This window comes from Artemia franciscana, unplaced genomic scaffold, assembly GCF_032884065.1.
Source record: "Artemia franciscana unplaced genomic scaffold, ASM3288406v1 PGA_scaffold_1180, whole genome shotgun sequence".
Lineage (NCBI taxonomy): Eukaryota > Metazoa > Arthropoda > Branchiopoda > Anostraca > Artemiidae > Artemia > Artemia franciscana.
The window spans coordinates 1,151,601-1,215,847 of NW_027062618.1; the positions used below are offsets into that span (position 1 = coordinate 1,151,601).

General features: G+C 35.3%; 2 protein-coding genes across 2 annotated transcripts in view; both read left to right on the top strand.

Annotated features, from left to right (window-relative positions):
- Window positions 1-245, top strand: part of LOC136041254 (short-chain dehydrogenase/reductase family 16C member 6-like) — a 20,519-nt gene extending 20,274 nt beyond the window's left edge. Inside the window, exon 6 of the mRNA XM_065725866.1 lies at window positions 71-245. Within this exon, the coding sequence (XP_065581938.1) occupies window positions 71-167 (97 nt within the window). The 3' untranslated portion in view covers window positions 168-245. The remainder of the gene's footprint in view (window positions 1-70) is intronic.
- A 28,541-nt stretch (window positions 246-28,786) lies between these two features.
- Window positions 28,787-60,618, top strand: LOC136041225 (uncharacterized). The gene is made up of 2 exons (XM_065725804.1): window positions 28,787-29,011; window positions 59,172-60,618. The coding sequence occupies exons 1-2, from the start codon at window positions 28,816-28,818 to the stop codon at window positions 60,479-60,481; spliced, it is 1,506 nt and encodes a 501-aa protein (XP_065581876.1). The 5' UTR covers window positions 28,787-28,815; the 3' UTR covers window positions 60,482-60,618.
- The last annotated feature ends 3,629 nt before the right edge of the window (window positions 60,619-64,247 follow it).

The following is a 64,247-nucleotide window of genomic DNA, read 5'->3' on the forward strand; positions in this document are numbered from 1 at the left end:
AAACAAAACTCACTTTCTAGTGACGCATGTAACACAGGCTCTAGTTGTAATATAACATCTTTCTTTTCAGGATCATTCCCTTCAAGGCTTTCATGAAATTGTTTGAAGGGCTTGGAGGAGCTGTTCTTTTGGAAGATTTTGAAGGGTATACAAAAAAACGAAGTTAGCCATTTTATATTCCTATGTGATCTCTTGGAATAGATTATTTAGTTACCTTATTAAACATATATGGTTTTACTTCGTAACTACTTTCTGTGTGAACTGTTTGAAAGGGTCTTTCAGATAGTGCTTTCTAACGGACTATCACTTCCGTAAAAAAAGCAAAGCTGACCAACAGGGATGGCTAAAAGGGGGTGAGGGGGAGGTGACTTACCCCCTGGTTTTTGCGAAGTCGTATTAGTCGTTTATTTTGACGTTATTGAGGTCCCAGGTGCTCAATTCTCATTTCCTTCTCGTGAAAAAACTTTTGCATTTTCAAACTTATCGGTAAAGAAATGGCTCATTTTGACTCAGCTTCAGTCGTAGATACCAAAAACCGATTTTGCATGTAAATAGAACAGAGTCGCTTTATTTCATCGTTTCATTTCATTTTTAAATAGAGTCGTTCATATTAAACCCAGTTTAAAGGGACTTCACTGGTAGCACATGAAAAAATGCTTATGTTCGCGTATGATTTGTTTCTGTCTGGTCGTTCAGATCTAGCCACTACTTTGTGTGAAATCATTAAGTCGGATTTTATGGCCTTACCCAGTTCCGAGGTGCTCAATTCAGTCAGAGAGACAGTCTAGGTAGTATTTTCCTTCCCCTGAAAGGACTTTGGGATTTTCAGACTTTTAGGCAGATTTTTAGGTTAATGCTAGCACTGCGTAGCTTCATTTGTAGATATAAAAAACCGAATTTGTGTGTAAATAGAATAGAGTCGTTTTATTTTATCGTTTAATTCTTATTTTCAATAATTTTGGATTTAAACAAAGTCATTCAAATTAAGCCAGGTTTAAAGGGACTGGACTGATAGCCTAGAAACTCGTCTTCAAAATCTGTTTGTGCTCGCATATGATGTATTTCTGTTGGATGGTTCAGTAGTTTGGGAAAGTTCAACTGAAGCCTGATAAGGTAATATGAACAAGCTAAAAGTAAGAGACAAGGTTTCGTGCATGGAGTGTCGGTTAAACTTTGACTATGAGTGGAAAAGAAGGCAAGACATTTTTAAATGCAGTGGAAAAGTAATAAGAATTTAAAGAGAAAATCCTTTGAAGGCAAGTGTATACAGGACAGTGAACAAAAAATCGATTACATTACGAGGTTGAACAGATGTAACGCTTGAAAGGACAAGCAAAATTTGGCTAAATTGCTATTGGCAACCCTGCTTATGACACTTGTCTGCCAAGTACGGTTACTTATCAGCCAATCTGCCAAAGCGAAATCCTCATTACCCTCTTAAAATTCTCATGACTTCATAAATCAAGAGGAAATAAAACATCTCCTAAAAGATGTGATTTCAATCTTTTCATTTTTTAAAATCTTTATTCCGTTTTTTATTTATTTTTTATCTTTTCTTCACATGAATTGTATTGTCTAAACGTAAACTATCCATGCATAATACCCTCCACTGAAGTAATTTGTAGGTCTTTCTATGGTCACGGTATACTTTACGTCAGTTTTTGAGCCCAAAATTCTGTACCCAGAATTTTTTCCCCAGGAAAAGATTGTTATTGAAGACGCTGGGATAGGTAATTCAAATTTGCCTAAGAAAGTAATAAGGAATATTAAAAATTATAAAGAACAGTAATTAGAAAAGAAATTATTCCAAATTCGTACCTCCGGCTCTTTACGATAATTTTGATGCTACGCAATCGATCGAGACAAAATGATGAGAAGGAGTAAAATTTAGGGCAAGAGGTTTCCGATCAAAGACCCAACAAGGTATTTTTCACATGTGTTACCAAGATGGAATACATTATATCGTTATTTTCTGGTTCCAATGACAATGTCAAAACTGTAAAAAAAAAAATTACGTTGAATGCAAGAGCTATCATGGTGAAAATACAATCTATGTCATCTCCTTTTTTTGAGCTATGTAAAGAGTTAAAAATAGACTGCACTGAAGAACTTCTTAATATTTCAACAATTAGTGGAGTTCTTTTTGAAAGTCATAGTGAAGATTTTGAATTTACAGTTCACAAAGGTCAAGGAATAAGGAAGCCAATCTTTAGCGAAAACCTTAGGGTGTACTTTATTTCTTGTGGTCCTAATCAACCAAAAACTGAATGTATCCCCAGTTGATCCTTTAACATAAAAAATGAACCAGGTGTTCTTATCCAAGATGGTATGAGGATTACCAATCCTTTGAATACAATATCGAGAAAGATGCTGACTTTTGCTTTGTGTGGTTCCTTTTTTCTATTGGTCCCAGACGCGACCAATACGAAAAAGGTTGGATGGAAGACAGTCTGCGCCAATATCACAAAATGAATACCAAAGAAATGGCGAAAAAAAGGAAACTGGCAAGTCAGTTTCCCTCAAAGTCACACAAAGTAGCTTCGTCCAATTTTTGTGACTTCGCCAATAATAGCAGTCGTGTGGATTTCCTACTTGTTAAAAGCATTCAAACCAAGGTTTTGTAAAAAGCAAAAGGTAAAGAGACAAACAGATAAATTGTTAATTTTTTGACGTGGCAAGGACCCTAGAGAGACAGGCATTAAGAACTGAATTCATAACTGATTCAGAGAACTGAAGAGTAAAACGGCAGCTTTGTTCAAATCGTCCGACTTCAGCGAATTACAGCTCTTGATATCCAGTATAGACCATACAAATGAGCCTAAGAATTTATTGACTTTCTTTCAGCAGAAGTCAGGGAGATGATCTGTGACGAATTCTTGGATTCAGAATTTTATTCTGTGATGACGAATACGATATCTGATGCTTCAGCATCTGATAAACTTGTGGTCGTTATCCATAATATCAGTTCGATGAGACACCTAGGATGAGACTATTAGATGTTAACGATGATAATGACAAAACCGGCCCACAGACCAAACATTGCTATAGAAAATAGTTGCAATTCATCTCTTTTGATAGTCAAGCTTTTCAACATTCTTAACGACATATACGTGTTTTTATTTTCATCTACAAAGCATCTACTGAAAACAGCCTTAACCTCCTAAATCTATCACAAACTCGGTGAACTGCAATGGCTGAAACCATACAAGCAGTAGTTACTTTCTTTGAAGCAATGGTTTCAGCCATTTACGAAACAAAACAGATAAAGAACACCGATTCGAAGATGAAGGCACAAGCTAGTGCCCTTCTGAAAAGGATTCTAAACTTCAAATTTATCACTTGCCTCGTGTTTATGAACAAAAGAAAATGATCATGTATAAGATCAGAATAGCAACAGAAAAACTTGAGTAAGAAGAGATCGACATCATTAACGCAATCGATCTGCTTGAAGCTATGAAGAAATTTTATGAATATCGGAGGTTGAAATGAGCGATTTCATCAACAGTGCAAAAGTATTTGCCAGAATGAGAAAAGTCGATCCAGAGATAGATTTCGTCAGGCGTCATTGTCGGCGACTTGGACCATCTCGTTTTGACAATCGAACACATACATATTTCATATATATATATATATATATATATATATATATATATATATATATATATATATATATATATATATATATATATATATATATATATATATATAATATATATATATATATATATATATATATATATATATATATATATATGTATATATATATATATATATATATATATATATATATATATATATATATATATATATATATATATATGTATATATACTAGCTGTTGGAAAATTATATTCCCTGTGTCCCAGTCGTCATTTGCGTCCCGGTGTCCCAGTCTGTAATTTCTCTTTGAGTGTCCCGGTCGTCATTTATATTCCCTGTGTCCCGGTCTGTATATGCATTCGTTTTTGAATTGGTATATGATGAAAGAAATTTTAGTTTTTTTCCTTTTTTCTTTTTAGTTTTTTTTGGTTTTTACCTTTTTTTAGTTTTTTTAGTATTTTTTTTTCTTTTTAGTTTTTTTGTAGTTTTTACCATTTTTAGTTCTTTTAGTATTTTCTTTTTAGTTTTTTTTTGTACTTTTTACCTTTTTTAGTTTTTTTTCTTCTTTTGTATTAATGCTAAAGCCAAGGTTCGAACCTGGAACCTCTCGGACCTAGAACCTGGATGAAATAAATTTTTAGTTTTTTTCCTTTTTTTCTTTTTAGTTTTTTTTTTTGGTTTTTTCCTTTTTTTAAGCTTTTTTAGTTTTTTTCTTTTTCTTTTTAGTTTTTTTGCAGTTTTTACCTTTTTTAGTTTTTAGTTGTTTTTTTTTCAGTTTTTTGTAGTTTTTACCTTTTTTTAGTTTTTTTTCTTTTTTTGTTTTTAGTTTTATACCTTTTTTTCCCGAACCTGGAACCTCTCGGACCTAGAACCTGATATATAACGCTTTACCAACTCAGCTACTTCGGCTTGAATACATTTACCTTTTTTAGTTTTTTTATTATTTTTTTTTTAGTTTTCTTTTTCTCCTTTATTTTTCAGTTTTTTTTCCTTTTTTTAGTTTTTTTTCTTTTTCAGTTTTTTAGTTTTTTATTAGTTTTTAGTTTTTTCCTTTTTAGTTTTTTTTTAGTTTTTACCTTTTTTTAGTTTTTTTTTAGTTTTTAGTTTTTTACCTTTTTTTTAGTTTTTGTAGTTTTTTAAATATTTTATTTTTATTTTTTTGTAGTTTTTACCTTTTTTAGTTTTTTTTTCTTTTGTATTAATGCTAAAGCCAAGGTTCGAACCTGGAACCTCTCGGACCTAGAACCTGGAACATAACGCTTTGCCAACTCAGCTACTTCGGCTTGAATACATTCGTTTTTGAATTGGTATATCTATCTATATATATAAAAATAAGTTGTCTGTGTGTGTGTGTGTGTCGAGTGACGTCATGTTTGTGTTATCTCTTTTCGTTATAGATATATATATGTTTTTAACTACGTAAAACTTGCGAATATACAACATTCTTCGATGTCCCAGTGTCTGTTCATATAAATAGATTGTCAGGTTTACCGACTCTTGAACATGCAACATAAAATTGTCCATGGGAAAAACAATCCGTATTCAGATCTATACCTCATTTTTCTAATGATTGCCCTTGAGTTTTGTTGATGATGATTGCTAATCGAACATTCCCTGTGTCCCGGTCGTCATTTATATTCCCAGTATCCCGTTCGTCATTTGTGTCCCAGTGTCCCAGTCTGTAATTTCTCTTTGAGCGTCCCGTTCGTCATTTATATTCCCTGTGTCCCGGTCGTCATTTGTGTCCCGGTGTCCCGGTTTGTAATTTATCTTTGAGTGTCCCGGTCGTCATTTATATCTCCCAGTCGTTATTTGTGTCCCAGTCTGTAATTTCTCTTTGAGTGTCCCGGTCGTCATTTATATTCCCTGTGTCCCGGCTTTTAGTTTTCTTTTTCTCCTTTATTTTTCAGTTTTTTTCCTCTTTTTAGTTTTTTTTTTCTTTTTCAGTTTTTAGTTTTTTTTAGTTTTTTTTATTAGTTTTTAGTTGTTTTTTCTTCTTTTTTTGTAGTTTTTACCTTTTTTAGTTTTTTCTTCTTTTGCATTAATGCCAAAGTCAAGGTTCAAACCTGGAGCCTCTCGGACCTAGAACCTGAAGCATAACGCTTTACCAACTCAGCTACTTCGGCTTGAATACATTCGTTTTGAGCAGCTTCCTCGGGTGTTGTCATTGTAGGTTCTTCAGTCATTTTACAATTACAAATTTTTCTTTCAACGATCTTCTTACAATTAAAAATTTGTTTTTGAACGATATTCTTAAATCCCTGTGTCCTGGTCGTCATTTATATTCCCCGTGTCCCGGTCGTCATTTGTGTCCCGGTATCCCAGTCTGTAATTTCTCTTTGCGTGTCCCGGTCGTCATTTATATTCCTTCTGTCCCGGTCGTCATTTGTGTCCCGGTCTGTAATTTCTCTTTGAGTGTTTTTTCTTTTTAGTTTTTTTTTAGTTTTTTACATTTTTTCTTTTTTCCGTTTTCTTTTTCTTCTTTATTTTTCAGCGTCACTATGAAATACATATCGCCGAACCTTTGTTTTTTTAACTAAAATCTGGTAGGTTCTTCAGTCATTTTACAATTAGAAATTTCTCTTTCAACGATCTTCTTACAATTAAAAATTTGTCTTTGAACGATTTTCTTAAATACCTGTGTCCCGGTCGTACATATCGCCGAACCTTTGTTTTTTTAACTAAAATCTGGTAGGCATTGATGACCTTATCCAAGTCAAAATCCCAAACCCAATCATCATCGCTATCATTTTCAGTTTTGATATGTTTTGACTCTCGCTGTCCAGGTGGATGTTCATCTAACTGCGCGGTTTTGCGTTCTTAGCCGCAAGCCTGTTTTCTTGCGGTTCTTGTGATTCCTCGGCACGCTTTCTTTTCTTACTTTCTCTATCAGCCGCAATTTTTTTGGCATAGACTCTTTGAGCAGCTTCCTCGGCTGTTGCCATTGTAGGTTCTTCAGTCATTTTACAATTAAACATTTTTCTGTCCACGATCTTCTTACAATTAAAAATTTGTCTTTGAACGATTTTCTTAAATACTTTTAATGACGTCATCGTCATAACCAACATGACGACAGCTAACTTCATGACGACATGATGACATGCCGTCACTCGACAGACCCACAGACAAACAACTTATTTTTATATTTGTAGATTATATATATATATATATATATAGATTATATATAAATTATAGATTATTTTATATATATATATATATATATATATATATATATATATATATATATATATATATATATATATATATATATATATATATATATATGTATGTATGTATATATATATGTATATATATATTTTAGAATCCTGCTTGAAAGGTTGACTATAATGATGGGAGAGCTTGCCTTGTCAATTTTCAGCCATTTCGCTCCTTACTTCAGTTTTTTTTTTTTTTTTAAAGGCTTTAAGTTGCAGATCTTGAGCTAGCAACAAAGTTTTTTTTCAGACCAAGAAAGAACTCTAGATTTTACTGCTTTATAAGTAGTTTGAAGTTCTGTTCCAGTTTTGCCAAGACGCTACTTGCTTCAGAGGAGTCCTAGGTGAAGGAAATTGCCGGCAAAATCCACTAAAGCATACAAATCACCTTTGGAAATTGGCTACGAAAGCACCTGTTGCTGCTTCCGAAAGAACATTTAGTAAACTCTGGTTGGTTAAAATTTGTTTAGAACCGCCATTGTTGATTCTTGATTAGATTCCCTCATGTTGTTGCCGAATGAGCAAGACCTCACTAATGCCATTGACTGAAACAAGATTGTCCAGTGGTGGTCTCCTTTGAAGAATAGGTCAAATAATACAAACGAAGAAGAGGTCAAATAATACAAATCAAGAAGAGGTCAAATAATACAAATGAAGAAGAGGTAAAATAATATAAATGAAGAAGAGGTCAATGCAAATATAGCTGTTCTTAGTTCCGTATTTAAATATAAGGTATTCCATGCTAGTTTCTTGTTTGTTTCCGTAGATAAGTATAAGCAGAGGCGCCATTTGGGGGGGGGGGAGGGGGGGTCAGGGGTGGGCAAATGCCCACCCAAGATTTTCCAGGGGGGCCCAAGCTTCCACCGCAAAGGGCCCTTTTCCGGCCATAATTATCCATTATGTCCAACATAATCCATTCTGTTCAAATGATTTGAACTAATTGTGCACGCCTATTAGCCAAAGAGCGTAATTACCTGACGACCCTTGGAGTAATTACGCTATTTGCTATTTATCATTGTAAACTTTGAAAGTAGGTTAGATTCATAATAAAAGTCTCAGTTTCTGTCAAATGCCCCATGCCCACCACAAGATTTGGCCCAAATGGCGCCTCTGAGTATAAATAAAAAGTATTAATATATAATAGATTTTCCCGAGTTGTACACTGTGATCCAAGAGTCGTTCAAATGAGGGGATCTTACCTGCTGACCAATGGTTTACGTTGCGCAGGTACCGATATCCTGATTTAATACCTTCGGCCGGGAGTGCAATGCGTGGTTGGGGAGAGACCATCCGACGCTTCCTGTGTTTTTTCCTCTAGATTTTTCCAGGCACTCATTTACAACTGACTTGACTCTGGCTAGGCTTACAAAGTCACACAATTGACCCTGTTCCAAACCAAAATAACCAACGACACCAGGACTCTAACCCCTGACCTCGGGATTTTAAACCTTGAGGGCTAACTATTCTGCTAGCACGGCTCAGGCTAGGACGGCTCTCCCGTAAGGATGAGTGTTGGGGGGGGGGGAGATTTTTCGTAAAGCATCTCTTTCTGTAGAGGTGGGCATGGTTCACTACACCGGTACTTGGCATACCACACTCTTTCCAAATATGAAATCAAAATTATGAGTTGACACACGACTTGGCGAGCTCCGGAATAACAGTAGTATTTAAAAAAAAGTTGAGTTCATTCACATTAATAGAATTTCTACCTGTTGGTGTTCAGAATAGCTTCTGGTTTAACTCCCATCCTCTCCCTCTCCCTTTAACCCTCTCCCATCCTCTGTACGTGTACGTCTAGTTAATTCAAACGAATGTGAAATGGAAATGGCACGCAGCGTATTTTTAAAAATTCAGGGAGGGGTATTTTTTTTCAATGAAAACATGAAAAGACAAGGTTAAATTACAAATACGGAATAATTTCTATCCGTAATAAATACGGATGCCTTTTCTATCTTCTAAGTAGCGGAAATGTTCTTGAACAGTATTTTCTCGAACAGAAGGTATAACAACCTCAATGATTCCAATAAGTGAGTTTTACTGCTCCCTGTAATTTATAGCGTCATTCTCATGACAGAGAGGTTGCATTACAGTGTGGTTCGACAGAGATAGCCTTTTAATTAGGAATTTACTAGTTTTTTTTTTCTACATTTTTTTAAACATGTTTTTAGGAGTTTTTTTTGTAGTTCGTAGTTGGTGCAGAAATTGTTAGCAATAGTAGTAGCAACAGTAGCTGCTACTTTTGTTACAACATTTGTCAGCGATAGTGGTAGCAGCAGTTTAAAAGTTCTTTAAGAGTAATGGTATTATTACTGCTACCATTTACTTAAAGAGTTTAAAGTGCTTAAATTAAATTAAATTTTAATTTATTAAAATTAATTAAATTTAATAATTAATTTTAATAGTTATTTGGATATTAAAAAAAAACTTTTTTTATTTTTAATTTTTTAAATTAATATTAATTTTAATAATTAATTGATTAATTAAAATAAATTAGCTTAAATTAAATTCAAGAGTTGAAATTAAAAAGTAGTGATAAATTAAAGAGTAGTGATAGCATTACTCTTAAAGAGTAATGGTCAGCGATAGTGGTAGCAGCAGTTTAAGAGTTTTCAGAACTTTAAGAGTTCTGTAGAGTTTCAGTACCTTAGGAGTTCTTGAGAATGGTTTCTCGGAATTTTTATTTAATTTCCCGTGAGCTTTGTGGGTATTATATTTCTTTCTTTTAAGTGAGTATTATACCTTTTCTTTCTTTTAAGTGAGTATTTGACCATGAGAGTCAAACAGGGCCTTAAAATTTCCCGTAAAAAGACGTAGTTCCTGCTTGTTGTGAAATAAAATATCAGTCTTTTATGATTATAATCTGCTTTGACAGGGAGCCATGCAATGGCTCCACAGATGGATTACAACGGAACTAAGAGTTCCCATTTTTTTATTGTAGCTCCTTGTAGTTAGCTGTAAATATGTTGTAAATTAGTAAATTTGTACTAGTAATAAGTTTGGCTTTAAGTACGTGTAGTATAAAAGTAAAGTTATAACAAATTTTAATGCAATTTAAAAGCATATTTAAATATATTTAATATTAAATAAACATTAAATGGTAATTATAAACAATGATTGTAAAATGTATAAGAAAATACTCCATTAACCAGAAATAATAAGCCAAAAACAGGTTTTGGAGGCTGTCATGGCAACTTTAGAATTGTTTCCCTGAATTACTTTCTGGGAAAGTAATTCTGGGAAAGCATTACTTTCTCAAAATTACCAGAATTAGTTTAATTTTTCATGGCTTACATGGATATAACATTGTTTGAATCTGGTTTAAGTACTAAATTTTGTGTATATTTTGCCCTCGAAGGTTGGATTGGGTCGTGGTATTTCTTTCAAACAGTTCGTAGTAACGAACTGTAGTAAGGAGCGACCCGACTCAATAGTAACCGAAACTCTAAAAAACGGAATTCTTATAACAATAGCTACATCAAAAGAATCGCATTTTAATGCTGATTTTAAATATATAAGTTTCATTAAGTTTAGACTTACCTGTCAAAAGTTACGATCCTGAGAAAATTTGCCTTATTTTAGAAAATAGGCGGAAACACCCCTTAAAAGTAATAGAATCTTAACGAAAATCACACCGTCAGATTCAGTGTATCAGAGAACCCTACTGTAGAAGTTTCAAGCTCCTATCTACAAAATGTGGAGTTGTGAATTTTCAAACAGTTCGTGGTAACGAACTGTAGTAAGGAGCGACCCGGCTCAATAGTAACCAAAACTCAAAAAAATGGAATTTTGATACCAATAGCTACATCAAAAGAATCGCATTTTAATGCTGATTTTAAATGTATAAGTTTCATCAAGTTTAGTCTTACCCATCAAAAGTTAAGAGCCTGTGAAAATTTGCCTTATTTTGCATAGTTTCCACGTGTAGTTGGTGGCCAAGATATTACAACCTAAGATTCTTGTGATATTTGTCACCGGAGTATCAAACAGTTCGTGGTAACGAACTGTAGTAAGGAGCGACCCGGCTCAATAGTAACCGAAACTCTAAAAAATGGAATTTTGATACCAATAGTTAAATCAAAAGAATCGCAATTTAATGCTGATTTTAAATATACAAGTTTCATCAAGATCAGTCAAAAGTTACAAGTCCCATCAAAAGTTACGAGCCTGAGAAAATTTGCCTTATTTTAGAAAATAGGGGGAAACACCCCCTAAAAGTCATAGAAATATAACAAATGTTTCAAGCTCCTATCTAAGAAAATGCGGAATTTTGTACTCATTGCCAGAAGGCAGATCACGGATCCGTGTTTATTTGTTTGTTTGTTTTTTTTCCCCAGGGGTGATCGTATTTACCCAGTGGTCCTAGAATGTTGCAAGAGGGCTCATTCTAACGGAAATGAGAAGTTCTAGTGCCCTTTCTAAGTGACCAAAAAATTGAAGGGCACCTAGGCCCCCTCCCACGCTAATTATTTCCCAGAGTCAACGGATCAAAATTCTGAGATAGCCATTTTATTCAGCGTAGTCGATAAACCTTACAACTATGTCTTTGAGGACGACTCCATGAAGGGAGCGCAGGATTTTCTAGCATTATTAAAAAAAACAATGAACAAATAAATATGAAAAAGTTTTTTCAGCTAGAAGTAAGGAGCAGCATTAAAACTTAAAACGAACAGAAATTATTACCCATATGAGGGGCTCACCTCCTCCTAATACCTCGTTCTTTACGCTAAGGTATATTCTACCGTTATATAGCCGTATATAGCCGTTTTTTCTACGGCTATTGTGATTCAGGAGTCATTCTTAATGAATTGGGACAAAATTTAAGCTTTAGTGTAAAGAGCGAGGTACTGACGAGGAGGTGAACCCCTCATATGTGTAATAAAAACTTGAGAATACAAAAGTTCGTTACGCAAGATAATTTATAAGTTACGTATATCTTTTACTAATAAAAACTTTCGTAAAAAATTAAGAGTTCTAGTTGGCATTTTAAGTAAAGGAAACTGCTACGTCTAGTGCCTTTTCTAAATAAAAAACATAGTTTTAAAAATGGAGTCACCTTCTACAAAAAAACTGCATTTTCATGTACAAGCTTGATAAATGAAGTCATGGTCGTAGGTTGTAACCATATATGACGTAATGAGTGAATGTAATATTTAAAAACCATTAGGAGAACAAACCATTATATTGGACTTAGTTAGCTGCCTGATTCTTTGAAATTTGTCTCTTACTATTCTGAAGAAGTAAAGTCGTAGCCTTTTTCCGTGTGTAATCTGGTATATACCAAGGCAGAGTCTTAAAGGTAAATTTGTGGTCAAATTTTTGTGAAAAAGGGAAAAAATTAAAAAGTTTCTTGTTTGAAGAAGTCTACATATTAAAGAACGAACTGTAGCCAACAGTAATCAAAGTATTTAAATAAATAATTATATACCTGATGATAGAGTACACGCTTATTATTTGACAAGATAATTTACGAAAAATATCTTTTGAAAATTTATTTTCCCAGTTGATTATATTAAAGAACTAGCTGTTGGGGTGGCGCTTCGCGCCACTCCAAAACCTAGTTGGTGGGGCGCTTCGCGCCCCCCCCAAGCCCCCCCGCGTGCGTAAGTTGTTACGCGCCATTGTAGTTGTGTCCCTGTGTCCCACCTGTGAATAGAGATTCGCGCCACCCCAACACCTAGTTGGTGGGGCGCTTCGCGCCCCCCCCAAGCCCCCCCGCGTGCGTAAGTTGTTACGCGCCATTGTAGTTGTGTCCCTGTGTCCCACCTGTGAATAGAGATATATATATATATATATATATATATATATATATATATATATATATATATATATATATATATATATATATATATATATATATGTTTTTAACTACGTAAAACATGCGAATATACAATATTCTTCGCTGTCCCATTGTCTGTGCATATAAATAGATTGTCAGGTTTACTGACTCTTGAACATGCAACATATAATAGTCCATGGGAAAACAATCCGTATTCAGATCTATACATAATTATTCTAATGATGTGTCCCTGTGTCCCGGTCGTCATTTATATTCCCTTGTCCCGGTCGTCATTTGTGTCCCGGTGTCCCAGTTTGTAATTTCTCTTTGAGTGTCCCGGTCGTCATTTATATTCCCTGTGTCCCGGTCGTCATTTGTGTCCCGATGCCCGGTCTGTAGTTTCTATTCGAACAATCCCTGTGTCCCGGTCGTCATTTATATATCCCGCCTGTGCCCCCGGCGTCCCCGTTGTAGTTGTGTCCCGGTCGTCATTTATATTCCCTGTGTCCCGGTCGTGATTTGTGTCCGGGTGTCCCAGTCTGTAATTGTTCTTTGAGGTTCCCGGTCATCATTTATATTCCCTGTGTCCCGGTCGTCATTTGTGTCCCGGTATGTAATTTCATCAGTTGACAAACATGACGTCAGTCGAGAAACAACTTCATGGCGCATACAGCTCAATCCTTATAATGACGTCAGTCGACAAACATGACGTCAGTCGACACACAAACATGACGTCACTCGACAGACACACACACACACAGACAACTTATTTATATATATATATGCAATTAAAAAGAAAATATTTTTTAAATAGAATCAATTTTAAAATAAACTGCACTTTTACGAGTAAGCTTGATGAATGATGTCATAATCGTAGGCTTTTACCATATATGACATAATAAGTGAATGTAAGATTAATACACGTTTATCTTTCCACAAAATGATATAAGAAACTAGCTGTTATATATATATATATATATATATATATATATATATATATATATATATATATATATATATATATATATATATATATATATATATATATATATATATATATATATATATATATATATATATATATATATATATATATATATATGTTTTTAACTACGTAAAACTTGCGAATATACAACATTCTTCGATGTCCCATTGTCTGTGCATATAAATAGATTGTCAGGTTTACCGACTCTTGAGCATGCAACATAAAATTGTCCATGGGAAAAACAATCTGTATTCAGATCTATACCTGATTATTCTAATGATTGCCCTTGAGCTTTGTTGATGGCGATTGCTAATCGAACATTCCCTGTGTCCCCGTCGTCATTTATATATCCCCCTGTGCCCCCGGCATCCCCCTTGTAGTTGTGTCCCTGTGTCCCGGTCGTCATTTTTATTCCCAGTATCCCGGTCAAAATTTTTTGCTTTTTTCCTTTTTTTCTTTTTATTTTTTTTTTTGTTTTTACCTTTTTTTTAGCTTTTTTAGTTTTTTTTTTTCTTTTTTCTTTTTAGTTTTTTTTGTAGTTTTTACCTTTTTTAGTTTTTTTTTTATTTTTATTTTTATTTTTTCTAGTTTTCTTTTTCTCCTTTATTTTTCAGTTTTTTTCCTTTTTTTAGTTTTAGTTTTTTTTGGTTTTTACCTTTTTTTTAGCTTTTTTAGTTTTTTTTCTTTTTAGTTTTTTTTTAGTTTTTACCTTTTTTATTTTTTTTTTATTTTAATTTTTTTTAGTTTGCTTTTTCTCCTTTATTTTTCAGTTTTTTTGCTTTTTTTGTTTTTTTCCTTTTTTAGTTTTTTTTAATTTTTTAGCCTTTTTTAGTTTTTTTATTAGTTTTTAGTTATTTTTCTTTTTAGTTTTTTTGTAGTTTTTACCTTTTTTTTAGTTTTTTTTCTTTTTTAGTTTTTAGTTTTTTACCTTTTTTTTAGCTTTTTTAGTTTTTTTAGTTTTTTTTCTTTTTAGTTTTTTTGTAGTTTTTACCTTTTTTTTTAGTTTTTTTCTTCTTTTGTATTAATACTAAAGTCAAGGTTCGAACCTGGAATCTCTCGAACCTAGAACCTGGAACATAACGCGTTACCAACTCAGCTACATCGGCTTGAATACTTTCGTTTTTGAATTGGTATATAATGAAATAATTCAGACGCCATATGCGGACAGACAGACAGACAGACAAACAGACAACTTATTTTTAAATATATATAATTATAGATATATCTATCTATATAAAAACTAGCTGTTGGGGTGGCGCTTCGCACCATTCCAACACCTAGTTGGTGGGGCGCTTCGCGCCCCCTAAGCCCCCCCGCGCGCGTAAGTCGTTACGCGCCATTGTAGTTGTGTCCCTGTGTCCCACCTGTGAATAGATATATATATATATATATATATATATATATATATATATATATATATATATATATATATATATATATATATATATATATATATATATATATATATATATATATATATATATATATATATGTTTTTAACTACGTAAAACCATGCCAATATACAACATTCTTCGCTGTCCCATTGTCTATGCATATAAATTGATTGTCAGGTTTACTGACTCTTGAACATGCAACATATAATTGTCCATGGGAAAAACAATCCGTATTCAGATCTATACCTCATTATTCTAATGATATGTCCCTGTATCCCGGTCGTCATTTATATTCCCTGTGTCCCGGCCCAGTTTGTAATTTCTCTTTGAGTGTCCCGGTCGTCATTTATATTCCCTGTGTCCCGGTGTCCCGGTCGTCATTTGTGTCCCGGTGTCCCGGTCTTTAATTTCTATTCGAACAATCCCTGTGTCCCGGTCGTCATTTATATATCCCGCCTGTGCCCCCGGCGTCCCCGTTGTAGTTGTGTCCCTGTGTCCCGGTCGTCATTTATATTCCCTGTGTCCCGGTCGTGATTTGTGTCTGGGTGTCCCAGTCTGTAATTTCTCTTTGAGGTTTCCGGTCATCATTTATATTCCCTGTGTCCGGTCGTCATTTGTGTCCCGGTGTCCCGGTATGTAATTTCATCAGTGGACAAACATGACGTCAGTCGACAAACAACTTCATGACACATACAGCTCAATCCTTAAAATGACGTCAGTCGACAAACATGACGTCAGTCGACACACAAACATGACGTCACTCGACACACACACACACACAGACAACTTATCTATATATATAAAAACTAGCTGTTGGGGTGGCGCTTCGCGCCACCCCAACACCTAGCTGGAGGGGCGCTTCGCGCCCCCCCAAGCCCCCCCGCGCGCGTAAGTCGTTACGCGCCATATTAGTTACGCGCCATTGTAGTTGTGTCCCTGTGTCCCACCTGTGAATATAGATAGATTTATATATGTGTTTCAAACTACGTAAAAATTGCGAATATACAACATTTTTGGCTTTCCCACTACTGGGAGCTTTCCGTTTCCAATTGCCAGCAATTGATCTGAAAATGTTTGACCAGAGTCATCGTTTTGCAATCGGACACGCATATTTGTAGTTAATTTTAATATTTTTACGTGTGCCCATAAATTAGAATTTTTCAGGCAAGCATTCATTTCGTCTGCAGGAGTTAAACTACGTAAAAATTGCGAATATACAACATTCTTGGCTTTCCCATTGTCTGTGCATATACAAAGCCGTATGTACTAATAATGACGTCATATGCAAACGCTCTTTTTACAAACAAACAAACATGCATACACACAACTCGTTTTTATATAGATAGATAGATAGATAGATAAAATACAAATTAACTGCGTAAAACTTGCGAATATACAACATTTTTCGCTGTCCAATTGTCGCTGCATATAAATAGATTGTCAGGTTTCCCGACCCTCGAACATGCGACGCACAATTGTCCATGGGAAAAACAATCAGTATTAAGATCTATACCACATTTTTCTAATGATTGACCTTGAGCTTTGTTAATGGTGATTGCAAATGATAATCGAATTGGGAATTGCAATCTTTAAAATTGAAAAGGCAGATCCCTTGGAATCATGGGAATGCGAGGAATAAGAACAGCCTCGCCCTCAAAAGGCCCTGTCAAGATTGTGGCCTCTATTAGGTTTTCCATTGTTTTTTTTACGGCAAGTCGCGTGCCATTGCAAAGCTTTGGTGTGGGTTGATATTTCTTAAAAGTATTATTGGTACGCCTATTTTTAGTTGTAGCACGTGTGGTGGAAACCCTGAAAGATCTATGGAATTTAAAAATTCAGATGGATAATTAACCGCTTCATTTGGTTCCAAAACTGTGTCGACTGACTTGTAAAGGACTGCCTGGTCTCGAATCTTGGTCAAAACAATATTGTTGATTTCGTGGACGTCTATATTTTTGGGTGCGAGAATCGCTCTTTCACTTAGCCATTTATTATTTTTATAATTTTTTAGAATATTCGGAAATACTTTTTCAATCAATTCATTTTTGGACGTCACTAAATTACAGAAATCAGCAGGTAGTTGTATACGTCCTGAAATTGAGTCTATCGTATCATAAATGTCTTTTTGTTCCGACGTTAACTTGGAAATGTTATTTTGTACATACGACAATAGATCATTCGTACTGTAACTTTTTTCACGATCCAATTCTACACATGTCGAAACAGCAGCGATACGGTTAGGTGAAGGCATTCCCAAATCCTGAAGAGGTTTGTTTGCCATACGTACGCACAAATCTTCTATAATAACTAAAGTGTATTTATAAATTTCTGATGTAAAATCAAAAGTCATATCTGACGTCTCTAACTGTTTTCGATGGAGTATATCTTCGGACATTTTTGACTTATATTTTTCCCATAACTCTGTAGGAGCTGATGGAGAGCAAGTTGTTAAAATGATGCCAAACAATGCACGAATTTGACTTGGGGTTGACGTTTCGCACTAATGGGGAATATGGAACAACCCACTGGTTATCTACTTCGATGGTGGTACCGTTGCCATTGTAGGTTCTTCAGTCATTTTACAATTAGAAATTTCTCTTTCAACGGTCTTCTTACAATTAAAAATTTGTCTTTGAACGATATTCTTAAATACCTGTGTCCTGGTCGTCATTTATATTCCCTGTGTCCCGGTCGTCATTTGTGTCCCGGTATCCCAGTCTGTAATTTCTCTTTGAGTGTCCCGGTCGTTATTTATATTCCCTCTGTCCCGGTCGTCATTTGTGTCCCGGTCTGTAATTTCTCTTTGAGTGTTTTTTCTTTTTAGTATTTTTTAGTTTTTTACATTTTTTCTTTTTTCAGTTTTCTTTTTCTTCTTTATTTTTCAGCTTCACTATGAAATACATATCGCCGAACCTTTTTTTTTTAACTAAAATCTGGTAGGCATTGATGACCTTATCCAAGTCAAAATCCCAAACCCAATCATCATCGCTATCATTTTCAGTTTTGATATGTTTTGACTCTCGCTGTCCAGGTGGATCTTCATCTAACTGCGCGGTTTTGCGTTCTTTAGCCTCAAGCCTGTTTCCTTGCTGTTTTTTTGATTCCTCGGCACGCTTTCTTTTCTGACTTTCTCTATCAGCAGCAAGTGTTTTGGCATAGACTCTTTGAGCATCTTCATCGGCTTTTGCCATTGTAAGTTCATCAGTCATTTTAAACTTAAACATTAATAGATTTCTACGTGAACATATATGTCTTAAATATCTTTAATGACGTCACCGTCATAGCAAAAATGACGACAACTAACTTCATGACGTCAGCCGACACAGAAACATGACGTCACCTGATCCACAGACAGACACACAGACAGACAACTTATTTTTATATATATAGAAGATAAGTATATATAGCAGACATAAATAAAGGATGCTCTATAACATATATAGAGCAGACAGTATATATATATATATATATATATATATATATATATATATATATATATATATATATATATATATATATATATATATATATATATATATATATATATATATATATATCTATATATATATAAATAAGTTGTCTGTCTGTCTGTGGATCTGTGGATCAGGTGACGTCATGTTTCGGCTGACGTCATGAAATTAGTTGCCGTCATTTTTGCTTTGAAAGGGACGTCATTCAAGTTATATAAGACATATGTTCGCGTAGAAATCTATTAATGTTTAAGTTTACAATGACTGATGAAGATGCTCAAAGAGTCTATGCCAAAAAACTTGCTGCTGATAGAGAAAGTCAGAAAAGAAAGCGTGCCGAGGAACTACCAGAGCAACGCGAAAGCAGACTTGCTGCTAAAAGAGAAAGTGAAAAAAGAAGGCGTGCCGAGGAATCAAAAGACCAGCAGGGAAACAGGCTTGAGGCTGATAGAGAAAGAAAGAACAGAAAGCATGCCGAGGAACTACCAGAGCAACGCAGAAGCAGACTTGCTGCTAAAAGAGAAAGTGAAAAAAGAAGGCGTGCCGAGGAATCAAAAGACCAGCAGGGAAACAGGCTTGAGGCTGATAGAGAAAGAAAGAACAGAAAGCATGCCGAGGAACTACCAGAGCAACGCAGAAGCAGACTTGCTGCTAAAAGAGAATGTGAAAAAAGAAGGCGTGCCGAGGAATTACAAGAACAGCAAGAAATCAGGCTTGCTGCTGATAGAGAAAGTAAGAAAAGAAAGCGTGCCGAGGAATCACAAGAACAGCAAGAAATCAGGCTAATAGATGCCACAATCTTGACAGGGCCTTATGAGGGTGAGGCTGTTCTTATTCCTCGCATTCCCATGATTCCAACGGATCTGCTTTTTCAATTTAAAAGATTGCAATTCCCAATTCGATTAGCATTTGCAACCACCATCAACAAAGCTCAAGGGCAATCACTAGAAAAATGCGGTATAGATCTTAATACAGATTGCTTTACCAATGTACAATTGTATGTTGCATCTTTGAGGGTCGGTAAACCTGACAATCTATTTATACGCACAGACAATGGGACAGCGAAGACTGTTGTATATTCACAAGTTTTACGTAGTTAATTTGTATTGTATCTATCTATCTATCTATCTATCTATATAAAAACGAGTTGTGTGTATGCATGTTTGTTTGTTTGTAAAAAGAGCGTTTGCATATGACGTCATTATTAGTACATACGGCTTTGTATATGGACAGACAATGGGAAAGCCAAGAATGTTGTATATTCGCAATTTTTACGTAGTTTGAAACACATATATAAATCTATCTATATTCACAGGTGGGACACAGGGACACAACTACAATGGCACGTAACTAATATGGCGCGTAACTAATATGGCGCGTAACGACTTACGCGCGCGGGGCGGCTTGGGGTGGCGCGAAGCGCCACCCCAACAGCTAGTATATATATATATATATATATATATATATATATATATATATATATATATATATATATATATATATATATATAATACCCAACACCTAGTGGGTGGGGGCGCTTCGCGCCAACCCCCCCCCCCCAAGCCCCCCCCCCCCGCGCGCGTAAGTCGTTATGCGCCATATTAGCTACGCGCCATTGTAGTTGTGTGCCCCCTGTGTACCACCTATGAATATATAGAGATTTATATATGTGTTTGAACTACGTAAAATTTGCCAATATACAACATTCTTGGCTTTCCCATTGTCTGTGCATATACAAAGCCTTATGTACTAATAATGACGTCATATGCAAACGCTCTTTTTACAAACAAACAAACATGCATACACACAACTCGTTTTTACATAGATAGGTAGATAGATAGATACAATACAAATTAACTGTGTAAAACTTGCGAATATACAACATTCTTCGCTGTCCAATTGTCGCTGCATATAAATAGATTGTCAGGTTTACCGACCCTCGAACATGCAACGTACAATTGTCCATGGGAAAAACAATCAGTATTAAGATCTATACCACATTTTTCTAATGATTGACCTTGAGCTTTGTTGATGGTGATTGCAAATGCTAATCGAATTGGGAATTGCAATCTTTTAAATTGAAAAGGCAGATCCGTTGGAATCATTGGAATGCGAGGAATAAGAACAGCCTCTCCCTCAAAAGGCCCTGTCAAGATTGTGGCCTCTATTACGTTTTCCATTGTTTTTTTTTACGGCAAGTTTTGGTGGGTTGATATTTCTTAACAGTATTATTGGTACGCCTATTTTTAGTTGTAGCACATGTGGTGGAAACCCTGAAAGATCCACGGAATTTAAAAATTCAGATGGATAATTAACCGCCTCATTTGGTTCCAAAACTGTGTCGACTGACTTGTAAAGGACTGCCTGGTCTCGAATCTTGGTCAAAACAATATTGTTGATTTCGTGGACGTCTATATTTTTGGGTGCAAGAATCGCTCTTTCACTTAGCCATTTATTATTTTTATAATTGTCTAGAATATTCGGAAATACTTTTTCAATCAGTTCATTTTTGGACGTCACTAAATTACAGAATCCAGCAGGTAGTTGTATACGTCCTGAAATTCAGTCTACTGGGAGCTTTCTGTTTCCAATTGCCAGTAATTGACCTGAAAATGTTCGACCAGAGTCATCGTTTTGCAATCGGACACGCATATTTTTAGTTAATTTTAATGTTTTTACGTGTGCCCATAAATTAGAATTTTTCAGGCAAGCATTAATTTCGTCTGCAGGGGTTAATCTAGGTATTATAGGTAATGTTTGCCTGAAATCTCCCGCAAGCAATATTAATGTGCTGCCAAAGGGTTTCGAATTCCCTTGCAAATCTTTCAAACATTGATCCAGAGCCTTGAGCGATTTTTCGTGTGCCATTGTGTACTCGTCCCAAATAATAAGTTTGCATTGCTGCAATACTTTACCCATCCCAGATGATTTGGAAATATTGCACGTGGGAGTTTCTGTAGAATGCAAGTTCAGAGGCAATTTCAAAGCGGAATGAGCAGTTCTTCCACCAGGCAGCAACGTTGCGGCTATTCCGGACGACGCAATTGCCAACGCTATATCATTTTTTGATCGAATTGATGCCAGAATCAGTTTTATCACAAACGTTTTACCAGTACCTCCTGGCGCATCCAAAAAGAAAATTTCTCCAACGTTGTTATCGACACAATGCATTATCGTATCATAAATGTCCTTTTTGTTCCGACGTTAACTTGTAAATGTTATTTTGTACATACGACAATAGATCACTCGTACTGTAACTTTGTTCACGATCCAATTCTACACATGTCGGAACAGCAGCGGTACGATTAGGTGAAGGCATTCCCAAATCCTGAAGAGGTTTGTTTGCCATACATACGCACAAATCTTCTACAATAACTAAAGTGTAGTTATAAATTTCTGATGTAAAATCAAAAGTCATATCTGACGTCTCTAACCGTTTTCGATAGAATTGATTTATATTTTTCCCATAACTCTGTAGGAGCTGATGGAGAGCAAGTTGTTAGTATGATACCAAACAATGCACGAATTTGACTTGGATTTGACGTTTCGCACGCGTCATATATATATATATATATATATATATATATATATATATATATATATATATATATATATATATATATATATATATATATATATATATATATATATATATATATATATATGTTTTTAACTACGTAAAACTTGCGAATATACAACATTCTTTGTGTCCCAGTCGTCATTTATAGTCGACAAGCATGACGTCAGTCGACACACACGTCCCAGTCGTCATTTGTGTCCCGGTGTCCCAGTCTGTAATTTCTCTTTGAGTGTCCCGGTCGTCATTTATATTCCCTGTGTCCCGGTCTGAATATACATTCGTTTTTGAATTGGTATATGATGAAATAAATTTTTTGTTTGTTTCCTTTTTTTCTTTTTAGTTTTTTTTTTGGTTTTTACCTGTTTTTTAGCTTTTTAGTTTTTTTCTTTTTTCTTTTTAGTTTTTTTTGTAGTTTTACCTTTTTTATTTTTATTTTTTTATTTTTTAGTTTTCTTTTTCTCCTTTATTTTTCAGTTTTTTTTCCTCGGCACGCTTTCTGTTCTTACTTTATGTATCAGCCGCAAGCCTGTTTTCTTGATGTTCTTGTGATTCCACTGCACGCTTTCTTTTCTTACTTTCTCTATCAGCCGCAAGTTTTTTGGCATAGACCCTTTGAGCAGCTTCCTCGGCTGTTGCCATTGTAGGTTCTTCAGTCATTTTACAATTAAACATTTTTCCGTCCACGATCGTCTTACAATTAAAAATTTGTCTTTGAACGATTTTCTTAAATACCTTTAATGATGTCATCGTCATAACAAAAATGACGACAATTAACTTCATGACGACATGATGACATGACGTCACTCGACAGACATGACCCACAAACAACTTATTTTTATATATATATATAGATAGATACATGGTGGATCGATATAGTTGATTATAAATGGGTATGACAAAGAGGGCATAAGGATTTTTGAAATGCCTAGGTGGGGGATGGCCCAATACCGGTTGGTAACCTTTGCTCTGATTGGGGAAGAAATGCCTGAGTGTTTGTAGCTCAGGCTACTAAGCAGTAACAGATGAATGAATACTTATTAGGAAAATCAACAGTGAACCCTTTATTTATAGGGCCCCAGCATGGCACGCGGCACGCTTCTATATATGAATTCTCATTGTCCCTTGTGTTCTAACCGCAGACAGTGTTGGGTTCCGGCGGCTTTGCCACCGGGCCCCAGCATGGCACGCGACAGGCTTCTATATATGGATATTCTTTTTCCCTTGTTTTCTGGGTCCCGGCAACGCTATGTCATTTTTGGATCGAATTGATGACGTGAATTGGTCTGGTTTTCTGTTTTAAGTTTTTTGAATTGCTTTAATCCATTGTCAAAATATATAGAAATATTTGTGCAATCACCAGTTTTTTACATTTTAAGCAATTTCTTTTTGACGTTAATTGACGCTTTGACAAATTTTCCTTGAGCAACGAGCATTCTAAACTTCAACAATTTCTACTAAACTTCAAACTTTTGGTTTTCTGTTTTAAGGTTTTCGAATTGCTTTAATCCATTGTCAAAATATTTTTAAATATTTGTGCAATCACCAGTTATTTTACATTTTAAGCAATTTAATAAAATTTAAAAAGAGCCTCAATTTTTTGAGCTTGTGTAACGGTAATAACGTATAACGGTGTAACGGTAAAGCTAGTGTAACAGACAGACGGACGGACACTACATTTATATATATATATATATATATATATATATATATATATATATATATATATATATATATATATATATAGATTAAGACTGCACATATCATACAAGAGTCTGCGGTCTAATCAAAATCTGATGAATCACCACAACACTCTGCCATTCTGTAGCCTGAAACTGTCACTTTTGACCCACATTAGATTTTGAATTTGCTTATTTTTTTACAAAACCAACCTCGGAAATGGGAAAAGAAATCAAAACAAAACCCATAAAAAAAATTTATCTCAGTGCTGTCTTTTAATTACTCTTCTCTTCTTGAAGAAAACAGGAAACAGAATCTCTTTTATCCCTTGTAACGAATTCGAGAGTAATATTGGCAGATACTAATGTCTTTCAGGGGAATCAGTCCATCTTTGATTAATTGCCAACTTATCACCGTTATGTATTCCTTCTTTTTATCTGTCTCCCTGTACAGGAATTTCCGAGTTACCATAGCAACTTCCCTAAAGATTACCGAGGAATTCTCCCAAATCAGGAAAAGACTTAGTCTTCCAAGTTTAATAAAATAGTTAGGAGCCTCCACTTCTGAATGAATGGCAATTTTTGTTGTTACCAGAAAACCGAAAAAACGACTTGTGGAAAACAATGAGGACGATCAAGATTCAGGATTTGATACGGGCTTGTCGATGTTATCGCCAGCTTCTGCCCCTCTATTCTTCGGTGAGAATTGCCAGGTAAGTTGTTTGTTACCCAGGAATGTTATTTTAGATGTACGGTTCTTTTTGTAGTAAAAGCAGCGAGGTGGGTAGAAGCGATCATGATCGTAACTTGAAATGATGCTTGATGTTGAATCTACATTTTCGAATAGTGAGTCAGAATTTTAATGGCTTTAGTTTTCAAGAAATGGTTGGAAAGCCCCAAATTTACAGGACATTGGACAACTTCAGGCCTGGGTATACTTTGTGAAATGAAGTCGTTTTTCTTCTAATTTTGGGTTAAGAACATTTCTATACAGCTTGTCTTATAAATTACACAAATTTATCATCATTTATGTGTTAATTCTCTGGTAGAATAGTAGGGAGTGAATTTAATAGGACAGGAGGAGTAATCAAACTGCTGTAGCCAATAAAAATTTTGAATAGCAAACTATATAAATCTTTTCTTGGAATTTTCTCAAGAATTTGATAGAAGCTCTGGGCATAGAATAATCCACTCTTTTTATGTAACCAAGGTGAAAATGTGCTTAAGCCCGTTTAGAGAAATAATAGTCCACAAAACATGAAAGGCTAGTATATGATTTACACATAGAGGCCAGAGCCAAACATCCTTCTTTTCATCAAACGCAAAAAAAAAAGAAACTCTAGGCTCTCTAGCCAAAGTTGGTTACATTTTGTCGAGATATCGTTCGGTATTTGCTTAGACTTTGCCAGGTATTTGCTAAAACGTTAAAAAAGGAACTTTAAACCTTCTAGACAAAATTTACGATGTCCAATTATCATGATGGATTGAGTATACTGATTTGAATTTATTTAAAAACATTTCAGTTTAAATAATATTTGAAAATGCAGGCACATTGTTGTAATAGATGGCGTGGTAGTTCTTATAGTAGACAAAATTCTAGTTCGTCGGTGCTACATTAACTCTCAATCGTTCTCATTGCCATCAATTTACGAAAGTTTAAGTGCGGTTTTTCATTTTCAGTTTCATGGGGAAGCAGTAAATTTGATGCCTTTTCAATGAAAATAACAAAATGGACATTTTTTAGTGAAAAGACTCGCCTGAAAAAGACAATTTTGGAAATCTAGAAGGGAGAGGAGGATATAAGGGCACAGAATCCCATAGCCCTTCCCCGTTTGAAATCACTGCTGGTTCCCTCATTTATCCACAAAAAAACAATCTTTTTTTCACAACTCGTCGTATAATGAATTGTTGTATTTTCACTATAATTGTTACTGCCGATGATGGTGGAGCAGTGTTAAAATACTCCAGATCCAACGCTGTCATCATCTAGGATCAATAGGATCAATATTATCAATAGTAGAGGATCAATATTAGCGACACATATCAAGACATCAAATTCAAGTAAGCTCTGTCGTAAGGGATTCCATGACCATCTAGGTCAGTGGTTCTCAACTGATTTTTGGCTATGTTCAACCAGGCATTTCTAAAATCCTGATGCCCCCCTATTGATTTTTCCATTTTTTTCATTCGAAATTTTACACGTATTCACCTGACGGAAGCTTAAAAGGTATTTAAATTTGTATCTGTGGGTTATTCTCAAGACATATTTCATACTAATGAAAAATATTGTATGAAAAAAGCACCTTTTATCAAATATACTGTCGACTATCTTGCTTGCTTTTAAACACTGTGTGAGCGTGACGTGATTCCTACGAATTTTTTTTCAAAACTAAGGCTTTAAAATGTAATCAGTCGAAGGGTGCACGTCCTGACCATGACCCACCAAAATATTTTCATGCTACACTGGTACGGTCCGTGTCCCACGTTGGAAATCATGGATCTAGGTATTCATGTAAAAACAAGAAAATAATCTCGAAGAGAAAAAGCTGAATTTACTTTCCAACAGTTCCATGGTAAAAAATAAATATGCTGTAATTTGATTCGTCTACGTCTACTTCGCAAGCCATTAATGTTGCTCCTTATTTCTGGAGAGTTCGGGCTGCTTCCTCATCAACGCCCCGCTCTTTACGGTAAAGTCTTTTACTGTTTTAAAAAGTAGAGTTAAGAGAAAGAGTCAAACTTTAGCGTAAAGAGCGGGGCGTTGATGAGGAAGCAGCCCCTTTCATATACGAAGTAATTTCTGTTCGTTCTAAGTTTTAATGCTGCTCCTTACCTTTCGTTAAAAAAACTTGTTTTTTTTTTTTTAGTCAGTGTTCAAAGACGGTTTGATGTTTTGGTTTTTAATGTATTTTTTTTTCAAAAATTGTAATGGCGAAATCTTATAATTAGGAGCAATCAGCTTTCATATTTTTTTTTGCTTTATTTTTGCAACTAGAAATTGTAATCGCGAACTCTTAAAATTAGAAACTATCGGTGTTCAAAAACGGTTTGACCTTGTTTCTTTTTAATATATTTCTTCGTAAATATTGTTATAGCAAAACCCTTAAATTAGAAGCTATCAGCGTTCAAAGGTGGCTTGACAATCTACTTTTTTATCTTTTTTTTTTAACTTTAGAATTTAGTAAAGATTTTAATGTTGGTGCTAAATGTTTCCAGAAAAAATGTTTGAAAATGGTGAAAAAGCTATGTAAATAACCCTAAAAAATCCTTGCAAACAGCAAGTGCAAATCAAACCAGCTGACTAATAATACTGCGGTGAAGTAAAGAGAGAAATGAGGATGAAGCGTAATTGAAAAATGTATAAAGTAAAGTAAAGTTTAACTAATAGTTGAAACCAATTGTATTTTTTCCTTTCTTATTTTCTTGCGGTAGGAATGACATAATTAGTCATTGCTCTGCTTATTTCTCACAACTTTCACCACTGTGCCTCAGTGCATACCTGAGAGGTCCTTTCATGAGCCTTTTTGGTGAAGTGATAAAGCAAAATTTGACAAATTCTTCTGTAATCTACTCTGTATGATTATGCCCCTAGACTACAAATATGCTGTTAACATCTCCGCTAACGTCCCATGCTTAGTCATTCCTCTGATAATTACCCTCAGCTTTTGCCACTGTTCCTAAGTATATACCTCTAAGGCCCTTTCAAGAGCCATTTTAAGGAATATGATGGAAATCAAAATTTGACAAATCCTTCTGTAATCTACTCTGCATGATTATACTCCTAGATAACATATATGCTGTTATCATCTCCGTTAACATCAAATTCTTAGTCATTGCTCTGCTTATTCCTCACAACTCACACCAGTGTTAATCAGTATATACCTCTGAGGCCCTTTCATGAGTCATTTTGAGGAAAATAATGTAAAGCATAGTTTGACAAATCTTTCTGCAATCTAATCTGCATGATTGTTCCCGTAGATGACAGATATGCTGTTAACATCTCCGTTAGCGTCACATTCTTAGTCATTGCCTTTTTTTATTCCCCTTAACTTTCGCCACTGTTACTCAGTATATACCTCTAAGGCCCTTTTAAGAGCCATTTTGAGGAAAATGATTTAAAGCAAAATTTGACAAATCCTTCTGTAATCTGCTCTCCATGAATATGTCCCTAGATGACAAATATGCTGTTAACATCTCCGTTAACGTCACATTCTTAGTCACTGCTCGGTTTATTCTCCTCAACTTTCGCCACTGTTACTCAGTATATACCTCTGAGGCCCTTTTAAGAGCCATTTTGAGGAAAATGATGTAAAGCAAAATTTGACAAATCCTTCTGTAATCTGCTCTCCATGAATATGTCCCTAGATGACAAATATGCTGTTAACATCTCCGTTAACGTCACATTCTTAGTCACTGCTCGGTTTATTCCCCTCAACTTTCGCCACTGTTACTCAGTATATACCTCTAAGGCCCTTTTAAGAGCCATTTTGAGGAAAATAATTTAAATCAAAATTTAACAAATCTTCTGTAATCTACTCTCCAAGAATATGCCAGTAGATAACAGATATGCTGTTAACATCTCAGTTAACGTCACATTCTTAGTCACTGCTCGGTTTATACCCCTCAATTTTTGCCACTGTTACTCAGTATATATCTTTGAGGCCCTTTCAAGAGCCATTTTGAGGAAAATAATTTAAATCAAAATTTGACAAATCCTTCTGTAATATACTCTGCATGATTGTGCCCCTAGATGACAAATATGCTGTTAACATCTCAGTTAACGTCACATTCTTAGTCATCGCTCTTTTTATTCCCTTCAATTTTTGCCACTGTTGCTCAGTATATACCTCTAAGGCCCTTTCAAGAGCCATTTTGAGGAGAATGATGGAAATCAAAATTTGACAAATGCTTCAGTAATCTACTCTGCATGATTATGCCCCTAGATGACAGATATGCTGTTAACATCTCCGTTAACGTCACAAACTTAGTCATTACTCAAACATCATCTTAATTGGCGGTTGTTTGATGCTCGAATGTTTCAAGTCATAAAGCTGATCCAAAATACGAAACCAGTAGTAAATTCATTGTTGAAGAGGAATGTGGGTTAGGATATGACTAAACATGCAGAGGACACGAAGTAATGCGGATGTTTATGCTGGGATTCGACTAAGGGACGCGACTAAATTGTATGATAAGGAAAGCAAATCCCTGTTAGGATGGGATAAGCCTCGAACTCAAAAGACAAGTTTAAATCGCACATTTGATGAGTATGGATTTATAAGCAAGTCTTACGGAAAGCAATCGTTGAAGAAAGAAGGTAGTTATCCGAATTTGTTAAATATTAAGTTTAAAAAAAACGAGTTTTCAACTGAAAGTAAGGAGCAACATTAAAACGAACAGAAATTATTATATATGATAATAGTTCCCCCCCCCTTGTCAATACCTCACTTTTTACGCTAAAGTTCAAATTTTGTTCCAATTCTTAAAGAATGAGCCCTGGATCACAAAGGCCGTTTAATTAGAATAAGTGCTAAAAAAAAAAACTTTAACGTAAAGTTTTGGCAAGGGGGCAAACCCCCGCAAATATGTAATAATTTCTGTTCGTTTTAAATTTTAATGTTGCTCCTTACTTTCAGCTGAAAAAACTTATTTTTTTAAATTTAATTTCTGATCGTTAATTAAATAATGCTGAGAAATCCGGTTCCCCCTTCATGGAAAATTCCCTTCCTCGATGAAAAATTCCTCCATGGAAAGATTCTCCGACGTTCTTCTTCTTTTTGTGTTTTTGTAGTGTTTGTTGTTTTTCATGTTTTATTTTGGCTAGTTTTTTTTTTTATTTGTGTTTTTTTTTGTTGATATAGACTTCCAGATATTAAGCTTAAATATTCAGAGTTTTGTTATTATTGTGGATTATTTTCATTTTCATTACTCACTGTCTTACTAAACCGTTACTCGTTGTTAGTATTTTTTTGTTCCATATGTAAATCAAAATGCAATACGACCTAGAACACAAATATACTCTATTGCAGAATGTGTTGTGGATGCTAAACTGACAACCATAAGAGTCAATCCCGTAAAGCTCATTCCCGGAAAATTTACGTAAAAAGACTATGCTCCAAGGAGTACTTGCTCCCAAAAGGGAGCTTTAACCAAAGTGTTGGTCTCCTGCCTACCTATGGGATGGGTATCAGACTCGGGTGATAAGTAGCTAACATTTTAGCTTCAGAAAATCTAAAAAATGTTTTCCCAGGGGTGGGGCACGAGTCTAAAAAATACAGTAAAAAGAGAGTAATTTCTTTTTTATAAATTTGGAAAACTGTTGTAATATCTAAGTGAAAAATTAGTGCTTGGTAAAACCCTTGGTTCTTGTTAAATCTTCTCGACCCTACTCAAGAATTTTGTCTTGTAAGATCTGAAAAAAAAAACGGTTTGTTTGTCTACAGTATAGGTTAGGTATTTAATATAATGCGTTCTAGCAGCCTGCTTTCCATAATTCTCTTATGTAATTTCCATAAAAAAACTTTAAGCATTAAATCTTCATAATATTTGATATATTTCGTTAGGATCAACCGAACTTCACTTCTTGGGTAGGGTCGGGAAATTTAACAAGTACCAAACCCTTTAATCTCTTCTCATCTTTTCTTACTTCTAATCACCGTTCTGAAGAGGGGGAGAAAGAAGTTAACGACTTGTTGGAGACACCATCCTATTCCGGGAGGCTAAAGAACAGTTATTTGAGCAACAAAGAAGTCTATATTTTGGAGGATGGAAAAATTACTTTTCTTATTACTAAAAAAGTCTTTATATAGGAATAAAACATAGCCTACTGTGATCTCAGATACTTTATATTGTGAGAACCCCAATCACGAAGCAGATTACTATTCTTTGCTGCAGCGCTTGCAATAATTCTCCACTTAGTTGATTGCTTAAAGTCAAGCTAATTGTAATAAATACCATTCTTGCCAACGATGTGTTATTCTGTGCAGTTGGGATGACAATGGTCACCTAGTTTGTAAACCCCCGGAAATTTGTGCATGAAAACGCATATAAACAATTTTTTTTATGTTTTATAAATTTTTGGCTTACCTCTCCTCATAAAAAATACCCCTTCCTTAAAAAATACTGGGTACGGTCTTGCAACCATGCCTGTTTATTCGTCTTTCTAACGAGATTTGAAGAAATCAATTTGACATTGACGTGATATCCTTTGACGCATTGAAAGAGTAATTTTTGTTTTATTGAGCCAAAAGGAGCTTCCGTTTCCAGAAATAAATTTCAATAATGACTTCATCGTTGCATTGGTGGGGGAGTGGAGGTGACACATGCAATATTTACGGCGGTCACCAAGTTATTTCATGTCGTGTTTTTTTTTATTTGCGGGTAAATATCCACATAGGAGACCTCCAACCCCAATCCCCCAAAATATTAAGATTCTACGATTGTTTGTTTATTCTAATAGGTCTTATATATACTTAGCCTATCATTTAAGATTTTTCTAGTTATCTCCGGGAATACTTGCGTTTGTGGCCTCTCCTGGGCCCATGGCAAAATTTTGATTAGCACCCCCACTGTCTCACAAAATTTTCAGGCCAAATTTTAACAAATTTTCATTTATTAACAAAATTTTGCCAACTCCATCCTCTGCTTTATTTTAATAAAAATAAGATTTCTAAAATTACATAATGATTATAACCGATATATTATTTATTTGAAATTTTGCGTCCCTAAAATGTCTGAGACCTGTGCAAATGTCCCGTCTGTCCCCCCTCTAAAATTATATCTGCTGCGAATTGCTCTGTTTTTTTTTTAGTCGTTATTACAAAATCCTAAAAACCTGATTTTAATTTCTACAGTCTCCAGTATGCTGAATTTGAACGTTGTAGGCGAAGGTCTGTAACATTGGTGATTTTGGATAAAGGGAGTAAAGGGGCAGGAGTTGAGTAAGGGGAGGGTAATATATATTTGACCGGAAAATCTAACAACATCTTTAGGAGATAAGCGTTTCCTGCGTAAAAATAGTTTCGAGTTGAGCAATAAGATTTGCAATAAGGAAAGTTGTAAGAATTCATCGAGGTATTACCAGGAAAACTGTTTATATAATCTTTCAATGAAGGAAGTTTGAATCAAAATGTTGTTTCTTCCATTCAAATTGATACAAGAAGAGTTATATGGATGATGCCGAGGCAAGACTAAATTCTAACAAATTTTTTTCCTGAAGCGTCTCACTAATATAGTTGGACTGATAGCTAGGCATGTTACATCTTATGACCTTACATATACAACATGCTTTTATTTTTACAAGATAGTTTGGAGATAGAGGTGTTTTTAGAGGAGGGAGAGAAGGGCACTTGTCCCGGAAGCAGAAATTTTAAGGGCGTAAAATTTCAAGTAAATAATCTAATAGCTATAATCATTTTTGAAATCTCATTTTTATAATATAAAGTGGAGGACGTAGTTTATAAATAAAAACATTTAGTAAATTACCAACTAATTAATAAAATGAGCATAATTAAATTATAATAATAATTAAAATAATGGAATTGAAATAACTAATGATGATTAAATAATGCAATAATTTAAATAATAAATCAAAAACAGATTATTACTTAATTAATAAATTGAAATAATTTCGCTACTAAGTGGAAATTTTATTAAAATTTGGCTGGAAAATTGAAAACTTTGTGAGAGACAGGGGGACGTTAATTAAAGTTTTATCCCAGGCACAAGAGAGATCGGAAACGCCACTGTTTGGAGTTAGTTTCTATTGCTTCAACGGGTAAAGAAATAATGGTTAGAACCATTACAGTACTACATTCCAAACTCGGCCAGAGCTTCAATTTCCGTTCCACATTTCTAATTTTCGAATAGTTTATTTGTGATAATTAGATTGGATAGTTTCCTGGATCTTTATGTCAGGCTAGTGTGAAAGGTCTGCCTTAAGTGTGAAAGGTTATGCTTAACGTAATATAACTTAACCACTTAGCATAGAAATTATGTACGTAGTATTAAAGCCGCTTTAAGCCTAACAAACTTATGCTAACAACAGAATTGGTAGTTATGACTTCAAAATACATGGAAAACAGGTCTCAGCATTAAAGGGTATAGCTGATTGAGTTCATTCATGCAGTGAAAGGAAGATGAACAGAAGTTTGAAGAGCTCTTAGACTTAAGTCATTCTCAACTTTCACAAGAGAATCATCATTCCACGCTACTTGTGTCTTATAGCCACCACACTCAAAGTCTATCGAGAAGTGAAGTTTGGTTAATGATAATGAAATAAAGCAAAATATGACGAAAATATAATACTTTATAAAAAAATTGAAAATTACAACTTAGAAATATGGGCCCAGGACGCAGAAATGTCGCTAAGAATCGTGTTGAAATGAGCTCTGGCTTCTGCCGTTGCTGCCGCCCGCCACTTATGAGATGAAATGCACTAAGAAATGGTATTCTACTGCGAGCAAACCATATATTGATACACAAACTGACTTGTTTCATGCATGGCCTAATTGTACACTTCGAAAAAGGGTCTTTATCAAGAGAGTATAAAGCCATGCTGTGTCCATTGACGCACTGTTTTGTTTGGGGCACCATCCCCTTTTCCCGAAAAAGCCTAATTGCCTCTTCTTCAGTCCTTGGCAAATCCCAAATTGTCATTTTAACATCCATGGTCAGACATTATTTCCCATCAACATAGATCGCAAACTGAGTTAATTTCACCCCATGATATGAAAAACCGGTTAGTTCATTAACAATAACCAAACTTCACTTCTCGACAGAACTTGACTGTGGTGGCTATAAGACACAAGTACCCATTCCACTTCATTCCTCATCGTTCCTGGTTTAAAGTGCCAAGAACGCCGAAATAAAAATATTTTGGCCCCCTGGACGGCTTTTAGGTATTTTCGTCGACAAATACATTTTTTACGGTATAAATTAGCTGCAAGCTCGAGGCACTTGATTTGTACCTTGTGGGGGTTTGTTTTTACTGGCTCAGCATGACTCAATATCCATGATGAGTTACCATACCTTGAATAAGTCTATTTTCGTAGATGGGACGAATGGGTTCATTCCGTTTCGTTGTGAAAAGGTACTTGGATAATAGAAGAAGTAGTTTAGCCAAGGGAAGAATAGGATAGTCCGCATCAATTGCACGCAGGAGAAAGATTAAGTCTTCGGGAGATAATCCTTTAAATATCAACTTTTTTAGGATTTCTTCAGCAATTCATAATGTTTGTTGTATGATTCTCTATTCCTGCTCTTTTGTTCTCTCCCCCCTATGAAAAACCAGATTCCCGAACTGAGATATTGCGTACCCATGCTGGTGTGCATGATTTTTTGGGGAAGAGGGCTGGGGTCGAAAATAAAGAAAGAAAATTATCTTTTTTAAAATCATTCTATCAAATTTTTGTACTTTTATTATCTGGCTAATGCGCGCAAATGATGCATATTTAAGCCTATTATTTTTCCATTAAATATTAGTGAAATGGAAACCAAAATAAACCACAACTAAAATAACATTGATGTGGTTTTTCGTCAAAGATTGGCTATTGATTAGTCAGTTTCGCTTGATATATGGCTTCTAATATTAAACCAACGATTGGTTTCATAGCTAAATGGTAAATAGTTCTCACTAGTTCAGTGATAAAGAAATCTTATTTTGAACCATTAAGATACCACATTGTGAACTCGGTCAGCAGACTTCCCCACTTATTTAATTCAAAGTTTGTTTCTATTTGTATATTTCAAGTAAAAATTAAAGTTTAAAAAAATTACAGGCCTACGCCCGTGTTTTTCTTAATAATGTCACAGTGAAAACAGGGCTGGAAATAATGTCTTTGAGGATGACAGCCCCCCCTCACAGCCCTCAGCGTAAGGGTTGCAAGTTCCGCCACGACGCATATAATTTTTTATGGTAAGGGTAAAACTCCGGAATGGGCTCATTTAATTGGAAATCAGATGTTCAAGTACCCGTTTAATGAGGCAAATTGATTGGAGGGCAGCCACACACCCCGCGTCGTATTTTTCGCGAATGCATGTGACAGAACTTCTGAGACAGCCGTTAGTTTGGGACAGCGAGACGGCGTTGATTGGAGGGCAGCCACACCCCCGCGTCGTTTTTTTCGCAAATGCATGTGATAGAACTTCTGAGAAAGCCGTTAGTTCAAAAATAGTTCAAAAATCATATAATAAAGCCTTTGGGGTTGACAGAATCCCCCAGAGTCTGAGGGTAAGGGTTGTAAGCTGTGCCTTAGTGCATATAAGGTTTTTATGAAAGGGGTGGACGTTTGAACTTAAGAAGGGGCTTAATTGATTGAAAATGTACAGATATAGCTCCCTTTTAAGAGTCAGAAATGATGGAGAGCAAATAGCCCCTCCCCCCCCTTCATGACATCGTTTTTTCCCGACATGCAATCAATTGGAATTGCTATATTTCCATTTTGTTACCGATAGTCCAAAAATCACATGGCAATGATACATTTTAGGAAAATACGAGGTGTGGGGGTATCCGCCGACCGATCACTTTGAATCTTCAAAAGGGCACTAGAACTTCTGAGTACCATTCTAATGAGCTCCCTCCGAAGCTTATACGATCACCCTATCTATCTAAATATATATATATATATATATATATATATATATATATATATATATATATATATATATATATATATATATACTAGCTGTTGGGCACCCCAACACCTAGTTGGTGGGGGCGAAGCGCCCCCCCCCCCCCAAAGCCCCCCCCCCGCGCGCGTAAGTCGTCACGTGCCATATTAGTTACGCGCCATTGTAGTTGTGTCCCTATGTCCCACCTGTGAATATATATATATATATATATATATATATATATATATATATATATATATATATATATATGTTTTTAACTACGTAAAACTTGCGAATATACAACATTCTTTGCTGTCCCATTGTCTCTGCATATAAATAGATTGTCAGGTTTACCGACTCTTGAACATGCAACATATAATGGTCCATGGGAAAACAATCCGTATTCAGATCTATACCTCATGATTCTAATGATTGCCCTTGAGCTTTGTTGATGGTGATTGCTAATCGACCATTCCCTGTGTCGCCGTCGTCATTTATATATCCCCCTGTGCCCCCGGCGTCCCCGTTGTAGTTGTGTCCCTGTGTCCCGGTCGTCATTTATATTCCCTGTGTCCCGGTCGTCATTTGTGTCCCGGTGTCCCAGTCTGTGATTTCTCTTTGAGTGTCCCGGGCGTCATTTATATTCCTTGTGTTCCGGTGTCCCGGTCGTCATTTGTGTCCCGGTGTCCCGGTCTGTATATACATTCGTTTTTGAATTGGTCTTTTTTTTAGTTTTTAGTTTTTTACCTTTTTTTTAGTTTTTTTAGTTATACCTCATGATTCTAATGATTGCCCTTGAGCTTTGTTGATTGTGATTGCTAATCGAACATTCCCTGTGTCCCCGTCGTCATTTATATATCCCCCTGTGCCCCCCGGCGTCCCCGTTGTAGTTGTGTCCCTGTGTCCCGGTCGTCATTTATATTCCCCGTGTCCCGGTCGTCATTTGTATCCCGGTGTCCCGGTCTGTATATACATTCGTTTTTGAAATGGTATATGATGAAATAAATTTTTGTATTTTTCCCCTTTTTTTCTTTTTATTTTTTTTTTATTTTTTTTAGTTTTGTTTTTCTCCTTTATTTTTCATTTTTTTCCTTTTTTTCTTTCTTTTTCTTTTTTAGTTTTTTTAGTTTTTTAGCTTTTTTGTTTTTTATTAGTTTTTAGTTTTTTTTTCTTTTTAGTTTTTTTGTAGTTTTTACCTTTTTTTTAGTTTTTTTTTACTTATGTCCTGGTCGTCATTTATACTCCCTGTGTCCCGGTCGTCATTTGTGTCCCGGTGCTTTGTTGATGGTGATTGCTAATCGAACATTCCTTGTGTCCCGGTCGCTTTCTCTTTGAGTGTCCCGGTCGTCATTTATATTCCGACGTCACTCGACAGACACACACACACACAGACAACTTATTTATATATATATATAATATACATATATATATATATATATATATATATATATATATATATATATATATATATATATCATATGCCCCCAGGGTATAACTCACAACTCTTGCCCTGAGGGCTCTGGGGGAGTTGTTATCCTCTAAGACATAATTTCTGGAACCTTTCATGTACGTTGAACAAAATAACTGTCTCGAAATTTGGATTGGATGTTTTTGGGAAAATGGTGGGCACGTGAGGGGGCTTAGTTACCCTCCAAACACTTTTGACTACTAAAAAGGGCGCTAGCTCTTTCAATTTCCAATCACTTGAGCCTGTTTTGAAGGGTCTACGACAGCTCCTTCGATACGAAGTGCCCTGGTCTAAAACAAAAACAAAAAAATAATAAATAATACATTGTGCCCATACCGCTTTGCCTAGGCAGCGTTGTTGCGCTGCCTATAGTTATTATTGGAAAATTTTATTTTTTGAAATATCATACCAGTTTATCTATATATCCATTTCGTTTTGTTTATTAATGGAGAGGCTCTGTGGTCTAACAAATTTTTTACAGGATATTGCATTTTTTCTTATTAAAGCCAATGAGAACCATACTTTTGTTTTATTTTCAAAATGCATCCAAAACTAGCTCAGAAAAATGCTTATCGATTTTTATGGCGATATTTTCTTCAAGACTAAGATCTACCAATTTTAAGCGACTTTTTCTGGGTTTCGAAAAAGAGATTTGGAACACTGGTTCCTGTTGATGGTTTATTTTACATCCTTGTTCTGTGCTATAGCAAACAGATATCTCGGATCCGGATAATTTAAACTCCTAAACCCTTTTAACTACTTTCTACTCAAATATATCTAGTCCTGTTTTATAGGCTGGCTTGAACACGTGTTGCGGATGAAAGTTGATAAATTGCCAAAGATAGTGTTTTTCGGTCATCCATCAAGGGCTTAACAAAAAGCAGGTCGTCCCAAAATGGTGGGTCGTAGAAGAGGGTTTTAGGGTAATTAGAACTTCTTGGGAGGGTATAAATAGCTTTGAATAGATTGGAATGGAGGAGGAGCTTGCGTTGCTGTGTTGTCTCAGGTGGCTTGGTGATGCAGTGAGTTGTTAGTGAAAGTAGTAGTACGTTCGTAGAAATTAATTGGGGGAGAGGCAGGGGTGCTAATATGTCTACACAACAAAAGAACATACAAGTTAAACAATCCTTTTTTAAATTATGTATCTAAATCAAAATTGTGAATGCGAATTAGTTTACGAATGTAAATGTTTTGGTTCAACTTGCAATAATTGAGTTCTTATTAGGAAAAAATCAAAAGGGAACGATTTGTATTTTTTTTTTTTTTTTATCATGCTGCCTGGTCAATAGTATACGCAAGTTAATGGAGCATAAAGGTAATTTTGGTATCTAATGGGTACAATTTAATTTGAATATTACAATTAAAAAAAATATAAAAAGTGTTGAACTCATTTCCCCCAATTAAATCCCTCATTAATTTTTTAATTATGCTAAGATAAGATAGCGTTTGGCTTAATTTGTTTCTAATGTTAAGCTAATCTTTTGAGCATAATTAATTCCTATATGTAAGGCTCCGAATTCTAAGGGAATCACCCTTGGAAAAAGACAAACAAAAAAACAAAATAAACAAATAAACACTCATCCGTGATTTGTTTTATGGCAAAAATGCGAAATTCCACATTTTTGTAGATAGGGGCTTGAAACTTCTACAAAAAGGTTCTCTGATACGCTGAATCTGATTGTGTGCTTTTCGTTAAGATCGTATGACTTTTAGGGGGTGTTTCCCCCTATTTTCTAAAATGAGGCAAATTTTCTCAGGCTCGTAACTTTTGATAGGTAAGACTAATCTTGATGAAAATTATATATTAAAATCAGCATTAAAATTCGATTCTTTTGATGTAACTATTGGTATCAAAATTCCATTTTTTAGAGTTTCGGTTACTATTGAGCCGGGTCGCTCCTTATTACAGTTCGTTACCACGAACTGTTTTATTAATTCCTATATGTAAAGCTCCGAATTATAAGGGAATGGTGACTTTCAAAAACATGTCCACCAGGAGAGCAGGTCGTGCATGTTGAAAGTGGGCCATGCGCGGCCAAAAGAGCCGTTGTATGGAGAAAACGTCACTTGATGGAACAAGTGTCACAATGAGATGTACACAAGGTAGCAGAGTGCATGCAGACCCTCCCTCGCTACTATCTGTGTATTTATAAAAACTTGATGCACAGAATTCTGAATTTTGGAGGAGGCAGGTGAACAATCCAAGGAAGGGTGGTGAAGGACAAATGCACGTTTTTGGCTCATGATTTAAACGATGCTAAGAATAGTTTTTTGGGTCAATCTTGGGGGGATTTCCCCTATTCATCTATGTACTTGTGTGCGTGCTAATTTTTCGTGAAATTATTTCTTCTTTTAGACAGATAGGACTATTGTTCACAGAAAATTAGAACACAAATGCATGTTAATATGAGTACTATTGGGGTTGACGCCCATCAAGAAATAGTTGGAAGATCACGCCTCTTAATACAATCAAATTAGATTCACAATGAATTGAGGAAAAGAAATACTTGGCAGTAGTGTCGTCAATTATCCAATTTCACTGACACATATACACATGGCCTTCGAGTTGATATTAGTGTTAAGATTAAATTATAAGGCGAGTTGCATAAATTAGCCGCTTTATTCTTAATCATTAAGTTTTTCTTTCGGGGATTCTAAAGATTTTCGATTGTAGAGCCTCAAAACATTAATTTAGATTCAATGGGCTTTATACTTCTTGTGACATGTGTATATGGGCTTCTGTCCCAAACCCTAGTTTCCTTGCCTTCACGCCTGCATTCTTCGCCATTCAGCGTAGACAAAAAAGACAGTAGAATGACAGCTACGCGTGACTTCACTCGATTTGAGTCGACTCGAATTTCAGTCGAGGTATGACTCGTGACCGTTTACGCTGTATAAATTTTTAAGCAACTTCGCTTAAAAAAGTAAAAAAAAAACAACCACAAAATCAGCAAAAAAATTGGGCTGCAATCTGATTACTGCATTTTTACTATCAAATATTTACTTATCTTAAAATTACTATAAGCTATCCATGCCACACTTTCTTATATTCGAACATTGAAATAGTGGTTTTTTCAGTGAAAATCTTTTCTTCAGATACAACCATTACGGATACACCCGCTGTCCAATTCACTAATTTAATTAGTAATTTTACTAATTAAATTAGTAAAAGGGCTGCAACTTATCAAAAATTGCTAAATTTCAGCAGTTTTGCTAAATGATACTCTACTATGAATTACTAATTTTTTAGAAAAACTTTGAATGGAAATGTAGCTTTACTTAAAGTTTGTTGTTTTGCTATTAAGATTAGTCATTTTCTTAAATTTTCTAAACTTTTCAGTTTCTTGACTTTACGATCACAACCTTTGAATCTTAAATATGGATTTAAAATCAACCTTAAATCTAGATTTAGATATACTTAGATAGTGTAGATTCAAACTGGGGTATTGGGGGGCAGTTTCCCCTCCCCCAGCCCCATATCAAATTACGTCCCTGATTAAAGGTGTTCTGCTACTTTTCATTGTAATAAAAAAAGACAAATTATACAAATTCAGAGGATTAACAAAATTAAAAAAGGCAAAAAGATTTAGTTAGTTCCCGTGAGATTAATTTTAATCTTAGAATCGTTTCTTGACTTTACGATCTCAACCTTTTAGTATCTAGAAATTTTATGTCCCCCGCAAGGTTTTCAGTCAAAGCAGGTAGCACTGCAAGGAACTACCGGACTGCCTAATTGCTCAAATGATATTTCCTTTGAGTTGATTTGTAACGTTTTCCTAGTAGATGTGCTAGAATATTTTAAGGGACTGTCCTTTCTTGAACTTTTAAAAGAAAATTCCCCTCCACTTACTCGAAAAAGCAAAATTCACCCTTTCTAATGATGCAAATTTCATTAAAACTGAACATGTTTATTTCTGGCACAAAACGGGGAAAACTACAAGGTTTTCTTAGGTTTTCGGGAAATTAGGGGTCGGCTTTTTTTTGTGTTCATTCGGATCTCGTATCGAAGCTCTACAACTCATGGCAGGATCGCCCAATCAACTCTAAACGGTTTAGCCTCACAAACTAAAAAAGTTTATATTGGACTATACTAGGTGATTCTTTAAGGTCTTTAATGTTAAAATTTAGATTATAAGGGGTGTCCTTTGAATGTAAGCTATGGTGTAGTCGACTTGAATTGGAGTGAAGAGTAGATTTGAGATAATGTTTATCTAAATGTTTCCTCAGCTTTATATGCCCCTTTTAGTGAAGATGAAGTGGTATAGTGCTTAAACCCTTGTCTTGACTAAGTATAACTAAGTATAACTAAGTATTGACTAAGTAAGTATTCCAACTTTGGTGCTTTAATGTCAAATTTGATTGCTCCGCTTTTAATAAATTAATTTTTATGGTTATTATTGGGGGGAGATGCCTGGCGTAGGTGATCGGCGGAGTTGGAGGAGGGGACATTTTCTTGAAAATATGTTGGAAACCAAATTTACCCTTAAATCGCAATTCCTGGGCATAGAATGGACCGTGTATCGTTGTTTTTTCACCAACCTTCCCCCCCCCTTATTGAGTTCCGCCCCCCAAAATTTTTGTCCAACTCGTAAAAACGCAACAAAATACAAATGAACAAGTTACTTATGTGTTCTTAAAGGTTTTTTTGTACCTCCCCTCTCGAAAAAAGATACCCCCCTCTGAACAAAAATCCGGGAAACACCTTTGGAAAAAAAACCCGAGCAGCAATTCACGGAAATATGAGGGGAGGGGGAAGTTTTTTTTTCAATTTATTTTTACATGAATATGCAAAATTTACAATCGGAATGCTAATCTTTCACTGAGTTGCGATAAAACCTACATCTTTGCCAAATTGTATCGCATGTTGATATTAGTTAGTTAGGCTAGTTAGTTAGTTAGTTAGTTTATAAGTTAGTTAGGCATATTGATAATAGTTAGATTAGGCCTACTGTGAATTTTTACAGACGATAAAAATCGAATTTTGTTCCAGCAAATATAGATATTTGTATCTATTCAATATATAGATATTTCAAATATAGATATTTGGTTCATTGGTGTTTGGGGTTCTGAGGGCTCATAAAGTATGATTTAGGCCAAATATTCAATTTTGTTTTAATCTATTTTCATACAGAAATCTTTTGGATCGTTCGGTTTCTACCTATCAAGCTTCTAATGTTTCAAAGCATAGTTTCGTGATGATGTTTTCAAGGATGTTCCTTTTTCGTGTCGACACCTATCCAGGGGTGGTTTTAGGGGAGGTTGCCCTGGCTTCAGAAACTTTAGGGTTGCAAAATTCGAAATAAATAATCTAGCGGTTATAATCATTTTGTATTTAAAAAAATAAAAAAATAAAAAGATAATTAAAATAATTAATAATAATTTAAATAACAAATAAAAAATAAAAAATTAATTAATTAATTGAAAATAATTTTGTTAATAAATGAAAATTTTGTTATAATTTGGCCTGAAATTTTGTGGGAGACAGGAGAGGAACGCTAGTCAAGATTTGGCCCATGCGTAAGAGAGGCCAGAACCACCTCTGCACCTATAAAAATGTACCTATGGCCTACTATACAGAATTCTGTTTTAGAACTGTTTTTCTATGAAATTCAAGTTATTTTAGGAGTGGTTGACATATGTGTCACGTATTTTTGCTATCAATAACTTGACTGCAATTTTAAGTTTGAAATTTCAATAACGGTATGTTGAAAGTCATAATTGACTTTGATAACATTGTCGAGCATTGAACCCATTCACCCTAAAGTGTTCCGCTTGAAAATTAATTTAAAAAATGTATTAATTAATTAAAGGGTTCTAAGGATTCATCGATCAGTCCTTTCTTTTTCTAAAAGAAATGGGAGGAGTAGAGGGTCGAATTTTCTACAGCATTTAATTTTTGTTAATTTTTAACTATTCCCATTGTTATAAGCAATTCATCAATTAATCCATTCTTCTGGCAAACAGCATACATTTAACAAGAAAGGCTTAACCCCTCCGAAGTGTGGCTTCAACCACAGTTTTTCGGGTTGCTCGTTGGGAAGGAGTTGTATAAACTTTATTTTTTTTAATTTTCTTAATTTTTTAAGTGCTTGATTTTTTAATTGTTAACAATTTTCATGGTTCTAATCAATTCTGTAAGGGATGTCGATATTTCTATCTTGATAATTTTTTTTTCAGGTAGAAGTATGTATTTAAAGTGAATAAAACCAAAGTAAATAAAAAAAGGTAACAACCAAAGCTCTAAACCCAACACAACGGCATCAGCTCTATCAAACACACGCATAAACAAAAATCCAATCGCTTACTAGAAACTCTTGCCATTCTTTTTGAAGAAACCCCTTGTTTTTCCAAGTTCATTGAATATTTCGGTTGTTGTTTGAGTTTTGTAGGACTTACCCCCTCCTTATAATGAATTGCCCTGCAGGATCCTGGTTCGATGCCTGGAAAAAAATCCTTAAATAGGTGACAAAAAATAAATTTTATTTAAAAAAAATAGGGTTTTGGGTAGTTGTTCAAAGACAATTATTGGTTCTTAATCTCTCCTATGACATTAAAACTAGAATAGTTTCTCTATTCTCTGCGACACTTTAAAAAGTAAGAACTCTCTTTTGTGAAAAAAGAGAAACAAATACGGAAGCTTTTCTCTTAATCCAGTCTTGTAGATCCTGTTCTGTCTCGTTCAGCCTTCAAAGTTGAAACGATTAATTAAAAACAGCTTGATGCAGAAGAAAAGGGTACTGTTGTCTTCAGACACAATTAAGTCCACCGCTAGATCTGTCTTTTTTGGCTAATGCTTGTCATAAATTTCGGTGCTTGTGTTTTATTCAGAACACACTCAATAAGTGAAGTTAGGTTCTTTCGTGAAACAAACTACAATGCAGGTACATTTTATGAGAAAAACCAGTTTCATAGCCACAAAGACAAAACTCAATTTAGTTTGCTACGCATAGTGATAGAAGATAGTGTCTGAACATGGATTTTGAAATGAAGATTTGGAATTTGCCAACGACTGCAAAAGAGGCAATTATATTTTTCCAGTATAAGAGGTTGGTGCCCACAACAAAAAGTGCGTCGTTGGACACAAAATGACTTTATACTCTTACGAGAAGGAACGCATTGTGATAGAAGATACCTAACCTAACTTCACTTATTGAGTGTGTTCTGAATAATACACAAGTACCATAAAATCTTTAGAATGTATAAATATTGAATGACTTTCACTAAATCCATTCTTTGACTACTTTCTTAATTACATTCTACTCCTCCTATTAATGCCTCTATCCTTTTATCGATCTTCAAAATGTTGGAAACGGAATTTTTTTTTCTTTATTATTCGCTTTTGTTGCAAATCTGAGAAATTAAGCAAAACTTTGCTTTCGGATTTTATACTAAAATCCGAAAGTACTTTAAAGTACCTTAAAGCGTCGCCCAGTCTCGTTCATTATAAATTTGAACTAATTTTTACTCTTTTGAGCTTGAGTCTACGTAGTTGAGTCTATGGGGCACTGAGTCTACTTTCCATATATTCATCTTATATATTTGCTGTTTTGAGTTTGAGTCTGCGTAGTTGTGTCTGTCGTTAGTTGAGTCTATTTTCCATAGTATTGGGCGGTCTTACCATAGCTTATAGAAATTGAATAAGGGATTCGAATAAACTATAGAAAAATAAAAGCTATCACTCACTTTCAACAAAATCTTAAGAAAGCCTTTTAACTTCTCCTTTTTTTGCCGGAAATAGGGAAATACGTCATTATAGCTTACAACATTAGAGCGTGAATTTTGTTTTTCGATTTAACAAATCAGTTTTATTTTAATTTCAGGAATGGGCTATTGCTAAATATGTTATAGCATATCCAGGGTCTTATCCGGGATTTATTCTGGGGGGGGAGGGGGTGCAGAAAAACTAAGATACGCATAAAAATTTACTTTTATGCATTTTTTTTATTTATTTTTACGATTTGGACGAACATCTTGGGGAGGGGGTTCAAATCCCCTAACCACCTCACTGGATACGTCCTTGAGTATACTCGCAAGAAAAAGCTAAAAATGAAATCACTGGAAATATCGTTTAGCCGCTTTAAAGCTTTGGGGATTCCTATGGTCAGGGGCGTATCCAGGATTTTTTTTTTTCGAGAACGTTTTACACAAGGATTTTTTGGGGGGAGGGGGGGGCTACACACAAAAAAACTCAAAAATGCATAAAATATTGGTTATATCCATTTTGTTACGTTTTTTACGATTCAGACAAACATTTTTTTTTGGGGGAGGGAGGGGTTCAAACCCCCTTACCTCACTGGACACGATCTTGTCTATAGTGCTACCAGTTTTGATCGAAAAAAACTTGTTGAAACAGCGAACGTATTTTTCATGCTGTAGGTACCCTGAATAGACAGCGCTTTGGTTAACAGTTAGTAAAAGATTATATTTTCTTTATTTTAAATTAGCCTTTCATTAGCTTTTTGAATTGGTAACATATTTGTGATCCCCAGCCAATTTGTAGCAAAATTTAAAAAGGCTGAGTGTATTTGTTGTAAGCTGGTATCCATTTAGATAATAAATGCCTCCCTTTTCTTTGAGTACCAACGGGCTTCGCTTGGTATAAGGCGTATTCCTCCCCCCCCCCCCTTCCGTGCGGAAATGTAATCCCCCTATATCCTGATTTACACAAGAAAAAACTTTTTTGTTTAATTTTTTACATTTAGTTTTATTTATATGGAATTTCTTTTTTTGCCTATTCAATTCATGAATTGGTGGACTGAACTATACAAAGGGAAAACAAACTAACTTTAATAAAAATACAGTCCAAAATAACATTATTTTAGTCTGATCTTTCTAAAATCACTCAACGTTCATTTGACATGTTCTATCTACACAGGAAGCGGGTAATTAATGTAACATTCTATGCATGCAAATTTGATACAAATAGGAGAAAATTAACTCAGGTTGGAACGTATGAGAATAGTGATAATGCAACGTGGAGTACAAGGTAAGGGGGGGGGTGGAAGAAAGAGGTAAGGATGTGCAAGAAAATATGTAACCCAAATGTATCAAATAAGTTTGGAGACTCACGATCCGTCTTACGCTAAACCTGAATAATTGCGGCTCCTTGAAAGGCAGCTCCAATGGACAATTTTTGCAAAGGCTATAACTTTAAGATTACGGATTCTATTTTTGATTGCAAATCATTGACTCTATAAAATATTCTGAAACGCTAAAGTGCTGCATACCGTTTAAATTTTTTGTTCAGTTTCATCACGCTGTCAAGGTTCTATGATTCATTCTAATAAATGACTTTTATCAAAATAAAGTTGACTTTTTTGGCGAAAGTCAGTCACTCCCTACATTTCAAGCGTTGGTGAATTGAAAACAGGGGTAGCTTCCTATACTATTGGTAAATGAGCTGCCTCTAATGGTTAATGCCGGTCCTTATATATGGACCACCTGAATATCCTTATTCTTTCAATTTGTTTGCCTAGCAGGTTCTCCCTAGTCAACATTGTAAATCACACGCGTTTAACTGTGCAAATTGTAACCATTTAGAGGGTTTTCAAATCATCAAACCTTCAAATTTATTTAAAATTACAAGCGAACATCTACTATGTTTGTCCTATCTCCAGTAAAATAAGAGAGACAAAGACCTGACGCGTTGCCCACTTTATGTCACCTGGTACGTATCTCAAAATCCCACCTGGTCCACCATTCGTGGCACATTTTTACCATGCCTGGAAAAACTTTAACCAAGCCCCGTTTCCACCTCGAGCCGCACTTGGCATCGTAAAACCACCTTACTACGCAAACGGGGTTTTGGATATGGTACACGGTTTTGGATATGGAAAACTGAAATGTCATTTTATCATAAAAGTAAAAAAAAAATTGCCATACAAATGAATATTTATATAAAATTGAATGCGAATACTGTGGTTGTAGTATGAGATTCATAGCGCTAATTACAAGCATCACAGTAGGCTATTTTTGAAATGGCCAGGGAATAATAGACCAATTATAAAGGTACGATTACCGTTTGTAAGTATTGACATGTTCTCAATTTACTGTTATCGTATCCGTATTCCTAGAGGCTTTTTTCAAATTATTCTTCTTTGCACGAGAAAAAATAATTCATTGTGGAGAGGTTTACATGCAGATACTGACTTTCTCCTTTTTAAAAGCTATATTGGCTTCTGAAGCTGAAATTCAGGGGTTTTACGTAGATTATTATTTTTTTTTTTAATTGAGAGACCGGCTGAAAGCCAACTCGAAGTCTGATTAAAACACGGACCGAGAAAGCAACTGGGTAAATTGTGTTGATACAGTTTCTTTAAAAAGGGGGGCTGCGCAATGTCTTATGTAGATGTCTTATGTAGTCTTATTAGACATAGACATAGACATTTTTTATTTTCATCCAAAACATATAAATTATACAAAGAATTTACCATTAACGGCTTCTGCCACAAGGTCTGTCTTTTTCAAATGCACCTATAAAAGGGGATTTATGTCCCATCTGCTCCTAAATTTTAAGTGTTTTTGTATTTTTTTTTAATTTCCTATATTGTTCATTTCCACATAACTTACCGTTTTTTTTTCAAATCCCCTCCCCCTGGTATACAAATTTTGCATCCCTTCAAAATTCCTATGCATGTATCTGTCTTTACCTTTAATGTGAAGTATGTGCCTTCACCTTTGAAATCTACTTTGCATTACATCTTTGCCTTTGATTTACACGTAGGTCATGTCACGCAGTTGCTGTATGTACACATTTATGGCTTGTATATGGCTTGTATGGCTGTATGGCTTGTTATATCAAACATGCAACATACAAATCTTTGATTGAGTGTCCTTAGACCAAAAGTTTATAAAGCCAGATCAAATACTGATTAGCTCTTCCTTGTGTACAAATCTGCTTTATCTTCTCATGGCCAGGGGTTTATTGGCCATTTATTACAAAAGGCTATGGTTTGTAAGGCAAAGCAGAGGTGTATTACAGGGTGTTCCAAAAATAGCACGTGGTTTGAATCTACTTTAAATAAAATTTATTTATTTGATCCATGAAATTATGCCTGATAAAATTTTCCTGATGTTCGATAAAAGGGGAAACACCCCCAAAAAGTCACTACCTCATAATGAAAATCGCACCATCATATTCAGTGCAACAAAAACTACTGTAGAGGTTTCAAATTCCCATCTGCAAAAATGTAAAATTATGTTGTTGTTTTTTTTTGCCAGAAGAAAGATCATGAGCTCTTTCTTCTGTCAGAAACCCCCCCCCCCCCGCAAATTCTATGTTTTTGCAGGTTGGAGCTTGAAACCTTTAATATAAGGCTTTCTGATACGCTGAATAAGATGGTACTTTTTGGGGTTATTTCCACCTTTATCGAAATGCAGGCAAATTTTCTCTATTTATGTTTCATGGACAGAATAAGTGCTTATAGGCCTAGCAGTGGGAGGGCAAATACGCCTAAAAGAGCGCATTTCAATGCTCAAATTGTCTTTCTCTTCACGACCCATTGGATAAATATAGAAAGGTGTGTGTCTGGGTGGGGGAGGTAGGAATTAATTTCTTATCTCCCTTCATTTAGACTAAGCCTCAACAAATGCTAAGAAACTCAGGCATCTTTCTCTACCTATTTTTTCTCTCTAATTTTCTCTATGTTTCAGGGACAAAATAAGTGCTTTAAGGTCTAAAAGGGGAAGGGTAAATACCTAATGTTGTGTTTCAATATAATGACAACATCCTCCCAAGAGATTGGCGTGTTTTGTTTACTTGTGTCAAATAAATAAATTCCATTTAATAATAGATTCAAATCCTGCAAATCTACGTTCTTTTTGGGACACCATATATACTGAGTTTAGCAATTTACTCATAAATCGTATATTGTTCAATTTGGGACACCAAATATACTGAGTTTAGCAATTTACTCATAAATCGTATATTGTTCAATTTCACATAATTAGTATGTAAAAACAAAGGCGTAACAGAGGTCTCGTCCGTATTGCCCTTCACACGGCCTAATAATAGAAGTGCTTTGCTTGTTTGAAAGCTTGTTTGTAAGCTGTTGCTATCAAACAGTTCGTGGTAATGAACTGTAGTAAGGAGCGACCCGGCTCAATAGTAAACGAAACTCTAAAAAACGGAATTTTGATTCTAAAAGATACATCAAAAGAATTGGATTTTCATGCCGATTTTAAATATATAAGTTTCATCAAATTTAGTCTTTGTCATCAAATGCTACGAGCCTGAGAAAATTTGCCTTATTTTGGAAAATAGGGAGAAACACCTCCTAAAAGTCATACAATCTCAACGAAAATCACACTATCGCATTCAGCGTATCATAAAACCCTATAGCAAAAAATTTCAAGCTCCTATCTACAAAAATATTGAATTTCGTATTTTTTGCCAGAAGACAGATCACGGGTCCGTGTTTATTTGTTTTTTTTTTCCCTAGGGGTCATCGTATCGACCAAGGGGTCCTAGAATGTCGTAAGAGGGCTCATTCTAACGGAAATGAAAAGTTCTAGTGCTCTTTTTAAGTCACAAAAAAAAATTGGAGGGCACCTAGGCCCCCTCCCACGCTCAGGCTTTTCTCAAAGTCAACTGATCAAAATTTTGAGATAGCCATTTTTTTTCTGCATAGTTGAAAACAATAATAACTATGTCTTTGGGGATGAATTACTCCCCCACATTCCCTGGGGGAGGGGCTGCAAGTTACAAACTTTGACCAGTGTTTACATACAATAATAGTTATTGGGAAGTGTACAGACGTTTTCAGGGGAATTTTTTGGTTTGGGGGTTGGGTTGAAAGAAGGGGGATATGTGGGAGGATCTTTCTTTGGAAGAATGTGTTATGGGGGAAGAGAAATTCAATGAACAGCGCGCGGGATTTTCTAGTATTGCTATAAAAAAAAACAATGAAAAAATAAACATGAAAAAGTTTTTTCAGTTAAAAGTAAGGAGTAGCATTAAAACCTAAAACGAACAGAGATTATTCCAAATTTGAGGGGTTCTAAAAATACTTTAGCATAAAGAGCAAGGTATTTAGGAGGAGATAAATACCTCGCTCTTTATGCTAAAGTATTTCTAGTAAGTTCAACTATTTATTCTACGGCCTTTCTGATTCAGGGATCATTCTTAAAGAATTGGGGCAAAACTTAAGATTTAGTGTAAAGAGCGAGGTATTAACGAGGGGACAAACCCCCTCATATTCCTAATAAAAATATAAGAATACAAAAGTTTGTTACGTAAGTTAATTCTTAAGTTACATATATTTTTACTAATAAAAACGTTCGTTAAAAATTAAAAGTTCTAGTTGCCTTTTTAAGTAACCGGAAAATTGGAGGGCAACTAGGCCTCTATTATTGGTAAATACAATATACAGATTATTTTGTGTATACCCTTTTTAAGATTTCTAGTGATTTTTGGGATATATGGGAGGTAAATTATGTTTTGGGGCTTATCGGGATTCTCACATGGTAATTATCATTGATTTTATGGGAGTGTCTTTTCACTCTATGGTTAATTGTGTTATTAATAAATAAAAGAGGATACCCATTTCCAAAAAGTATGTCCCTGATAAAGTCTAGTTCAGCTGTAATGTAGGAATCAGAACAAATGTTTAGGGCACGATCGACGAGAGATATTAAAGACGTCTCTTTTAAGAGGTGGTTTGATTTAAATTGTAAATATCTATCGTTTTGTGTTGGTTTTTTGTAAATAGTAAAATTAAGTTCATCTAAGTTACGAATAGTTAGAACATCTAGGAATGAGATTTTATTTGCAATTTCAATTTCTAAGGTAAACTGTAAATTTCTATCATATGTATTAAGGTGATCTAAAAAACCCCTAAGTTCATTTTCCCCATAGTTCCAAAGTGAAATAACGTCATCCTTGTAACGTCCCCAAAAGATATGTTTAAAAAAATATGAATTTAATGCCCAATTTTCAATATGCTCTACATAAATATTCGCCAGTAACCCGGAGAGAGGCGCACCCATGGGTAAGCCATTTATTTGTTGGTAGAAAGAATTACGGAATTGGAAATACATTGAATACTTGTTACAAAGTTTAACCAAGGTCATTAAAACATCGCAATCTAAATCCTGTAGCTGAAGCTTCTATTAAGTCATAATTTTCATTTATTTTATTTTCTAATAATTTCTCGGATTCTGCTACATTAATATTTGTATACATAGACACGATGTCAAAGCTACTGATAATTGTATTTTCTGAAATATTTACGTTTTTGGGTTTTTCAACTAAATCAACCGAATTACATATATAACATTTTTGAGAAAAAAGGCAAAGGTTTGAAGACTGTACACTACCGAACTCTGAACGCTTAATAAAACGCTGAAAGGTCGACAAGGTGGGTTTAATATCCTTAGACCTTAGATCCTCCTGTGCCGCCAGAGGCACCCAGGGCATCCACGAAGAGCCGCCAGTCATCCCGCATGTGCGCCGCTGCCCAAACATCTTCCCACTGGGGCTGGATCGTCGTGTGGATGTTCGACAAATCCAGTTGGTAGGTGCGACGCAGCGTGTCGCACCTACTGACAAAAAGGCTGAGGCACGTCTGTAGTATTGGGAGGGGGAGGCTTCTGGCCTGTTCTCCCTTAAAGTTGTTTTTACTAAAAGACATGCAAAAAGAAGAAAAATCAACCTGGCAAGCTCAGTGTGTGCCGATTCTCCTATATCTTAATTCAGTTGAACCATATCCGTTTAACGGACTGCCGTCATTATTTTAATTGAATGGCGGTCACAGGTGGCCTTTTCTGTCTTGCGAAATTTTCAACGTTTGGCTAAGTGGGTGTTGTCTGTTCCGAATAAAAACTATTGTTTGTTCAACGAACCTAAATACATTTATGAGGATTGAGAGAATGAGTGAAAGCATATAGATCTTTTCAGGATGGATTTAGATCTCAAGTAATCGATCATAACTTCCTTTAAGATCGTGACTGTTCAGATAGACCTTTGTTGATTTTAATTTGCTAGTTCCTTCACAAGCGGAAATAAACAGGGACGTGGACTAAATAATACAATTAGTTGTCCTAATCGTTTCCCTATATTATCAATACCCTTGCCTTTATCTTTACCTCTTCCTATGCGATTTCGCTTGTTCTATTTGTTTTATATTAACAAGACACTCTCCGAAGTAATATTATTTCTTACCTTTTCCTATGTCTCAAATATGTTTTTTTCCATATCTTCTTTCCTCTACCTCTTTCGTGTTTACTTTCCCTGGGCATTACCAAAGGATCTGGGAAAAATCATGAGATCATAGGGTCTGGGAAATCCCAAGGAAGGTATTTGGATTACTTGAAGCTTCTTGTAGTAATTATACAAAGGTAGATATAATTTTCTTATCCTGATATGCTTTGATGAAGCTTCTGCCTAGCCATTATTTGAAATATCGTCTTCTTCTTCGTCCTAGGATCTGCGGTTTTGCAGGTCGAGGTTTTAGAGAGTTTGTAATAACACTACGTTTGTGCTTGTCTAATCAACTGCTGTGTTTCATCAAAAGCAGTGTTCTGGAACATTATTTCAGCTACGTGCGTAGGGCACGGGGTTGAGGATCCTAGTCTCGTTGAAATCTATGCTGTTTTATGATTGTCCTGTAGTTTTTATGTAATTGTCAATAAGTGTCAGCATATCTTTGGTCTAGAAACCATATTTGTTGTTTTTTGTTGTTTTATTTTAATCAAGTAAAACAACAAGTGGCTCATGTCATCAGATACATTGGACCGACTGTCTGGAATCCATTCCAACAGCAAGTTAAGGAATCAGAAAGTCTGCCTCAGCTGAAATGTCGTCTCAAGGCCCATCTTCTGAACAATTAGTTATGTTAAGCATTTTGGAACAAAAGAAGGGTGTCTCTTCCCCCCCCCCCATTTGGGTAAAATGATCATCAGTTTTTGTTTTTTCTTGTGTTTTGGTTTCTTTTTTTTTGTGGTTTATTTTCCTTATTTATTTATTTTTTGATGATAAGTGAAATATTTTTAAAGAAATGGATCGTATTAGATGTCAGCCATGCTTACAGGCCATTGCGGCCTATTTTTGAGCTGATATATGAAAGTTAATAGTATTGTTTTCGAATAAAGTTACCTACCTACCTACAAAACCAATATCCATCTCTCGAATTACTGATATTTCTACATGTTCGGAGAATAGCTCTTGCTTCACATTACAAACTTAAAACTTTGTGTTACGTATCCGCATTCAGTTGTGTTGCGTCACGTGTTACAGCTCTTATGTCGATCTCGGCTTATAAACACTTTCTTTTGCCCTACAATACTGTTTTGTCCCGACATAAGCTCACGATCAACAATTAAACCCTTATCATCTGCTCTCAATCATCATCCACAGACACTTAAACATCGAAATAAATAAATACAAACACTTTATAGCTTCCACGCACTTTCTAAACGTCAAAACGTCAAAGCAGCTAAAACGTCACTTCAACGTCCTATGCACCGTCAATGGCTCTTTGGGATCTTGATCCTTTATCAAGATCCCCTTTAACACGTGTTGCGTCACGTGTTACAGCTCTTATGTCGATCTCGGCTCATAAACACTTTCTTTTGCCCTACAATACTGTTTTGTCCCGACATAAGCTCACGATGAACAATTAAATCCTTATCATCCGCTCTCAATCATCATCCACAGACACTTAAACATCGAAATAAATAAATACAAACACTTTGTAGCTTCCACGCACTTTCTAAACGTCAAAACGTCACTTCAACGTCACGTCAAAGCAGCTAAAACGTCACTTAAACGTCCTATGCACCGTCAATGGCCCTTGGGGATCTTGATCCTTTATCCTTCCCGTTGACGTTAGAAGAAGTTGAAACTAGCTCAATTTATATATATATATATATATATATATATATATATATATATATATATATATATATATATATATATATATATATATATATATATATATATATATATATATATATATATATATATATATATATATATAAATATGTTTGAACTAGAGCGGAACCAAACTGATTGTAAATTTTGTCTTTGTATGTTCCCAGTTAGCTATTCAATAATTTTCTGTTGAAAGTTTAATTATATCTTTTGATTAAACTGAATACATCTAAAATACATCTTTTGGGGTAAACTTCGCACTAACAGGCTATACTAAACAATGCAATACAGTGCTCCAGTAAAAAAAGAAAGAAAAAAAAGACGAACATAACAGACAAATAGGTTAGCCATGTTCAAAAGGCATGTAAAGCTTCTTCCAAATTGGGATCGATAGCCTTAAAATTGGAGTGCATAACGCGGCAAACCAACTCATTATCTGACGTAAAGAGTCGCCCAAGCAGAGAACCACGTGAAGCTAGATGGGTCTGATTTAAATGTTTCAAATGAAAATCCGCAAGTAATTTACCAGTATTGGCTTAACGTTATATGCTACTTCAAGACCATGAAACTCAACATTGAAAAGAAGAGGCAGTCAAATAATATTGGCATGATAAAAAGTAAAAAGAAGATTGTTAATATGAGTAAATACTAAAGCGATGGGGCAGCAGGGTGAGTCCGAGTAGATGATTTGTTACTAGCCGTTTATTGGGGGCTAGGGGGGCTTTTACTGACAGGCTGTTCAATTTTTTCTGACTCCTCTGGGTAATGTTGCTTTTAAAATAACTCAGTTATTTGCTTTTACCGACTGAATCTGAACTTCCTGTATGGATTTTACGTCGTATATTTCCACCAGGTCATTTACGTAATAAAATAAAATGACCCAGTAAAATATCGGTGCTTTGTACCACTTTTTTCACCGACTCAAATTTTCTTACCAGACTGGCTTAAACTTTGGCTGGGGGCATCCTCCGCCCCATACGTTACACCTCTCCCTATGAGGCAGTTGCGTTTCTAATCTCTCTTGCATCCAGATTAAAATCTTCGTCAGCCCCCCTCCAAGTCTACCAAAAACCTGATGGCCAAGTCTCCCCAAAATTTTCATTTCTTCAAATCTGACTTGAGTGAGTTAATCATTATGGAAGATTACAATATAAACTTGATGGATATAGTGTCTTTTGCATCTGTACATTTTCTGTCGTCAATGCTTACACACAAGTACTTTACCTTCTGTATGAATCCCATCTCAAAGAGAGTACAGCGTTTTGGAATTCTTAACGATATAGTGGATACAGTCCTTAAGCAGTTGTATGAGTTAATCATCATGGGAGATTACAATATAAACTTGATGAATATAGTGTCTTCTGCATCTGTAGATTTTCTGTCGTTTATGCTTACTACAAGTACTTTACCTTCTGCATGAATCCCATCTCAAAGAGAGTACAGCGTTTTGGAGTTCTTAACGATCTAGTGGATACAGACCTTAGCAGTTGTATGAGTTAATCATTATGGGAGATTACAATATAAACTTGATGGATATAGTGTTTTCTGTGTCTGTAGATTTTCTGTCGTCTATGCTTACCACTTCCTTTCTTTTTTTTACTCTGTCTTTGCATTTTATTTGTTTTTTCTTCTCTAATTAAGTTTTAAACATGATAGCTGTATATTTTGTATAAAAATTGCTAAGTAACTCTTATTTAGCAAGGAAATGGGAATTCAATAAAGGAAATGGGAACTTCCTGGGAAGGTGTAAAGAGGGATGCCTTGAATAGATTAGGTTGGAGGAGGAGCGTGCGTAGCTGTGTTTGCCTCAGGCGGCTTGGTGCTGCAGTGAGCTATTAGTATTAATAGTAGTAGTAGTAAATAACTCGTATATCTGAGGCTGGCAGTAAGACTGATTCCGAAAATTACCGACTTATTTTGTTTTACTCGCAACATTCGGTATCCTACACAAGTGTATAAACGCTATAGTGTATTAGCAGCTGAAACTGCGTCAATTGTTATATACAAGTCAATATGATTTCAGGCAAGCTAGAGCCAAAAAGAGGTTTTTTTATAATTCTGTAACCTCGAAATAAAGTTCTTAATAAATATATAAGGGCAGCTAGTTTTATTTCTTTATGCTTCCTTTCTTCCTTCCTTCTTTATACTACCTTTCTTTATACTTCCTTTCTTCCTTCCTTTCTTTATACTTCCTTTCTTCCTTCCTTTCTTTATACTTCTTTTCTTCCTTCCTTTCCTTATATTTCCTTTCTTCCTTCCTTTGTTTATACTTCCTTTCATTACTTCTCCCTTTACTAAGCTTATAAATCTCTCCTTTTAGCATGATATTTTCCCAAACAGTCTCAAGCTCTGTTGACTTAGCATGGGACACGAAATGATCGAGACAACTATCAGCCAATTTCTCTGTTGTCCCTTTTTAGCAAAACTTTTTGAGAAGGTTATACTTTCTCGACTTAATAATTTTCTACTTCTAAAGTTTTTTTTCATTATTTTCAATTTGGTTTTCAAATATTCAACTGAGCATGCTTGCGTAGTTTTATTGAACTATCTTCGCCTTGCACTAAACTCCCTTTTGATCCCTGCTGCTTTATTTCTGAATGTTCTTAAGGCCTTCGACTCAGTATTCTTCTCTTTCATTTCTGTTTTAAGAGATTTGGCGTTCCTTTGCTTTAAGTCTTACATTTTTGGTAGAGTAATTTCTGTTAATCCACTTTCCGGTTCACCCTCAAATGTTAACCATGGAGTCCCTCAAGGGTCAATTCTAGGGCCAGTATTGTTCTTAATTGATGTTACTGACCAAATTTTCGCAGTTAGAAATGAGAATTCACTACATTGTTGCCGTATATGTCATCCAACATACCCCCGTGCCCAAAACCATAGGTTGCCTTCTTTAGGCTCTCTTGTTGGTTTTAATGAGGAATCCACCCTTGTTACCTCCGGGAAATTGGAGGGTGAGGCTCTTACAAAGTTGGTGAACCTGTTCGAAAGAGCTCTACTTAGGTTTGGTGCTGATTCTCTTGCTCTAAATGTTTCTAAGTCTAGCTTTTTAGTTTTTTTTTTTACTTGTATCTTAGGTTTATGTAGACCAAAGGATTGTTATGTCTGTTACCTAGTTATCCTCCTAGATGGAAATTTATCTTTTTAAGCACCACATTGATTTGATGCAGGCACCTTTGGATTCTAAGAAAGCTCAAACATATTTTCCCCGGACCAATTCTGAAATTTCTATTTTGCAGTTTAATTGATTCTTATTTTTCTTATTGCCCAGTTATATAGAAGCTACTTTTCCTTCTTTTCTTCAACCGCATTCCAACATTTACAATAAAGCTATAAATTTTATCCACGATGTAAATCGCTCCGTTGCTAAATCGTTACAATATGTTGAAAAATATTCATTCCTGTGCATCTTTCGCTTTTCTTTAGCTCCACGGTGATATTCCTAGGTCCCTTAGATATACTTCATATTATGTATCTGAGTTGCCGGATTATCAGCTCCGTAGTTCTCAGAACATTCAGATTCCGCATACTCCAAACCTATAATCTGATTTTAATCCTCTCGTTCCGTGTCATTTTAGCTGGAATGGCCCACCTAATTCAACTCGAGACTGCCACTCACTTGGTGGGATCAGAAGATTTGTATAAAAATATATTTGTGTTCCGTATGTTTTCTTTTTCTACCTTGAATTCCTTTTTTCTTCTTCTCCTTTTTGTACATTCTTGATTGGAGCCTCTTTAATCTATTTAATTTAAATTAACTTATTGAATGTATTTGACTTTTTTCTTCGATTGATCTACTGCTTAATAGAAATATATGTATTTCCCCTCGTGTACAAGCCTAGGAGTCTTTGGGTGATTCGCAAAATGTATTCATTACAAGATTAACGAATTATGATTAAATCTTTTCTATACCAAAATAGGATAGAAATGCCTTAAAAGCATTGGATGTCTTGATGTGACGTTCTTTAGCAGCCAATCACATTATCTGTGAGACGTTTTTTCTTTGAAATGTTTTTTCAGAGACCTCATAATCAGAAAAAGGGGATGCTAATCTATCAGTTTTTGTATGGACTCTAGGAAACATCATCCATCACCGCTTTTATCGATCGTTTGGAGAAATTGCCACTCTAATTGTTAAAAACTTCGTGATTTATCACAGATTTGACTTATCACAATAGTGAATTTTATCTGTTGGTAAAAATAATAGCCCCCTATTTGCTTCATGGTATAGATCTTCAAATCCAACTAAACACTGGAAATCTGTTGAATCAGTGTCCTGTGGTGGACCAGTTAATTGATCTTTGCCTCGAGATGCGTGACACAGGGTTCGATCCTAGCTGCCAGAGGATCGACGCAAAGACCTTTGCGGTTGAGAAGCGTCGTTGATTAATGAAAGTCTCTTGAGTCACATAATTTTGAAGTGAATTACTGATTTCTCTGTGGCTATATAGACACGCACAAACATAACATCTTGTAAATAATTTTTTTCATTAATTTTTCTTTATTTTGCTCTTGTTCCTGGTGTTTTAGTCTCCTGTAATCTTGTCTTTTTTTTAGCTACTTTTTGAACCAGGGAAACCTATCTAACGTCCTATCAAGTTTGTACACTTCTTACAGAATGAAATGTTAGGAACAGTGTTGCCAGGTGTCTGGTTTAAATTGCGCCACCATAGAAGTGAAAATGCGCCAAAAGCACCATTTTCAAGTGAAAATATACCGAATGGCTGATTTCCCCTCAAGAATGCGCCAATTCGAAAAATTCAATGCGCAACCGCCTCAAAAAAGCTGTCAAATGGCACACATGCGCTCTATCTGGCAACAATAGTTTAGAAAGAAATAAAATATTTGAAAGGACTAAGATTCATTAGCGCGATGTTCAGACTTCACACCTCTTGATTCGTATGTAATATACATGTCACACCTCTTGATTCGTATATAATATACATGTGTCTTATCCTAGCTACCGCATCATTTATGATATAGTTCCTTATGATATAGTTCAAGAGACTGATAGGCCGACTTTTCGTGGGTTGCTTAGGGACCATTGTTTTGGTATTTATGGTTTATACTTTTTTGTTCTTTTTTTGTATATAGATGCAGTAGGGAAATAGTGCATAATAGTCTTGTTATATTAGATTAGTATAGTACAAGGTCTCCGGTGGTGACTTTTTTTTTGCTTGTTTTTGTTTTATTTTTTGATTTTTAGGGGAATCCATTGATTTGTTGTTTTCTAGAATGGCCGCACAAGCCATAAGCTTTTTGGCAAATATTTCTGTTTTGTATTTTTTTGTGTTTTTTAAATATATTATCTCTATATTCTGATTTTACTGGGAGTGTGGGGATGGAAGTAAAATCAAGGATAATGCTTGGCGTAGGGGATAGCCTGAAGAGACTTTTTTTTCGTAAGAATTGTTAAGCTTATATTGTATTGTTGGTTTGAAAGATGTGTGTTTTCAAAATTATTTTGCTCTTTCTATGCGACTTTTATTTTTGCTTTTTTAATTTATGATTTATGCATGGTTATTATTTCAGTGAATAGTACCAACACAGAGCACGACGATACCTGGAGTGTTCCGAGTGACTGGGAAGATGAGCAACCCAAACCATTTTATGTTAAAACATTTCGTGATCGGGTTCTGACTGAACGACACAAGCAACCTGCATCTCTCTATGACATGCGACAATCAGCACGTGACTCATTCGGAAAGGATGATAGTATTTTAGAAAATTCTCTTTCGAAAGAAACAAAAATTAATAGAAAGCCAACCAAAAAGGTTGAAAGATCGAAAAGTTTCCTTATTGCTGGTTTCAAAGATGGACATACCGTAAAAAATGCTTTGAAAAAAAGTGCTTCTATTTTGTATCCAAATTGGTTGTCAAAAAAATCAGTTTCCCGGAAGATAGCAGAAACAAATTCAGTGACAATCAAAAGAGGATTTGATAATTCCAAAGAGTTTATTGACACGTTTGATCACATGCCTCAGAAAAGCAAGTCAAGGACAAGCAGTGCATATCATTCTGATGAATATCCAACTAACTTAGACATTGAAGGGAACAGTGACTATGATCATCCCTCAACCCAGGTCAAGAGTGTATATCAAAAAAGCAATCAGTTCAAAAGTGATCAAAGTTTTGATCTAGCAAACGCAAATAGAATAGGGATCCCTGATAATGGCGCTTCTTCTTCTCTAGAAAGACGGTGGCGAAGTATGACGACATTGAATCAGAGTATTCCCCAGAGAGAAGGAACTGATGAAGGAAGGAGAAGGGTATTGCCTCAACCAGGGTCAAAATCTAGAGCAAGGTCATTCTATTTAGTTGAAGACATTTTAAAAGAGGCTGGTTTTGACTTTGAAAAAAAGTCACGATCAAACCAATCACTGAATAATATTCGTCATTCTTTCCGTGGGAAATCGCGACACGGAGATTCTGAAGAGTCTCTTAGTAGAAGCCCACCTCCAATTCCACCAAGAAGGTTAAATCGTCCAGCTCAACCCCTTGGTGACTTCTCTCCTCCAGACTTATCACCAGCAGACGACAATTCAGAATCTAATTCATCTGAGCGCCATTGGCCTTCAGAACCACAATCTACTAAGCCAAAAGAAAATTTCAGCCGAGGTGAGCAGCTTGAAACAGGCGGCTCATCAATCCCTATGGATCCCTTGCTCCTTGAGCGCTTACTTAAGGATCGTATGGCCTGGCGTTTATATCCAGTATACTATCATGATTGGGCTCTGCCGCCTCTGCTGCTTGTTGACTGTGGTTGCTCCCACTGTAAGTTGCTCTCTCGTGGAAGTCGCGTCCATGCCAAGGTTAGAACAATTTCTTTTCTTACTCGGTGATGGCAAAGCAGAAAAATTTAGGTTTAAAGAGGAATTGCAGAGCAATTCTTCTTATCTGAAATGGCGAAGACGAAAAATTATGTAAACATTAGCAGGGGTAGTCTGGGTCAATGTGTTGGTTTCAGAGTTGAGAAGGCTGTGACCGCAAATAGTTTCTCTCCCTTTATCAGCCATTGAATAAATATGGGAATGAGAACCACTGTGATACAGTTAACAAAAGATAAAACATTGAGAAATTAATGTAAGAATTAATTTGTTTTTAAAAATTAGTATTTCGGCTCTATATTCAAGAGCAACGGAATACATCGGCAACGGAGAGATAAATAAAATAAGACTTGCAATAAAATGTGTGCTCACTGAAAGAAAAACATAAATTAAAACAGACCTAGCATCATCACTTCATGGAAAACCACCGAGGACTGAAACTACTACTACTAATAACAACTCACCGCAGCACCAAGTCGCCTGAGGCTAACACAGCTACGCACGCTCCTCCTCTATCCCTATCTATTCAAAGCCTCTGTTTTTACACCGTCACAGGAAGTTCCCATTTCCCTTAAATCTTTATTTATGAAAGATTTAACTCCTCCCACCCAAACCGCGGACGACCTGCTTTCCGCTTAGCCCTAGACGGTTGGCTGAAAAGGACAATCTTTGGCAATCTGCAATCCTTCATCCGCAGAACGTACACTAGCCATCTCAACCTTTCTCTCATTATAGCCCTATAAAGCAGGATTGAACCACACTTTCTGTACAGCCTACTGTTCGAAATACGGTCTGTCAGCCGAGTACCCAGAACAATCCATAGGCAATTTCTCTGGAAAAAAATAATTCGTTCAGACAAAAACGTATAAGGAGCATGTTTTTAATATGGTCCTTGTTTTCTTCGCAGCTAACCTAAAATGTCTTTCATGCAGGTTCATTGCTGTTAACTACTAGTTTTGCTATGCAATATGTTAGATTATTTTTAATTAGATTTTTCTGTAATATGCTGAATGAGCTTTCTCCTAAATCTTTATTTAAAGATTATTGCTTAATTTAAATTAAATTTATATTTCCTCCCGAACAACTTGTTTAATACCCAAATAGTTACTAACGATTTGCTAGCCTGTCGTTGTTTGAAACCACCATATACCCAAACCCAAAACCCATATTTCTAACCAGAAACCCATATTTCTATTAATATTTTTTTGTATTTTTTTTTGTTGATTTAGTGCCCCATCATTTCTGTTGTATGAAGATGGGGTTCCAATAAATAGTAATAATAACAATCACAGGAACTTGGTTCATCCTGGTGAATAAATTTGAGATCTTGAAAATACCAAAAGACAATTAATCTTCCACTTCTATCAATCTTTAAAAACGCGAGTGAAATATTAATAAAAAAACGCTCCGTCAGTGTTTTCGCAATTTTGACTCTTTACTCATAAATTCTCGATTAAAATTTCGTCTTCGTCTAAGCTTTAAATAACAAATTAGACTATATATTCTTGAATTCATAGCGAAAGGGCAAAGACTTAGAAAGTTAGAATATGGTTAGAAATATAAAATTATATTAGATACGTAAATATTCGTGGATCGTTCGTTAAACCGAATTCTTTTAGGCGTACAGACGGCGATGATAAAAAAAGAGAAAGTTTCATAATTTTGTCCGAAACATTGCCTTTTGAACTGTTATATACTACCATAATAAAGCCACATTACGTAGCTACAGACTATATTTATTTAAATTTTTCAACTATAAGTTTAGCAAGTTTATCAACAATAAGTCTACAAAGGATATTTCTTTTTAGAGAAGGAAAGAAAATATTTTTTGGTCTTCATCCGAGCATATTTTACCCCCCCCCTAAAAAAAAAAAAACTGAAAGCCGCAGACCAGGTTATACTTACCAAACATCGTATAAAATATGGCACCTTTTAATAAAACCTAATGGATGCACGTAATCTCCATAGTCAGATATACTCTCTTGTCTTTAGGCTTCTAGCATAAGAAAAGAAAAATGCATGCTCTCTTTTGAGCTTCCAACTGACTTGCAAACGTTTTCCAGAAAAATCCTTAGGTGGCTTTCACACTACAAAGAATATTTTCTATGATAAGTGGTCAAGTTACGTTAATCACAAAGAAACAATTTCTTTCTCACTAAGCTAATTTAAAATTCATATAACATCATAACTATCTTCTGATATCATCGCAACAATCACAAGCAAGTTGTTTAAAAATTAAAAGTGTGGATTGAAGATGGAAATTCAAGCTCTTATCAAGCGCGAAAGGCTTTCAGGGAAAGTTTTAAAAAATTTGCTTTCATAATTTATTAGTTGCTTATCCTGATTGACTTTTCCATAACGTGCTGAGTAAGATTGCATTAGCAACGTAAAGCCTTAAATTTTGCCGGTGTGGAAGGTTCTACAGCAAACTATGAAAGACCTGTTGCATAGCCTCACGTGATCGTTTTCAGGTTAGATACTACTACTACTACTACTACTAATAACTCACTGCAGCACCAAGCCGCCTGAGGCCAACACAGCTACGCACGCTCCTCCTCCAACATAATCTATTTAAAGCCTCCCTCTTTACACCCTCCCAGGAAGTTCCCATTTCCTTTAAATCTTTATTTATGACATCCTCCCAACCCAAACAAGGACGACCTGCTTTCCATGTAGCCCCAGACGGTTGGCCAAAAAGGACAATCTTCGGTAATCTGTCATCCTTCATCCGTAGAACATGGCCTAGACATTTCAACCTTTCTTTCGTTATAGCCCTAGAAAGTGGGATTGAACCACATTTTTCGTACAGCCCACTGTTTGAAATACGGTCAGTCAGCCGGGTACCCAGAACATTCCGTAGGCAATTTCTCTGGAAAACATCTAGAAATTTTCATCTGCTTCTCGGAGCGCCCATGCTTCAGAACCATATTTGACCACTGTCATCACTGTAGCTGGCTGGGTGTTACAGACACTTACCAATTAAATAAAGTAAGATTTCTATGCTAAATTAAGATAATTTTCTAGTTAATTTTTCACTGATTGACTACGGCTGAATTTACTTCATTAGAGGCAAGGAAAACCGGCCATTAATGGAACAATATTACCTCCATCTCTAAGATGATCTAATAAAATTTTATATATTATAGTATAAAATAAAGTTATGTTTTTGGCTATGACCTCTATTTTTGCATACTTTTAGTTTATTTAAATCATTCGACAAGAAATTGTCTCTGCAAAAAGTTAAAACGCTGCGTTTTTGATACGCTGTTAAAGTATTAAAATTTTAGCATCTGGACTGATGTCAGCTTTTTCGAGCTAAGAGCAGCTGTATTTAATCAGTACTTGCCTGTTTTACGCTTCTCTTTTATATTAAATAAAAAAAAGTTTTTTTTAACTGAAAGTAAAGAACGATATTAAAACTTTAAAAGAACAGAAATTACTCCGTATATGAAATGGGCTGTTCCCTCCTCAACGCCTCGCTCTTTACGCTAAAGTTTGACTCTTTCTCTCAATTCTACTTTTTAAACAGTAAAAAACTTTAGCGTGAAGAGCGGGGTGTTGAGGAGGGAACAGTCTCCTTTCATACACAGAGTAATTCTTGTTCGTTTTAGGTTTTAAGATTGCTCCGTACTTTCCGTTAAAAAAAAACTTTTTTTTTTCATTTAATTTCTGAACGTTTTTGAATTAATGCATGTTTTGATTTTGGCTCTCCGCACTTGTATAATTTAAACAAAATTTGCATACTAATTAATTTTTATGGCTAAATTGCTTTCTCATAGTT

Excerpts from the sequence above, each read along its gene's own strand:
- LOC136041225 (XM_065725804.1), top strand. The coding sequence starts at position 28,816 with ATGCAGAGGACACGAAGTAATGCGGATGTTTATGCTGGGATTCGACTA. Across the intron at positions 29,012-59,171 it reads GCAATCGTTGAAGAAAGAAG|TGAATAGTACCAACACAGAG; the intron begins GTAGTTATCCGA and ends TTATTATTTCAG.